At 42.9% G+C, this 72089-nt stretch overlaps 1 long non-coding RNA gene across 1 annotated transcript; it reads right to left on the bottom strand.

Moving 5' to 3' along the window:
* Positions 1 to 26356: 26356 nt before the first annotated feature.
* LOC132249620 (uncharacterized) lies at positions 26357 to 49319 on the bottom strand. Its single transcript, XR_009461130.1, has 3 exons — positions 49086 to 49319; positions 27383 to 28257; positions 26357 to 26926 (listed from the first exon to the last, which is right to left on the bottom strand). It is a non-coding gene; the product is annotated as an uncharacterized LOC132249620 (long non-coding RNA).
* Positions 49320 to 72089: the final 22770 nt, after the last annotated feature.

The raw sequence follows: 72089 nt of genomic DNA, 5'->3' as shown, positions 1-72089 counted from the left end.
GGCAGAGGCTTCTGGTTGGGGGCCGGGGTGAGATGGCGCTGGGGAGGGCCTGACCCAGCCAGCCTTTCTTCTGAATCCTGCTGGCTTTCCCCAGATCCTACTGTTCCTGGTTCCTGTCATCTTTGACAGACAGGCAGGAGTAGATAAATATTAATTTTCTAAATTTCTTAGGTGCCCTGCAGGCTGGATAGTATGGTCTGGTGGGCTAGATCCAGGCTGTGGACCATATTTTGCCTGCCCCTGCCCTAAACACACCAAGAAAGTTGTAATATACAGCCAAGCCCTCGAATACCACTGAACTTGCACTGAGGAGAACACCTGCAATTGTCACCTCACAAGTCTCAAAAGGGCTTTCACTCAACAATGACATTCCTCCAGACACAGATAGCACTTCTGAGAGAGCAACCCCTATATGATGTGAAGAACTGCTGCAGTACAAAAAGAAAATTCCCACAAATTGCACACCATTAGTTATGACATACCACTGTTCCCTGGAACCTATACAGAAAATCCTCAAACAACTGCAGCCTATACTAGAAGACCCAGTTCTAAAAGAGATCTTTCCAGAACCACCCATCCTCAACTTTAAACAGGCACCAAACCTCACTAACCTTATCACCAGAAGCAAACTTCCTATGGCCTAAAGCACACTGAATGGATCCAGACCATGCCAGGACAAGAAATGTAACACCTGCCAACACATCTCCATCACTCCCACAATAACTACACCCCACAACAAAACCATCACTGTTCCTGAATCTTACACCTGTACCTCCAGAAATGTAATATATCTCATCCAGTGCACCAAATGCCCTGATGGAAACTACATAGGAAAAGCCAAACAACAACTATGTACCAGAATGAATGCACATCGAAAATCTATGAAAGACAAAAATATCCAATTACCTATGGGTGCATGTTTCTCACAAGACAACCAAACTCTCTCTCCAATCTCTCAGTTCTAATCCTCAAAGGGAATTTACAAAATACCTTTTGTAGACAAGCCTACAAACTTCACTTCATCTACTGGATGAAAAAAAAATCACTTCATCTACTGGATACAAAAAATCATGGACTAAATAGACATTGTATTTATGGCATATTATAACCCAGCTGCCATCTGATAACCCCAGGTAACCTCTTTACATTTTACCAGCTACATTTTATCACCTGTCAACATTCCCCTCTTTTGTTCCCCCCCTCACTTGCTTGTCTCACACCCAGTTAACTCTCATCCCTGCTAATCTTCCTTGCCACATATTTGCATTTTCACCAACCTGCATTTTGCATTTTGGCTTAAGCTTCTATTCAACCCTAGAGAGAAGACAAACACCAACACTGTGCCTCCGTATGCCTGAAGAAGGGTGCCTGTGCCCTAAAACTTGCAAAGAACAATTTTTCCAACTATTCAGTTGGTCTAATAAAGACTATCACATTTACTTTGTCTGCCTATGTCATAAATCCAGATATTTAAAACGCATTTAAAAGAACTGAAATTGCTCTGTGAACAGTTATCAATTGTGAATGATCATTGACGATATGGTGTTTATTCAGATTGCATTTGGGTGTATCTAGTTATTTATTTATTGATCATGTGGAGTAATGATCTATTCTAAATTTGTATGGAGAAGCACAGACAGAGATCAGCCTGCTCAAAATTATTTTTTACCAGGGGTCAGCAACACTTTAGGAATGGCAGGTCAAAATTACCTGGCTTGGTCCAAGGCAGGCCAGACCTTCCAACCTGGCCACCGTTGCTGTGACCCCTTCTCACCACTGCATGGGGAAATCACCTCTCCACTCTGAAATGCCACCAAAGCCATGGTGTTGCAAGATCAGTAGAGTAGCTCCAGGGGCCAAGTCCAGCCCATTAACCACAGGTTACTAATCCCTGGTTTTTACAGGCTATTTAAAAACTCCTTATTGCCTGCCTTGTCTCTCTCTTGTGGCTTCCTCGTGGCCCATTTCCTGACTCAACCAGTTGTCTCAGGAAAAGGCAGTTTTATGGTGGATGTTTTTAGGGCTAAATGTAGGCCTGGAACAAAAGAGGTTCTATAAAATGTTAAACATCAGTAGAAAATCTAAATGTGCCACATATCCTGCAGGAGACCCTGGAGTGATACACTTCCTGTTGACTCTTGCAAATCCTCTGAAACTGAAATGGGAGGTTGGGCTAGATGACCTCCTGAGGTCTCTTTCAACCCTAATTTTCTACAATTCTATGAAAGGAACTAATCCAGACTCTGAGACAGAAACTACAGCCAAGCTAGAATGAATACTGAGTTTATTCTACAATCTCTGGTGTTGCCTGAATAAATTACTTTTCCTAAAATCTTCTTCATACACTACTAAAATATTTTACCAAGAAGAGTGGGGCCTGTGTTAAGGCAGTGGGTGGGAGAAAGGAATTGCAAGACCAGTGTGGGGGAGGGGGGGGGAAACAAAGAAGTAACTAATCTCCACATCTGTGCTGCTTTTGTGCTTAGCAAGAACCAGGCAAAGAATGCTGGTAAGCAAATAAAGGAGTTTAGAGGAGCCACCTGCCATTTCCAAATTCTTTTCTATCACCAGAATTACGGGATGGGGGAGATAACCTAGTGACAGAAGATGTAGAAAATGCTGAAGTATTCAATTCCTTTTACCTCAGTCTTCACAGGCAAGGTCAGCTTCCAGACTACTATACCTGGCATCACAGTTTGGGGAGGAGGGGAGCAACCAACAGTGGAGAAAGAATTGGTTAGGAACTATTTAGAAAAGCTGAACATGTACAAGTCCATGGGGCTAGACTTGATGCACTACAGGGTGCTGAGGGAGTTGGCCAATTTGATTGTGGAGACACTGGCCATTATCTTTGAAAAATCATGGGGACTGGGAGAGGTCCAATGACTGGAAAAGGGCAAATATAGTGCCCGTCTTTAAGAAAGGGAAGGAAGGGGATCTGGGGAACTACAGACTAATCAGCCTCACCTCAGTCCCTGGAGAAATCATAGAGCAGGTTCTCAAAGAATCAATTTCTAAGCACTTGGAGGAGAAGAAGGTGATTATGAACAGTTAACCTAGATTCACCAAAGGCAAGTCATGCCTGAGCAACTTGATTGCCTTCTATGATGAGATGACTGGCTCTGTGGATGTGGGGAAAGTAGTGTATGTGGCATACCTTAACTTTAGCAAGGCTTTTGATACAGTCTCCCACAGTGTTCTCACAAGCAAGCTAAGGAAGTATGGCCTAGATGAATGGACTATAAGGTAGATAGAAACCTGACTCAAAGGGTAGTAGCCAGTGGCTCAATGTTTAGTTGGCAGCCAGTATTCACCTGCTCCATGATTTTGCTCAATGTCTTCATCAATGATCTAGAAGATGGGATGGAGTGCACCCTCATCAAATTTGCTGATGACACCAAGCTGTGCTAGGATTTAGAGAGACCTAGACAAATTGGAGGATTGGATCAAAAGAAATCTCATGAGGTTCAATAAGGAGAAGTGCAAAGTTCTGCATTTAGGACAGAACAATCCCATGCACCACCAGTACAGGCTGAAAACTGACCGACTAAGCAGCAGCTCTGCAGAAAAGTGCCTGCAGTTTACAGTGAACAATAAGCTGAATATGAGCCAGCAGTGTGCCCTTGTAGCCAAGAAGACTAACAGAATACTTGACTGCATTTGTAGAAGCGTTGCCAGCAAATTGAGGGAAGTGATTACTCCCCTCTATTCAGCACTGGTGAGGCCACATCTGGAGTACTGTGTCCAGTTTTGGGCCCCCCACTACAGAAAAGATGTAGACAAATTGGAGAGAGTCCAGAGGAGTGCAACAAAAATGGTTCGGGGAGAGTGGGGCACATGACTTCTGAGAAGTAGCTGGGGGAACTGGGTTTATTTAGTCTGTAGAAGAAAAGAGTGAGGGGAGATTTAATATCAGACTTCAACTACCTGAAAGGTGATTCCAAAGAGGATGGATCTTGACTCTTCTCAGTGGTGGAAGAGAACAGAACAAGGAGCAATGGTCTCAAGTTTCAGCAAGGGAAGTTTAAGTTAGATGTCAGGAAAAACTCTCACTAGGAGGGTAGTAAAGCACTGGAACAGGCTGTCCAGAGAGGTTGTGGAATCTCCATCTTTGGAGGGGTTTAAGACCTGGATAGACAAATCCTTGGCCAGGATGATCTAGTTGGGGATGGTCCTACTTTGAGCATGGTGTTGAACTAGATGACCACCTGAGGTCCCTTCCAACCCTAATTTTCTATGATTCTATGATCAGACTCTCTGTCAGGGTCCCTGAAATAGGGGGTCACCAAACTATTGATCCTTTTCTAACTGACCCAGAAGGTTTCTGCTGTTCTTATCTCTGACCCTGTTTTACTCAGTTTCTCATGCAACTAAAGGAAGTCTGTGGAATTGTCAAGGGCAAAATCTCAGTGGACATCTTTGATGCCATTGTTAAGTATTCACTATTCTACCTAAACACCAAAATTTGCTCGTCTCACAATTTCATTATTTACATACAGTAAATTGCTGCTTTTTGACTGGTTAAGGCTGTAGTTACCATTAAGGAAGTTACCTTTACCAGTTCTTACTATGGAGAGGTATAAAATGTACCACCACAATTCCTTATAATTAGAACAGATAAGAACTCCAAAGGGTATGGCATCCCTTGAACAATATTATTTATTTTTAATGAAAACAATAATATTTGCTGCCTGTCCAACTACAAGAGACTGGATTGGTCACAGTACTAGCAACTAATCTGGACTAGGCACCTGAATTTGCTTTGGAAGAGGACATCATTTGGAAGAGAAATTTGTAGAAGAGTTTATATCTAGTTTTCTCATTAGTCAGATTCATTGTGACATTGTTCAGCATTACCAGCTGTATTTGGGTTTATCTGAATCCAACAGAAAATGCTTTATTGTCAACTACAAAATAAACAGCAACAACAAAAGCTCTTAAGAGTAGTTTTTTTAAATTAATACAAATTCTCAGACTATGTTCTGAAGGTATTCAGTTTGGTCAAGTTTTGTTTCCTAAATGCATCAATTGTCAAAAGGAGCCAGATTGAGAAGTTTGGAAAAAATCAAGGCCCTGAGCACTCATGAAACCCAATCAATACAACCAACTGTTGCCCAGACCTTCTTGAAATCAGGCCCGCAGTGTACATTCTTATAGCAAAGCATGCAGTTAGTGACAGAGGAGTAAGGCTTCAACTCAGTAGCATGATATCAACTGGCCTGTACTATCACAGGCCACCAACAGCAGCATTTTACTCAATATTCAGATACAACAATGTTATGAAGCTCTTTGAGTTTTTATGCACATCATTCAGTTCTCAGACTTTTATATTAATTTCCAAATGGCAGACAAATACATATGTTTTTTGTACTGACCAATGTCACAGATTCACTGCTTCGAGTCAAGTACCCTCCATTTCCTAGTTGGGAGTAGAGTGCTGAATACCCCAAGTGGTACCCAAGTCCATATGACTGGATCCAGAATTATAAGTCACCAAGCACTTTGCAAGGTCAGTTTTGTTGATGCATAGCATATGGATACTGTGTTTTGTGTTCCTCTCTCAGCCACAGAATTCTCCACATTCATCAATAATACAAATACTATGGATTGTCATTTTCTCCTCTTGCACTGAATGTTTAAGCAAGCAGTGGAGGATAAGGAGTTATAAAGAAGTATTTTATAAACATAAACATGAGAAAGATTTAAGAGAAACTGTATTTACTTAAAATGACTTTGAAACTCTGAATTTATAAATGCATGGGTGGTCCAGTCCAATTAACTTGTCTGAGAAAAGAGGTTAGTGTTCAAAGAAATACACAGAGAGCTTACATCTTTGGTTTCCCCATAATGTTTCATATGCACTGTATCAAGCCAACTGAGTTTTGATGAGACTAAGATGTTTACACTATCATAGCTGGTCTTATTTTACTATAATTCTTAATTATGTATAGCTATTTGTAGTCTTCTTAGTGTGCTTTATTATATTTACATTTCAGAGACTCTAACTGGATTCCAAATTGTATTTTTATTTTTTCAAACAGTAGAGGAGACTGCAGTGCATTTCCACATTCACCATCAGTCATTATAGATACTCTTGTATTTTTTTTAAAAAGCAGCTGCCATCACCCATAGAACATTTCACTGCAGAGACAACATGTAAGTGACAAAAAGCCTCCTTAGCTCTACTTATTATAGTTCTAAGAAGTCAGCAATTGTTATTATTAAATTGTGCTTGTAAATAAAACAGATCAAATTTGGCTAAAGCTTACATCACTGTGAATCCTCTCTCTCAGGCTCAGAACCTTGCCCAGTATTAATATAACTAAAAGGGATAGTATCCTGCATCTGACTGGAGGGCCTTGTGACAATGTAGTGGGGCTACCTGTGGCAGAGTAGCTCCTATATAAATACCACAATGTTGCAACCTCCAGAGTAAGCAGAGTATAAGGGGCCTCAGAACCCTAGCCCCCACTGCCTTGTGGGTATTCCTTGGTTGGAGTAAGGCTAAGGAACATCACTCTGACAAAAATATACCCCCACTGAGGCATTAGGCACAGCAACAGCTCTAATCTGTTGCTCTCTGGCAGAAGTTACTACCATTGAGACACAACTTCTGGACTCAGTCTGGCTTTGGACCTTGTCTCAATGGTCAAAAAGGGGGGTGGTAAGTCTAGGGCAGCCCCCACTCCTCCATACTCTTGCCTACGCATACATGTTGAAAGTCTTGGCATGATGGTTGCAGTACACCATAAGGGGCATAAGGAACCTAAGGCAGACAAGGTTCTTTGGGTAAATCTGATATCTTTTATTAGACCAACTCAAATGCCTGGAAGACTTCTTAGCAAGCTTTTGGGCACAAACTCAGTTCATCAAGCTGAGGAAGTGTCTGCAGATGGTCTGTGCTCTTCCTGGATGGAGTGGTAAAGCACCCAGAGGCCAATGCCTATGCAAGAAAGCCAGTCAGTTAAAATGTAAACTGAGGTGGTCAGTAGGTGAGAGGGAGGCTGGAGATGGGGGAAAAGGGAATGAGAATAGCTGGTACAATGTTGGGGGGCAGCTACCAAGGCATCAATGCAGCCCCATTCAGGGATGGCATGGTTGCCTCTCTTGAGGAAGGCCTTATAAAAGGTGGGCCAAAAAAGCCATGCCCCTACCCAATCTATCCTAGCTAATATGAAAAATAATGGATTATTACCAGGTCCTGTTCTCTTTTCAGAAATGAGTACACGGAGTAGAAAAACAAGAGGCAGTGCTTTGCTGGTGTATTGGTAGTTGACTACATAGGATACAATGGGCAAATGTGGTCTACTCCCAGAATCTTGCACTTCAGCAATAATAACTGGCATTTCATAGATATGTACATATAACTAGAAGTAATCTCACTGGACAAGGCTATAGGGCCGCTAACAAGGTGGCAGTGATGTTCAAGAGAACATGTGCACTGGCTTTTTTTTCCTCAGTATTTTGACAGAAAGTCCCAAGTGTTTCAAGGAATTTGGAGAGGCGATAAGAGTCCTTTTATATGGTTTTGCCCCCAAAATAACTTCTGCAAATAATTTCTAAATACTGCCATTATATGAAACAATCCTGGAAAAAAAAACAAAAACTGATGGACTGGCTTTATGAGGGAAATGTAAGACTTAAAACTGAGGACCATTAGGATATAGCATAATAGGCTGAAGCAGTGCAAGAGTCTCCAAGGCCATGTAGGAAGAGGGAATTCAAGTTTCCTGAACCTGGAAGAGGAGATTTCTCTATCCAATAGCAGGAGACTTAAAGAGAGAAAAAAGGGGGGGGGAAAGTATTTTACTATCATTTGATTTACCTGAACATAAAAGGATTATTGAGGCATATAAGAAGCTCTGCCCAAAGCAAATGTTGTTCCATCATGATACTTGCTGTACTTCATGTTTTGACTAAATTAATCCTGGCTACTAACCTGAAATTCTCTTCTCATTACTACAATTTGACTCATGCCAATGTCTACAAAAGATGTGCTGAGGTGTAAAATACAGTCAAAAACAAAACTCTAACAGGAAGTCTCCAAAATATTTACAAATACCTTACTGTTATTCTCTCAGGTCTACTTCTAATATATCTACTATGAATATAGCACATCATTCTCAGGTTAAATGAAGTTACATCATATATATGATTTGAAATATGATTTCTGAGGGGTTTTCATACAATGATACAATCAAGAAATACAGCATTTCTGTGCCATACATTTTGAATATTATCTGCCTTTCCACAGGAAACTGAGGCATGGAGGAGGCCAAGCATTTAAAGTGACTTGGAAAGCTAACTGCAGAGTCAGGAATACCATAACGTGTTTCATTTGTATTTATACAGTTGTCTTTGTATTTACTTTCAACAACAACAAAAAATTACTTTCAAGCAGCTCCAATGTAAAATAATACTTTAGCCTAGGAGTAGTCTTATTGGAACCCATGGGACTAGTGGGTGGAGGGGGTGGAATCAGGTCTACTATCAATAGATATGCAATTAATATTTTAATACAATAATATCAGTCTCTATTACCCTCCCAGTTCCCTCCAAGATGTAAGGTATCATTGACATTGGAATCAGCGTCAGAAAAGGGGCAGTGGTTCTCTCATGAAAATGCTTGTTTCTATTAAGTCGTTTCTTGCAAAGTCGTTTATTCATTCTTTTTATTGATATTAAAAGGAAGAAATGGAAGACCATTCCATCTATCCACACTGTCCCTGATTTAATAGAAGTAATTAAGCTTTACATACCTTCTGTTGTAGCTATACCAACAAGTTTATAGATGAAACTTAACTGAAAAAAAAATCTAAACTAAATAAAACCTTTCTGCTGGAATAGTTTATACCAGTCCCCCAAGTGAAATAAGGTAGAAGTTCTTTTCCTGGTCTATACCTGATCAGCTGCATTGGCAGTGAGTTCGCTGCCAGGATTGACATACTGCAAACTATTTGCACCCTCACTTGGCATGACCGTACCAGCAAAATTTCTAGTGTAGACCTGTTCAGACTATTACAAGCAGGAACCTAAAGGAAGAAGTACAAGGCCAATAACAGTAGCCTTCAGCTAAGCATTTGTGTTTATGGGTCTGGCTGTAGATAACCTATTTAAAGAGGGGTATTGAAAGCATCTGGTAATTAAGTATAAAATGAGATCATCAGATTTCAGGTATGTAGAAACCATGGCAAAAGAACCACAAGGCTTGTGCTTAAACAGTACTTCGCTTCACTGGGGGAAAAAGGGCTCTTATTTCACTGATAAAGTGAGGGCAGTTTGTCAGCTGGATATGTGTAAGTAAGCAAGCTCCATTCCCCTTTGTCTTTGACTTTTTCACAGGAAGAAGAGAAATATCATCTTTACAAGTAACAATTCTATTTGCCTTGTTATGGAAGGAGAGGAAGTTCTTGCCACACTAACTTGCAAAAAAAATTTAAAAAGGTGTGATCAGAAATCAACATTTTCAAGGGGCCTCCAGAGGAAGGCAGGGATCCGATTCTGTGTGGTGATCAGCACCTTTGGTTCTATGAAATTCAACACCAGTTTAGGGCTCCTGTAACACAGCAGGACCGAGTACCCAGACATCATAAAGCTCTCATGTCTGAGAAAGGAGTTCGACTCATTTGTTACATATCGCAGCTGGCATGTAAGGGTGCAGGCATGCAACTTGCATGTATTTACAGACCAGCCATGGCTCGAGACCATCTATATCTAGAAAAGTTTACACTTATGAGTGTAAAATTTGTTCCCCTCTTTTTTTTTTTTTTTAATTAGGGGATCATTGACTTCAAGGGTTTAACAGTCCCTGAAGCAATCCTTTTAATATTTAGAAGGAATTCATTTTGTTGCATAGAGGCTGTATGTATAACTGTGCCATCCTGTCATTCTTACCCTGTTCTTGCCATGACCTCTGTTTGTTTGTTGCATCAGTTTGTTGCATTTTCAACTGAAAGTTAACACATGAGTTGGCTCATACAAACCAAGATTTTCAAAAATGCTTAGTGATTTAGATGTCCAGAAGTCAAATGCTCCCAGAGTTCTCAACACATTTTCACAGTTGGTTGGCTTTATATCTCAGGATTGGCACACAAAAAGGCAGGCATCCACAACCAGCTTGGCTCTAGCACTTCATACAACGTTGTCTTGACTCCCTTCAGGCTTAGGAAGGCTTAGAAACCAAGTATCCCAGCTCTAGGGCAAGTACCTTGCTATTACACTTTTTGACAAAATGTTGGCTCCTGCTCCTCCTCCAATATAGGGTACTGAACTTTATATTAAATTGAATGCTGTTCTCAATTAAGATGTTTTGGTTAATGTTGGGATCTTCTCTCAAACTGATTTGCATCTCAGTGTGAAAGAAGCACTCCCCTTGAAACCCTGAGTCAGATGTCCAAGCTTTAAGGAAAAGCAGGACTTTGTATGGACCTCTGTGTTCAACATTTTGGCTACTTTCATGTAGCTCCTGGCTGAGCATCTCAATGATATGGATTACTCTTCAAAGGAATCTTGGTTTTCTGATTCCAATTCATTTTGCAAGAAGCGTGGACACCTAGCATTCTCAATTAGGACTGAACCCTTGGGGAAAGGTGTTTGAAATTTAGATGTTGTGACACCTAAGTTGAGGTACCTGGGAAATCAATTAGGGTTGTCTTTGTATTTCCTTCATATACCTATATCTCATGAAGGCTGTCAAACTTAATTACATCACTGCTGCTTTTACCAACTGATCTACCACTTCTACCCTAAGAGCCAAGGCCTAAGTCGAACTGGGTGAATAACAAATTACACTTGTCTCTAAATGTTACTAGAAATTCAACATTTCCTGAAATGTATTTAACAAATCATTTCTGTGAATAATTCTTTATCTGTATATTGTTCACCAGAATGTTTTGCGTTATATTTTACATCTAAAATGCAAGCTATTAATTAGACACATATTTAAGGTTACATGGCATGTTTAGGCTCCTCGATGGTTGAGTCCAGTGCGTGGGAAAAAGTTGCTTGTGTACTTGATCTAGTTTGCATGTTAAGTAGTATTTTCAATTTTAACTGCTACTCTTATCACTAAATTTACTCCAGGGAATTTTTGCAGTGAATATACACAAAAGGGATGTCGGATAATTTTGTAACAAAGTTTCTCCCTCCTCTCCCATAGCGTTCTGCCAGTTTTAATTATCTGTTACACAGAAGTAAAAAACAAGAGATTCTCCATAAAGGGCTGTTTAAATCAAGCTGTTATCCCACCCCCAGCACTTACATAGTGTAAATATGAAAGAATTCCATTTATGTCATCTAAACTACATGTATGTAACCAAGAAGCAAATCAGGTCTACTGCTCATTTAAACCATTTTATGATGCCATGATCAACTTTTTTTGTTTTGTTAGAAATACGTTACAAGTAACTTTAGCAAAAGATTCCCTCACAACTAGAACCCCATTTGAAACATTAAAAACCTATTCAAATGTTACAATGACTTTTAATAAAAAAAATGAAAAAGGTTAAAATGTTTGCAAAAGATCCAGATCATGACATAACTTTCCCATTGATACACACAGACATCTATAGTAGATACTAGTCCAAGAGGAATCTATATTTTTTCTAATCAGGCTCTCCATGGCAGACAGCAAACATTCCAAAAAAGAGCTTGGTGAGGGCCATAACTGAGAATTTTCAAGTAATATGAGAGCCTAAGCTGTTTGAGAGAAACATCATTGCTGTTAAAATTTGAGTTTTGCTTTTATTTTCTCAGCGTGTCATAATTGCATGCTGTGTCCTAACGTGAATCAGGCACATTCAAATTTCTGGCATGATCTGAAGTTCACCCAGAAGGTCTATTCTAAGCTCCCTGTGTAATGAAATAAGAGCTGTGCATATGTCAGCGTACTAAAGGTTCTGCATGCTGTGAAACCCAGTTAAGGAAGTTTCTCACAGGCTCTCCATGTTTTTATATGCAGAGTTCCAGAAACTCTGCAATGGTACAACAGTTTGATTAGAATCATAGCTTTGATTTCAGCTGACACAAATAACAGAGGCTTTAGTAGCACTTAACATTCTTTAAGCACATGGAGCCAATTACTGTTCATTTTAAATTATTTATATTATGCTAGTACTTGAGATCCCCTAAGTGGAGATCAGGAGATATACAAAAAGAGAGCACTTATTGGAATTTAAGATACAGTTAAACAGTGAAATAAAAGATACTTAAAACAATACTTTATGAATAGATTATAAATAATTGGGTAGAGGAAGTTATTTTATAGGTCGGTATGATTAGTCATTAGGATCATCTTCCACATGCCTGAACCAAAGGGGAAGCAAAGTCCATTAGAATTTCACTTTGACATTTCCAATTGATGAAAAGTCATTTATCAAGAAAAAAAATATTTTTTCCTGAAAGCAGTTTTCTCATCCAGCCCCTGTCCAATGATATCAGAGAGTGAGAGAAAGACATACAAAAAACTAGAACTCTTGGTTCCAAAATGATACCTTTTATTAGACCAACTGGAAAATGGCAAGAAAATTGTCCTTTTCTGCAAGCTTTTGGGATCAAAGTCCCTTCATCAGGCTCTGGGAAAAGTGTAGATGATACAAGATGATAAAAAGTCCCCATAGGTAGGAAATAAACTTCATTTTTCCATAGAAGGAGCTGAAGACGGAAGGCTGTCCCTCTGAGTCCAGGAGAGTGTGTGAGCAGTGTTGATCTCTGATGTGTTGATCAGGTAGAATTCCTTCCCTGGAGGTGTCAGATGGCAAGCAGGGAAGCAAAAAAACCCCTTCCTTGTTGTTCTGCAATGAAGTTTAAAAATCCAAAATAGATGGAATGAATTCTTGATTCAGAAAACTTTCAGTTTCAAATAATGAAAGTTCTCGTGAATTTTCTAACATGCTATATAGCTCAGGCATGCCAAAGATGCAGCCTGTGGGCTAAATACAGCCCATGGAGCTGCCTGTGGGTCTCAGAGCTGACCCCCCACACTGCCTGCAGTGTGTGCTGCATTGGCCCCACAAGCCACTTACGGTGCCCACACAGGGCCAGACCAGGATGCACACTGCTTGTGGTGCCTGCATTGAGCTTGTCTGTGGGTCTGATCCAGCCCTACACTGTTTATCTGGCTCTTGGGGCCTTGTGAGTTTGATACCCCTGCTATAGTTTGATACTTCAGTCATGCATACTTATCTTTTTTCTATTTACTACTTTTGCTCCAGCAGGATTTAGTGCTTGTGAAAAGCTCTGGAATAACAGCACTGGAAATCAGAAGTCCTTTATATACCCACTGGAATAGAAGAGATTGTGTAGAAAAATCCTCCTCATATTTATTTCCCTGTCTATTTATTGCAAACCAACTCTAGTGGAAGAGGTTACTATGATTCAGTGTTATTTATTCTTACTGAACCTGGCCTCAAAGATTCATAGATTGTAAGGTGGAAGGGACCTTGGAAGATCATTAAGTCCAGCTCCCTGCACCAAGCAGGAAAGATCACTGGGGTGAGGTGACCCCAGCAAGGTAACTGTCTAGTCTCCTCTTGAAGATTTCCAGGGGAGGTGATTGCTCCACCCCTAGAGGGAGCTTATTGCACAGTCTGGACACGCTGATTGTGAAGAAGTTTTTCCTAATGTTCAGCCTGAATCAGTCTTCCAGGAGTTTGTGGCCATTACTCCTAGTTTTCCCCTTGGATGCCCTGGTGAACAGTTGCTCACCAAGGCCTTGATGTACTCCCCTAGTGAAGTGGTACGCTGTTACCAGGTCCCCTCTCAGCCTTCTTTTCCTCAGGCTGTAGAGTCCCAGATCCCTCAGCCTTTCCTCGTATGGCTTGCTTTTTAAGACTCTGATCATATGGGTGGCTCTTCTTTGGACTCCCTCAAGCTTGTCCACATCCTTGTTAAAGTGTGGTGCCCCAGAACTGGACACAGTACTCCAGCTGTAGTCTCACTAGTGCTGAATAAAGCAGAAGAATCACCTCCTTGGTTTTGCTGGAGATGCACCAATTGATGCATGCCAGAGTAGTATTTGCCCTACTGGCTATAGCATCACACTGCCAGCTCATATTCATACTGTAGTCTATTATTACCCCCAGGTCCCTTTCATTCATGGGGCTCGTCAGTTGGGTGCCACCAAGCCTGTAGATGTATTGGGGGTTGTTCGTCCTGAGGTGGAGCACTTTACATTTCTCGATGTTGAACTTCATCAGATTCAGCAGATAAACATTCAAGGCTATCTACCAAGATGACAGTTTTAGAGCTGTAGTCATTTCTCCACCTCTGAATAGACAGAAACCAAGTAATTGTACCCAGGACAAACAACTAAAGATGTTAACATTTTGGGGTTCAAAGCATTGACTCTTGGAGAACTTTCTATTTTACCCCTGGATACATCCAAGTAGTAAAGAAATGTTTAATTTAAGAATTACTGAGAGAGAACCCAAGAGTCATAGCAATAGCCATATTAGTCTGAAATGAGGCAGAAGGCAGGGTAGAGAAACACCTTATAGACCAGGGGTGGGCAATTATTTTGGGCAGGGGGCTGCTTACTGAGTTTTGGCAAGTTGTCGAGGGCCACATGGGTAGCCCCACTGACAGATGCCCTGCCCCTTGGTCGCCATCTTGGGACAGGAAATCCCACCCCGTAGCCCCTGACTTTTGACACCAGAAGTCCCTCCCTTTGCCCCCTGAAATACTCCTTTCAGCAAGGGGTTTTGCCATCTCAGAACCAGAAAAATACCAAATTTTAATCTAAAAATTGAACATCTACAACATTCATTAATTTGATTTCAAAAAATATTTTTGTCCTGATTTACACGTTTGCGTCGTGTATATAGAGGTGATCACACAATAGCTTAAAAGAAAGCCTTACTCTTGTATATTGTGGGGTGGGGGGGGCATCTGGGTATGTGGGGAGTGGGGGTGGGTGAGTGAGTGCAGGGGTGGACAGTTTTGGGAGGTGAGATGAGGGAGTGTGTGCGGGGCTGGGTGTGTGAGGGGAACTGGGTGTTGGGGTCTGCATGTATGGCAGTTGGTGGGGTGGTTCGAGTATATGGTGGGGCGTGCATGTGGGACTTGCCCCATGAACACACACTCTCCTTTTCCCTCACTGTATACACAGTGCCTCCCTCACTGGGCACGCGCACACACACACACACACACACACACACACACACACACACACACACACAGAGTGCCTCCCTCGCTGCACACACACACAGTGCCTCCCTCCCTCACTGTGCACGCACACACACACGCTGCGCCTCCCTCACTGCGCGTGCGTGCACACACACACACTGCGCCTCCCTCACTGCGTGCACGAGCACGCACGCACACACTGCGCCTCCCTCACTGCACGCACGCATGCGCACACACACACACAAGCTGCGCCTCCCTCACTGTATGCACGAGCACGCACGCACACACACACACATGCTGCGCCTCCCTCACTGCATGCAGGAGCACGCACGCACGCACACACACACACACACACACGCTGCGCCTCCCTCACTGCACGCACGAGCACGCACGCACACACACACACACTGCGCCTCCCTCACTGCACGCACGTGTGCACACACACATGCTGCGCCTCCCTCACTGCATGCACGCGCGCACTCACACGCTGCGCCTCCCTCACTGCACGCACGCACACACACACACGCTGCGCCTCCCTCACTGCACGCACGCGCGCGCACACACACGCTGAGCCTCCCTCACTGCACGCACGCGCGCGCACACACACACACACACGCTGCGCCTCCCTCACTGCACGCACGAGCACGCACGCATGCACACACACACACACGCTGCGCCTCCCTCACTGCACGCACGCGTGCACACACACACACACGCTGCGCCTCCCTCACTGCACGCACACATGCACACACACACACGCTGCACCTCCCTCACTGCACATGCGCGCGCGCACACACACAGCGCCTCCCTCACTGCACACATGTGCACGCACACACACACACACACACACGCACGCACACACTGCGCCTCCCTCACTGCACGCGCACGCACGCGCGCGCACACACACTGCGCCTCCCTCACTGCACGCGCACGCACGCGCGCGCGCGCGCACACACACACACACACACACACACACACACACTGCGCCTCCCTCACTGCGCGCGCACACACACACACACACACACACACACACACACACACACACACTGCGCCTCCCTCACTGCGCGCGCGCACACACACACATGCTGTGCCTCCCTCACTGCGCACGCACACAAACACACTGCACCTCCCTCATTGGTCTCTCCATTTCTCTCCCCTCTTCCCTCATTGCACCCTCCTCCCCCCGGCTTCATGCTACCATGGTCCAATGATGGAGCCAGGGGCCACGTGGTGCTGCAACTGCCAACGGGTGTGCAGGGAAGCAGTGAAAGCGGCAGCAGGCAGAGGCTTCTGGTTGGGGCAGGAGGGGGCTAGGGGTAGTGCAGGGTGAGTCCAGCCTTGCTCCTGGGTCCTGCCAGCTTCCCCTGGGTCCTACTGCCCCTGGCTCCTGTCATCTTTGACAGGCAGCCAGGATCAGATAAATATTAATTTTCTAAATTTTTTAGAGGCCCTGCAGGCCGGATAGTATGGCCTGTCAGGCCTCATTCAGCCCATGTGCCACATTTTGCCTGCCCCTGTTATAGACTCACTAAATCAAAGATGCCTAAGCTCACTTCATGTTTTTTATTCTTCACAGTGTCTTAAGAAATGCTTATATCTTGAGGTCTGTTCCAATTAAAAAAATATTGGGTCTATCGTAAGGAGGAAAATGTATTCTTTCTGCTAGGAAGTATATTATTTCTGTTGTTACAAATCTGGCTGAATGGCAATTTCAAAAGGTGTGCATCTGTGCGTGCGTTTTCAGCCAAATGGCTGAACCCACAATCACAGTACAGAAAAAAAGAATGACAATTTCAATAACTCTGATGAACATTTCAACAGGCCTAGCTGTTGCTGTGCTCTCCTTGTGTGTAGCTAATGGACAGATCCTCTGCTAAAAGTAAACTGTTATAGCTTCACTGACCTTGACTGAAGACCTGCCTAGTAGAAGATCCTTTTGTTTATTCGTCTAAACTGGAAAAGGAAAGAAGGAAACCTTAGCACAGACATCATACAAGTGGCACCAGACAAGAAAAAAAACAACACTTTGGTAGTGATAATATTGTATAATAAAATAAATGTCATAAGTAACATGGCCCTAAAGCCTACAAAAAATTACAGAAGGCAATAAATGTGATGTCAAATTCATTAATTCCATTTCCAAATGTATTTAAAGAACTACTACAATCATCCCAAACATTGGCCAACATCTTATGATGTTTAAAGGAAAGCTTTAAAAGGAAAAAATAAAACTAGCTGAATGAAGCTGATTTGGTAGTCCTTGTCTAAAATCTTTAAAACCCAGGTTTAATATTACCATTTACCTAGAAGAAATTTCTGGATGGAAAGAACCAGTCAAAAAAATTGAAAAGAAACATTCGCCATTCAGATTTCAATATTTTCCTCAATATTATTTAGTTCTAATTCCCCAGTGAGGAAAGTTACAAGCTGTGCTCTAGGGCAAATAGTCAGGGGATCCCTCTCTCAAACATATTTGTGCTTTTTACATTAAAATGGTATTTGAGAGTCAGAAGAAACCTGCTAAATCTGTTCATCTGGATACAATTAAATGCTTTTTTTTGTTTGTTTAGTCTGGAGCAAGCAAAAATACACAGCTCCTAACAGTCTGTTTCTTTTCATTTCAGTTTTGTATGCATTTGGGACCTGTCAAGATCACCAAATGGGGCCAGCCCTATGCAGTACAAACTGAATGGATTATTTCACGTTAAACAGCACTGCATATTGTTACTTACTAATATATAGTGTGTTTAAATATCATGAGAGACAGATAGATCATTTTGACCTTACTTAAGTGAGCAATGCTAATTTCTCTACTTGAGTAGAACTGTTCATGGCTTAGCTTTGGTCCAGAGTAAACAGGATAGATTTAGTGGTGCTCTGTCAAGTAAGGCCTGATCCAAAGCCCATTTAATTGGATCATAGTCATCAAATAACCACCTGACTTTTCCTCACACAGAAGCTTTCTGCCCAATAGTTTCATAGATGATAATATTTAGCATGTTACCTCTTGGGGAAAAAAAATAGTTCACAACTATAAAACTTTACAACTCTGCATGAGGTAGTTAAACATTATCATAACCATTTTCAGAGATGAAATTAAAGTAGGGATTAAATGACAAGCACAGCCCACAGAGGAAGTTAGTGTCAAATCTAACCTAAAGAGTTGGAAAAGCACCTCATTCCAAGCCAAGCACTCAAACTAATGGACCAGACTTCTTCAATACTGTTAAATGTCCCTCATTTCTCACTGCCACCTCTGACTCTCCAAAACTAATGAAAAATATTACTAGTAAGAAAGGAGTGTAGAAGGGATATTAAGTTGATTTTACAGAACTCTTTCATGTATGCTTCCCAGCTTACTCCAGACAACTTGAGCTTTGTTGTCAGTTACCAAACAATATAAGAGTCTGCACAACTCTCCTCTCCTCCATGAGCAACACAAAAGGGATTTCATTCAGAGTTATCATTCATCAGTGGGGCATATGCCCATCTGGAAAGCTTGTACAGTTAGTCTGAGAAAAGGGCAGAGAAAAGAATTGAATTATACTAGGTGGATACATAGGTAAAATAGAAGAACATTGTTTCCAACAGGCACAGTGCAGAAGCTAAGCTCACCCCCAGAAATTTGTGCAGCCACTACTTAGTAGTAGATAACCCTCACTGACCTTTCCAGCATTTGAATGGTGATAGCTTTACTGACATGAACTGGTTACAGGACAATTTTTTCCAATGTGTGTTATGCAAAACAAACTCTCAGTGGACACAGTCTCCAAGTCTCTCATTAGATTACTGTGGCAGAAATGTTTACCAAAACCAGTTGCAAGAAAATATCACACTGTTTTTGTTCAAACTCTGGCACATCCCTCTCAATATTTCTGCACAAAATCTTATCTTGTTTTAAACTTAAGTCTATTGGTGGGGGGGGGGAGTAGGGAAAGCATTTAACTTTCAGAACTGCAGTACCATAGTAAAACTGGTGTCCCCATCCCAAACTCTTTCCAAGAAAGTCTTTCTACTACACATTGATATATATTCCAAATTGAAAATACTTCATTCTGAAATCCGGGGAAGGTTGCTAAATGACAACACTTGAAAGCAAAGAATGTAGTACTTAAAGATATATTTGAGTGGACAATGTAAGATTTATGACATTATTGTTTTTAGGTATAACAAAGTGTATATTTCATTACAACACAATACACTGATCTCTGACCCAAAACAAAACCCATTCTTTTTCTTGTTATCACAAAATATTATAGATACAAACAAAACAGAACATGCTCCTGAATAAGAAAAGTGATGCATTGATCTACCTCCAATGCTAGTCTAAATAGAACCATACCACACTCCTACCTTATTACTGCCATTTCAGTAGGCTAGAAGAGTTAGAAGTGAGTGCAGCAAACAGAAGTGTTTCGCAATATGCATTTCACAATATCATTTATATACTCACTCGTAAATCTTTTATACAGCAAACATTAACACTGATGACTTCAACAGTGTATAGATATACTGATAGAACCATAGAAACAATCAAAGAAGTAGAAATGTAAGTGAGTATTAATTATTGTTTGATACTGATAAAGGTCTCATCTTATAGGTTGCTAAACCTTCCAGAAATTGGCTTCCATGAAGATTGAGTATATTCAGCACCTCTGTTAGCATACTCAGCACCTTGCATACCATGCCTTATTGTTGTTGTCAGTACATAAAAGGTTCAGGGAAAAAATCCACTGAGACATGTTCAAAAGACAAGGGGGAAGACAAATATTCATAGTTTCATAGTTGTTAGAGTCGGAAGGGACCTCAATAGATCATTGAGTCCAACCCCCTGCCTTGGGCAGGAAAGAGCTCTGGGGTCATATGACCCCACCCAGTTGCTTTTCCGGTTTCCTCTTGAAGACCCCCAGGGTAGAGGACAGCACCACTGCCCTTGAAAGCCCATTCCAGATTCTGGCAACCCTTACCATAAAGAAGTTCTTCCTGATGTCCAACCTAAATCTGCTCTCTGTCAGTTTGTGGCCATTGTTCCTGGTTATTCCAAGGGTGCCCTGGTAAGCAGAGCATCTCCTATTTCTTGCTGCCCCCGATGGATTTGTAAACAGCCACAAATTCCCCTCTAAGCCTTTTCTTGTGGAGACTAAAGAGATCCAGGTCCCTCAGTCTCTCCTCATAGGGCCTTAACCATATGAGTGGCCCTCCTATGGACCCTCTCAAGGTTATCCTCATCCCTCTTGAAGTGCAGCACCAAGAACTGGATACAGTACTCCAACTGCGGTCTGACCAATGCTGCATAGAGGGGAAGTATCACCTCCCTGGACCTGCTCATCATGCACCTGTTAATGCATGATAGAGTGCAGTTAGACTTACTGATCAGTTTGTCACACTGACTCCAAGATGAAAATGAGCTGTCAACTATGACTCCAAGATCCCTTTCTACCGCTGTGCTCCTGAGGTCCTCCCCTAGCCTATAGGTGTGTTGGTGATTCCTTCTCTCTAGATGTAGCACTTCGCACTTGTCTTTGTTGAACTGCATCCTATTCTTTCCTGCCCACTTTTCCAACCTGTCCAGGTCCATCTGGATTTGATCCCTTCGCACTAGTGTGTTTACTGTACCCCATAATTTCGTGTCATCTGAGAATTTGGAAAGAGTGCTCTCCAAGCCCTCATTCAAGTTGCTGATGAAGACATTGAATAGCACAGGTCCAAGGACCGAGCCTTGGAGAATCCCACTGCCCACATCTTTCCAGATCAATACTGACCCGTCCACCACCACTCTCTGGGTGCAACCCTTAAGCAAATTTGCCACCCACCTGACCATGTAATCATCTGTCACAACCACTCGGTTTGTTTATGAGAATAGGATGAGATACCATATCAAAGGCCTTCTTACAATCCAAGTAGATGACATCTACCTCAACTCCTTCATCTAAGCATTTTGTGACCTGGTCATAAAAAGAAATAAGGTTAGTCAAGCAGGATCTACTTGCTGAAGGGCAACCAGCATGGCTTCGTAGCATTATTTTTCCTGCTGGGCTCCCACAAACGCGATCCTTGATAATTTTTGCAAAGGTTTTTCAAGGATAGAGGTGAGACTAACCAGCCTATAATTACCCGGATCCTCCTCCCTCCCTTTCTTGAAAATAAGGACCACTTTGGCCCTTTTCCAGTCCTCAGGGACCTGACCTGAGCACCAAGTGTTCTCAAACAGCCATGCCAGTGACTCTGCTATGACATTGGCCAATTCCTTCAGCACCCTTGGATGAAGATCATCCAGCCTGCTGACTTAAACACGTCCAGCCCCTTCAAGGGTCCCTTTAGTAGGTCAGTGCTAACTGCTGGTGGGCTGGTGTTCTTCAGCTGCAGTAAATCCATATAGCTCCACAAATTTATATCAACTGAGTACCTGTTCCAAAGAGGGTAATTTACCTGTAAACAACTAACAGTATTCAATCAACAATGCACATACATTGTTAGTAGCTGTTTATGTTCAAAAGTGCGCATGGCATTCCTGAATTGCCCTGGGACTGAATTGCATTGGGCTCATCCCAAACACTGGTAACAAAGTGCTTTAAGAAATGTCCACAGCTGACCTAGGCCAGAGAAAAGAGAAAAGAAAATTGTCTGTCATATGGGCTGTTTGTGCTATAGGAGCTCAAAGCATGGTGCTGGTATATACCAGCAGTGAAATGAAAGGTAGTAAGCAGTACCAAGTAGTATTTGCCTCCTAGATTATGTTGAAATAGTCATATGTAACAGCTATCAGAAAATAATTATGTTCCCAGTTGGTGCACACTGCAGTTTATCACTATGTCACACTGCAATATACAGCATGATCATAAATCTACTACCCAGAGCACACTGGTCAGACCTTCTCAGCTGTCTGCCCCTATGCAAGCACAACTGCTCACAATAATAAATGCAAATCCTTAACTCCCCCACTACACATTTCATCCAAGCATGTAGACCTCAAAGCACTTTACAAATGGTGGTCAGTATTATCTGTTTTACAGATGCAGCATTTGACACAGAGGTGAAGCGAGTTGCCTAAAGTTTTCAGGATTACTTTAGTGTAAGAGTAGCAGACAGATGAAACTACCCATTAAACCAAAATTACTGCCCAATCTGGTGGAAAGTTAGCCCTAAAAAAGGGATAAAACTTTACCAGTGAAAATCACCCTAGTTCAGACTTCCTTTGACTGCATTGCCCTGGGAGTAGCCCCCACCCCCTTTTTTTCCCCAGAGCAAACAGGCTATTGACTCTTCCTATTGCAAGATGAGGGTAGATAGAGAGCTAAACATCCCTTCATGTAATATTCCTATTACATGAGCTACTTTAGGAAAATTGCACATCTGTCCATTTCTGATCCTGGGGTATACATACATCTGTCCATATGTCAGATCTGCTGCATCCCAGTCCACTGCTTTGTCCTCCAACGGCCACACTACCTCCATCATGCAGAGGCTATGTATTAATAGCAATGATGTGCCCAGTCAGTACATGCTCCTGGGCTTATCACCTGTGTACTTCCTTTCTTGACAGAAATCTCTTATATGGTCAAGCAAGGAGAAGAGGACGATTCCTTGCTCCTGGCATTCTATGGTTTAGCACTCCCTTTCTCTGGTTTATAGCTCTCTACCTTTCCTCATCTCAACTAATATTGTGGATAGAGGTTTATGGTAGCCTTCGATGCAAACTGGACATTTCCTCATGGTCACATTTGGGTGCATGACAGAGTTTGTAATTTCAAACTAAGATAACCTTACACAAGGAGGTTCTCACCTGGAGTCCCCAACTGAGTTCAAGGGTCCCAACTGCCCTGGAGTTCTTGTGTTGTTAAACAGGAAGTTTGCCCGGGATTGATCCCAGCTAGGTGCGAGAGGAATCCTGGGGCAGTCCAAATATGGATTAGCGATTTAAGGGATGGGAAAGGCTTGAGCACCCCCACACCACATTGTTTTGAATTTATCTTGTTACTGGAGCAGAGGGGAAAGGAGACATTCAGTGCTAAGTTCTCATAGGCAGGCATTTTTCAGTGACATAAGCCCCTGATGCACGTGAGCTGTGTTCACGCCCTACACTGTTTTGCTTGCCCACCCTGTTTCAGATGGTCTACATTACCTTGCTCTGGCAAAGCTCTTTCTTTCTTCCTTCATTTCTGTATATTTTGCATTTCTTTAAGCCAGATGCAACTTGCCCTTCTCAATGTGTGGACTAACCATGCATCTGAGAAGATGATTGGTCCCTGAAGGTTTACTTACAGGGAGGGGAAAACAGTTCCATTACAGAAGGGGTGTTCAACTCTCAGTATAATTATGCAACAATGCCTTAGCAGATGCTCTCATCTTCATTTCTCTGCTGAACTAATTACACTTTTAGAACCCTGTAACTGCTGTTGTTCTCATGAAAACCATGGAATAAGCCAGATAATTGAAGCCATATAAGTGTCAAAAGTCCTGTGTCCTATTCACCTGCTCTTCCTGCCCTAGGAAGGATGTGGGTTGATCTTGAGAGGAAAGACATCAGATCAGTTTTGTTTCTTTCTTCTTCCAAAATCAGCTGCTAAGTGAAATAACAAAGTGTGCACAGGAATACTAACAGAGCTTTGTTTTTCCTCCATGTTAAAAGCCAGCAGCTGCTTAGTGTTTCATAGAGCAAGATAAGCAATGTGACATTTGTGGCCATTCACATGCATTGATTTGTTTTAGTTTATTGTGTTCTCAACTGAATTTCTTAGTGCTTCAGGACTGGAAAAAAGCCCAAGGAATATCAGAATGATGAAATTGCTAGGAAGAAAAAGAAAATCAAGTAAACAAAGCATGAGTTAATAGTTCTTCTATAGACTGGCTTTGCTGACAAGAGAATTAGAGCAAGATAATCTTGGCAAGCTTTATGTTGTGTTAGCTGCGCAAACTTTTTTCTTTCCTCATATACAGTCTCTTAATAGTTTGGGTGGGATCTTCTTTCTACATTTCATGGAGAGATTGATTCATCTCTTCATTAGCAGATTTTTTTTTTTTTTAAAGTACAGAGCATTTTTTTAAAGAACTCATTGACATGTTCATGATGATTTTATTTAAGTTTATTTAGAGGCCAAACTCAGCTTTTTTCCTGATGATCTATTTTTGTCAGGTTCTCGTGATTATTTGTTTTATCAGAGCAAATCTCCTTTCTCCTTCAGTTCTTTTCTTTTTTTTATTTGGAAGAATTTTTTTTTTTTTCCTAGTGACCTTGATTTGCTGCTAATGTCACATGTTCCATCTTGGGTCCCTATTTTAGTCTCTCATTTTTTTTCCTGACCCATGTACTCAAATGAGCATCCTTCATAAAGTCCGTCTGGACTCATATGTAACCTCTCTCCCCCACTAAGCACAAAGGCAGAGCAAACTGCTTTGGGCCCTCCATCAATGCTGCTTCCTGGACCAGCTAGCCAGCACCTTGATAATGTGCCAAAAGGTACCCACAGTAATCCATTTTTGCTCAAAAGAGCAAGGCTGCATTGCTCTGAATGTATTTAAGCCAATGCTGCTTACACTGAGTGCTCAACTAAAATGTTAGCAACTATAGGGTTGAATACATTTGCATCTACCCTAGATATGCATCAAGAAATTAATCCAACAAGTTGCTCAACTGTTAAGTCTTGATCCAACAAGTGAAAAGGCAAGTGGTTTTGCAGGATTAGAGCAAAGGGGTTTCGCCTTTTCCAGGCTCAAGCTCCATTTTTCCATGTGTCCTCAAATGTGCAGAAGCAACATTTTTGATAATTAGGTAACATGTTTTCCCCACAAGCCTGAGTCACTATAATCAGATTGGGTTGAATTAAAAAAAATGCTGGTATTTTTACAAATGAGAGCAGGTTCAAGTGCATCTGATTTGTGATCACCAGTGATATCCATTAGAGTGTTTCCGAAGTATGAAAGCATCACAAATGCATGGTGTATATGACTACTGGGCTGAAAGGCAGCCACATTGCCCCTAGTGAGTTTTCTTTGGAGCAAATGCTGTTTAGAAACAGACTGATGCAGTTTTTAGTTATGTGTATTCTCAGTTAGGAAGTAGATTTAAAAATCCTAACCTACCAGAAGTGCTCATACTGCTTCTCTTGTAGCATCAAGCCCAGGAAAAGCATTGGTTTGGCTGTTTTCTTTAGTTATACTTGTAAATCCCAGTTTACAATTGCAATCGCACACATCAGAATGTGCATTGAGAGGATTACTGGTAGTCAGTAACACAGCTTTTGGCCTCATGCCTTCTACCACCATCTGAGGCCTGTCAGAATAAGCCAGAAATGTATGGCATGTCATGTCTTATTATACCAAGAATTAATCTGGTAAAATGGAAAGAGCATGATGCGAGCTGTTATTTACTAGAACACCGAAGGAATGCAGAAGGGGGAAGTCCCTTTCACCTTGAGCCAATCTAAATGTAATTTTGCTTGAAGGGAGCAATACCTCTGGCATACTTTTACCATACAGACAAGTTATGGATACTGATTTATATTTAGGAACTAGAAGCCCTCCAGTTAGACCCCCAGACACTCAACACTGTCAATAATCATAAGCAGTTCATGCTCCAGAGTTTACTATGTTATTAGAATAAGACACAACAACATTTTAACAAAGAAGAAAGGTTGAGGTAAATCACATTAATACACATGCAACAAAAAACTCAAGCAAGTACAGAGTTTTACTCCTTTAATTGTTTTTTTGTTATAATTCTGAATTATGTGACATTCCGGTTGTCAGGGGACAGGACTTATTATGTACCATTCTTTTTAGCATAAATGTTACCCACAATTCATTTTCCCACTCCAAGAGTCATCTGTACCAATATATTTCATAGGGCTTTGTTACACGGTAATTTTACACAGCTCCTGGAGCTCTTATCCCCTAGACTGTCGACACATTAACACAGGAAACTTGTTTTAAGCACCCTTTAGGTGACTTAAAGTTATCCATGATCTGTGATATCTAGCTTGTGATACATTAATATGTGGCCACTCTAGGCTACATGCAAGTGTGATATACCCCCCACCCACCCTTCCTGTCCCCCACTGGGACAGATGGGCCCTACTTCCCCCCTACCTGGATCCAGCCACTGCTCCCTCCCTGGCTCCAGTCCACCAGTCCAGACTGACCCACTGTCCCCCTCCCTCACCGGCCTGGATTGGCCTGTTAACCTCCTGCCTTGCTCCTCCCTCCCCCCCCCCCCCAAATCAGGGCCACCATCTCCTGCTCCCTCCACCACCTCAGATCTCTGCTTACCCACATTATAGCTCCTGGCTTGCATGTGGTTGCTGGTGCCAGCCTGGGGAAGCAGGCAGAGAAGGGGAACCTGCCTGCCCAGCTGCTACTACCACTGCTGCCCAGACAGGTAAGTTGAGGGATGGGAGAGGAGGGAAAGAGGGATTCTTACCTTTCAATCCTCAAGCCCCCTGCTTGCCTAAGCATGCGACTGAAGCTTAAAGTATAATGCATAACAAAGCCCATAGATATAAATTTTATGCCCAAATATTCCTTCAAGAGACTTCTCTACATACACCAAAGACAGCTTTTATTTATTTTTATAAGCAAAACAGAATTCCCTTGTATCAGAGTCAGTTTCATTTGGCACTTACTTGGCAACTATGAATTGAATGTTGTCCTCTTGTCTTGTCTCATTGTCTTCTATCACCTTCTTGGGTTTGTTCACCATTTGTGCATTTTCATGCCTTTGAGTTGCGAGCTCTTTGGAACAGGGATTTGTATGCAGATTAAGGTGATAAGGTCATAAAGTCATAATCTCCATCAGGTGTTTTAGGCACTATTACAATAGAAATAAATAATACAAATAAATGGGTGGTATGCTGTTGTTGACCAAACTTTACCAGCTTAAATCTACATTAGCAACTCTGATGGCCAAAACATGCATTAACATGTTGTTCAACACCCAGAACTAGGTAGCCAAGACCACATGAGCAGAATAATTCCTAAGGGACAGCCCAGCAGAAAGCACACTATGGGTGTGTGCCCGTCTGGCTTTGAATGCCCACTCACGTGCTGCCTTAGTCCGCGCAGTAAAGGGTGTGCATTTGATAGCTTCATGGAACCCCTGAGGTAGGTATCGGTTGCCTCAGGGACCACCCGCAAACTCGTCTGCCATGATTTTGAATGTTACACCAGTGGAAGGGGTAGCCTCTGGAGACTCCTCAGGAGTGATCACTTTCTAGTTGGATGTTTATGGGGCTCCACCTCCCCTACACCTCAACCTTACACCAACCTCCGATGGGACGCCAGGTCTTAAGGTGGCAGTTCCTCCAGCGTGGCTGTTCCCAAGTTTTGTCACCTCTTCAAGGCCGTATGCTTTGTCCCCTCACTTCCCGTGAGTGGGATGGCAAATTAGCTTAGCCCCTGTGTCTAGAGTCCCCTGCTGCTGACAAGGTCTGCTCCTGAGGCCTGTTCAGGTGCCCTCACGCCAACAAAAAGGAAAAGAAAAAAGGAATAAAAACCCTGCAAATCCAGGGTCCTATGGGCCGGTCCCCTCAGCTCTCCTACCTGTACCCGGCAAGATTCTCCCAGACTTCGTTCCCTCGACATCTCCCTTCCTTTTTCATTCCCCAGCCCATCTCCACAGCCCAATACCTGGGAGCGACCAGGCAGGTGAGCCTCTGTATCCCCAGGGTTGGTCACAGCCTCTCTCCCCAGGTCTCCGTCTTTGTCTCTCTGCTGACCGGTGCCTCCAACACTGCGCTCCCTTGGCGGTGTTCAGAGCTCGTCACCCCGAGCACTCCCCGCTGTCCAGGGTTTGACTTTGTTTCCACTGACACTGGGAGCTCCCGGACTCTGCTGCCACTCCCTGCCCAGGTTGCCTTTGATCATGCCAGCACACCCCGCTACCAGTGTGAGGAGCCTCTGCCACCTCTCTCGCTCCCCGTACCTCTTCGCCGGTGCCTGCCTTTATTCCCGCTGGCTGGTGATTCGTTATGACATCACCCACCGGCTTTAATTGAATAAAGGTGCAGCTTGTGAACCGCGTGGACTCTCTCCTCTGGCATTGTCTTCCCTGCAGGTAAGTAACCATTTTTATTTATTTTTTTGTATCCATCCTTGCCGTGTCCCACAGGCACATTTCCCAGGTCACTTTTTTTGTTGTCCCTGGGACAGGGTGAAAAGAAGAAAGAAAAAAAAAAAATCAACACAGATACATGTGTAGGATGTCTCTAGGATGCTTAGGAAAAGTCTATTATTCTCAGAGTAGGTTCTGAGAAGCAGCTCTTTCAGCTGGATTTGTGAAAGCAAATTTTATTTACTGCTTTTGCCACCTTTAGTCACTGTGGACTTCACCAAATACACTGATCTTACACAGATTAATTTCTTTCCAGAGAAAGGATCCACTTCCTCTCGGGGTCCTAACCACTCCAAAGTCAGAACCTGGAGTGAATTAGTCTCTCTCTTTTGAAAAATATTTTTTCAAGGAAGATGACTTTATTACCAAACTACACTGCACTCTTCAGCATCTTAATAGAATACAGCTATTATAATTTTTCAGGCACTTTGAAAATGGCTTGTTACAATGCAGCTTCTGACATTGAATTATGTCTACTAGGGAGCTTACGTTTTATGGCTACAAGTAAAAAATAAAAACCAGGCAAACTCCAAAGGTTTTATGACTTTAAAACAATAACTTTGAGGGGTGTAGGTTGTAGCCGTGTTGGTCTAAGGACTAGGCAGACATGTTTTTTTGGGTGAATCTGATATCTTTTATTAGACCAACTAAATAGTTGGAGAACAATTTTTAAGCAAGTTTTCGGGTTCAAAAACCATTCGTCAGGCTAAGGAAGTTCCAGCAGTTGGTGTGTGCTCTTCCTGGAGGGAATGAAAAGTAAAAAAAGCCAGAGGCTGTGCTGGTATGCATACAAGACAGGCAGTCAGTTTCAAGCACTCCTCCACATTAGTAGTGAAAAAATGGAATATTGGAAACAATCAGGTGATTAATGTTTTAGCTGCTAATAAAAGTTTTGGGGTATTATTTAAAATTAGAACCTTTAGTAGGAAGTCACATGATCAGAATTACACCAGAGGCATAACAAAGGAGACTTGTGCCCTGGTCAAAATATGCCAGAGAGCAAGGAGTAAGTAAGGAACAATGTTCAGTATTCCCTGGCCCAAGAACTCTAGCCCTATCATCGTTTGCCTGTTACAGCAGCTGCTACAATAGTGGAGTGACCCACAACCTCCTACAGCTGTGGCAAAGACTCTGGGAGGGAGGCATTCCAGAGCACCCTCTAAACCAGCATCTGGGGTGGATTCAATGGTAGCATAGCACTAGTCCGAATATCACATCTACCAGTGATATTTGGCATGACAGAACAGAAGCCGAAATAGACTTTGAACCTTTGGGGACTAAAAACTGTATAAGACAGCAGACCAATATGTTATCAAATTTAATTTGAAAAAAAAATATGAAAATGAACAGACTAATGGATTAATATACTGTCTGGACCATCATGGCTACAACAACACTTCAACTGTTTTTATAGCTTTCCATCTGACAGGTTTGGCTATAGGAAACCTTTTTGTGGCATTTTTTTTTTCCTGTCCTGCTGCTATATGTGCCAGGGTATAGGGGTTATTTTTCCCCACCTTCCTCAGACACATTGGGGATTGGTTGCAGCCAAGGCTGGAAATTTTTACCGAGGTGTTTTAAAGTTTTTTGCTGGGGCTTAAACCAAGAGGCTCCTGTCTAGAGGGCCTTGCACTTCTGCATTTGGGACCAGGAAGGAATTTTCCTCCATAGTCAGACTGGTGTAGACTATGGGGGTTTTTACCTTCCTCTGTAGCTGGGGGAAGGTTGGGGGCAGAGGGAAAGCAGTTTAACAGTCCTCACAGCATTGGGACAGTGACTGTTGTTGTCGTCTTGCTTTGCCGGTGGCAGCTTAGGGTATTGTGTCTTGTGGATATGTCAAGGTTGACTGTAGCTTTGTTAATAAAGTTAAAACAGTTGATTTGTATAGGATGATTTGAATAGGGATGATCCTGCCTTCAGGCAGGGGGTTGGACTCACTGACCTCCGGCGGTCTCTTCTAGCCCTACTTCTCTATGATTCTGTAAGGTGATAGGGGATTGGTCAATGGTTGAGGCTATTGTGTTTAAGCATGAGCTTTCTTAATTTAATCTTTTGAATGTTTATAGTACTTTCTTATTTTCTTTGCAAAAGTCTGGGATAAATTCTAGATTCTGCTTCAGATAGAACAGAATGCTTTTTTAATGTTCCCAGGCGCTGTTATATGATGTCTTAACAGAAGTGATTGGATTCTACTCAGGTTCTCACAGTGCAGGCTACACTGTACAAGACAAAGTAAAAAATGTACCACAGTTATATTACCACTTAAATGCTTTGTATTCATTTGTTAAACCAATTCTATTAGATGATGCTATGAAATATTCTTAATGAGACTTCAAATCAGCTGACCACATGGATTATACAGGAATCTTTTGTAGTTTATGGGTATATATATATAAAAAAATTCTGCTGCAGATAGGATTTATACCAGCATGGGTGCATCTACACATCACTGTATGGCAATATTGCTATGGAACTGTATAGGTGTTTACTACGCCATGCATGCGGTGCAGTTAGATTTCACTGCTATATCATGGTAGTGGTGCTCTATACCGAAGGAGCACATTACTGTAGTGAAGTAAATCCTTGGATGATGGTGTCACTGTGGACATAGTCTTTCTAGACTTTAAGAAGGCCTTTGACACTGTCTCTCACCCCATCCTCATCAATAAATTAAAATGACTGCGGCATTGATGCCTGCACAGTTGTATGGGTAAAAAATTGGCTGAAGGGGCGCACCCAGAGAGTAGTGGTGGATGGGTTGTACTTAACCTGACGAGATGTGAGCAGTGGGGTACCCCAGGGCTCAGTCCTCAGGCCCGCACTGTTTAACATCTTCACCAGCGACTTGGACGAGGGGGTGGAAAGCACACTGTCCAAGTTTGCTGATGACACTAAGATGTGGGGCGAGGTGGACACACTTGAAGGGAGAGAGAAGCTGCAAATAGATTTAGACAGACTACAAAAGTAGGCAGACGAGAACAGGATGGGGTTCAACATAGACAAATGCAGGGTGCTGCACCTTGGGAGAAGGAATCCACAGCATACATACAGGCCGGGGAGTTCCCTTCTCGAAAGCACAGAGGCGCAACAGGATCTCGGTGTCATTATTGACTCCAAGATGAACATGAGCCACCAATGCCAGACTGCAGCGAGCAAGGCCAGCCATACCTTATCATGCATCCAAAAGGTGCATCTCAAGCCAGTCCAGAGAGGTGATCCTCCCCCTCTATGCGACTTTGGTCAGGCCGCAGTTGGAGTACTGCGTCCAGTACTGGGCACCGCACTTCAAAAGGGATGTGGCCAGCCTGGAGAGGGTTCAGAGGAGGGACACCCACTTGGTGAGAGGGCAGCAGGACAGGCCCTATGAGGAGAGACTGAAGGACCTGAACCTGTTCAGCCTCAGCAAGAGGAGGCTGAGGGGGGACCTGGTGGCTGCCTACAAACTCATCAGGGGGGATCAACAGCAAATAGACAGAGATCTTTTCTCCCCAGCACCACCTGGGGTGATGAGGAATAATGGTAATAAGCTGATGGAGAATAGGTTTAGGTTAGAGATCAGAAGGCAATATTTTACAGTTAGGGTGGCCAAAATCTGGAACCAACTTCCCAGGGAGGTGGTCCTCACCCCTACCTTGGGCAAATTCAAGAGGAAGTTGGACGATCACCTGTCTGGGGTCTTGTGAACCCAGCATTCATTCCTCCCTGTGGCCGGGGGTCAGGCTAGATGATCTGTTCAGGTCCCTCCTGACCCTAGCTACTATGAAACTATGAAGTAGCTGGTGATCGCGTGTAGACCTGCATGATAACTACATTGCTGTAGGGTGATATGTAGATGCATCCTGTAAAACTGATGTCTTGCATCAGGCTTCATATCTTGTCCACTTACAATCTATTTCGTTTTCTACCATAGGATTTTTCTTGAGCCAGTTTTTAGTGTCAAAATAATTCTAAATCTTTATAAACTTGTGCCAGGTGGATTTTCCCAACACTCCCTCAGTTTAAAGAGAGGGAAAATGATGAGCTGTTATTTTAAAAATCTGCCTACTCCCACTTCAGTAATGCAGTTTTAGTGCCAAAGAAGAGAGATTCCAAAATTAGGTGCCTAAAAAAGGCACAATTAAATAAATATATTTATAAGAAACACAGACACTTGTTTCTTTACTACAGCCAGATACTAATACCCAGTTTGATCACATTTTGACCCACAACTGATGACAGTTTAATATAAAAATCTCTCCCCCTGCCATCCTTTCCTGCTTGTTTCTATTCCCATTCATGTTTTGCTATTGAGCAAGCAAAAAAACTATGCAGAAAAATCTACCCTGCCAATATTTCATCTCAGCTGACTATTTGTCCTTACCACTGCTTTTAACTTCTGCTGATGATGATTGTAGTATTCTGTGGTTGCATCTACATGTGCTCTCTAATGTGCAGTAGCCTATTTTACTGTGCATTAAAGTGTCATGTAAAAAATGTTCAATTACACTAACGCAGAGTAAAATAGGCTACTGCGTATTAAGCATCACTTTAAAAACATGCACTTTTGTTAGTGCACATTAGGGTAGCCTAATGTGCATTTATTTAGTAGCTCACACTGGAGGGTGCCTGTACCTGAGCATGGAGGCTGCTCTGACGTGCTGGAATTCCAGCAGGTCACACTAGACTCGATTAAATTGAGTCTGCTGGAGTGTGGCAATTGCCACACTCCAGCCACCTCCTGCATTTCGTTTATCAGTGTCCCTGTGCTTAAAAATGATGGTGGGAGCACTTGAACTAAAGATAATTGAACGAGCTTTAATGCAAGCACCCCACTGCCATTTTCAGGCGCAGGGACATTGATGAGACACGGTAGCGCTTTAATTAGAGCGGCTCTCAGAGTGGCCTCCCTTCCCCCTCCCCCCCCTCCACCCCAAGCACATGCAAAAGTGCCTGGAGGTACTAAATTTAATGCACATTAGGAAAAGCACATTAATGCACATGTAGATACATCCTGTTACATCCAACTGAAGTACTACAATAAGTCCAGCTCATAAATTAAGACATGAGAGACAGAAACCTGGAGCCTGACCCCAGATACTTTCCATGTATAAAACTTTTCCCAATGAGAAGTTCACATATGGAGGGTAAGTGGAATTGATCTGCTAATGATTAATTAAAATCAATACCAGAGTATTCAGGATTTAAACCTAAAAAAAAGAACCAAGCCAAGAAAGTCAGCATTCAAGCATTTTTATTCCATTCTCCAAACACAGTCAGCCACTTCCAGAATGAGTTCTAAATCCTAGACATTACAGTATACATAAGCATACCATCGTGACGTCACCTATTGGAAAGCTATCTATCCTAACACTGGGCACCTCCCATGAGGACAGCATTCTCAACCACTGAAGTCAATGATTAATTGTAGGCTTTCATCACATCTTAGAGAACAGATCTTGATGAAATGTTCATCAATAGGAGTCAATTGAGAATGTAGTATATTTCTCATACATCCTTCACAGATTGCTAAACTGCAGTTTCTTTTAGAAGCTGCTAACATGCATCATATTGTCACATGATGCTCTGCCCTGCAAAGACAGAGACAGCTGCAATTTGTGAATGATACAAAATGTGTGCTGCAAATGGTTACATATTAAAGTATATTAACCTCAGCACATATGCATGTGTACATCAGAGAGAGTGAGGTTCTTTAGGGCAAAGGCACTAATTTTTCATTTCAAGTTCAAAAAGAAAGCCATGAAGTTGCTAACTTCTGAGTCTGTTTTGAAAAACATCAGTAGTAACAACAAGAAATAAGGTCAAATCTACTGTGCTTATTTTCAAGGATCAAAAAAAGAAAGAAAAAGATTGCTGCTAATGCATTTTACGGCTGCTGAAAGCTCCAGACTAAATTGCTTGGCAAGAAATAAGGCCATCAGTGCACTCAAAGAAATAGGCTCTACAATTATCACTAATTACCCACCCCTTAACAGTTGGGAGCCAGTTGGAGAGGGTTTAGCATGAATGTAAATGTGGAGGAGGGACATACTGGAATGAGATTGTGTGGCATATTTGTTTTGTTTTGACTTCTTTCCAGACATATTTCAGTTTACATAAATATATGAAGGTCGGATCAGACAGGATTTGTAGCACAATAGTATTAGGAATGCTTTTGCAAAAACTTTGATATGGTTTAAATTAGGTTCCAAGAAGGGGGAGGGTGAAAACAGAGCTCTCTAACGTTTAAGTCTGTCCTACCAGAACTACTACAAATTTAATACATTTACAGATTATAATGACCCTGAAAACTCAAAGTCCCTTCTTTTCTCCTCTGCATTATGATTAGAAAGTGACCTACATTTATTTAAACAAAACACGATGGAAAACTCTTTGTGCAAAGAAAGATGCTTGCCAAATGACAGAGTTAAACAGTGCATGTGATACCACATTATAAGTGACCTTTCACTGACCTCAGGTTTTGGATTTAGAGGGTTAAAGTTGTCTTTTGGCATTTGTGCATGTCCCCCCCCATCCTCCTCCCCAAAGTGTTTATAGAAACGAAAGAGGACCCCACCCTTTGAACTAGGCAAGCTGTTTCCTGCAGAACCAAGTTTGAGTCTCTCTCAGTTAATGCCTTTCGAAAAGCAGTCGGTCAGTTCATTTCAAGGAGAATGTTTGCTACTTTTTCAAGTTTCTAATCTTCCAAGTGGGCAAAAGCTTTTTGAGGTTACAGCCATTTGAAGATGGAGGGGAGATTAAGATACAGAAAAATATTTTAATCAGAATTTAGGTAGTTCCATGGTAAAAGATTCCTGTGAGAAGGAAAATATCCAGGGCCACATTATGACCTTTTTATGTAAAACTGGAGTAAATGTGCTGAAAGCAATGGAATTACCTAGAAGTCAGAACAGAAAAGATATTTTTCCCAGCTCTACACCAGCAGGATAAAGTGGATTCTCATACAAATGCTATTACCCAAGAAATACCTTCTTTGATTTTTTAATTAATTTGATTAGGGTATGTTCATAAAAATCAAATGAAATGTAAGAACCCATTGCTGAGTGGAGCAGGAAAGGGCTTCATAGAGAGATTTTATTGTTTACATTCAATGAAAGGAAAAGTCTGATTTCAAGTAGTCAGATTTAATCTTGGTGCAGATTAAAATGGTGCTATTGTGTTCTGCTGGGGCTGTTTGGAAAGGTGAACCAAGGCTTTTGCAGAGTTGTAGCATTTCAGTACAGACATGGGAGCTACATGCGAGCAACCCAGACAGCAGTGCCAAATTGTCTGCACAAGGGGCTCTTCAGTGCCTACAATATAAACACTGCCTTTCAGGATTCGAGTTTCACAATGATCGTTACCTGCTTTTACAAACTGCCTGTGCTCATGCAGATCAGTTTTGTCTAGCCACTTCCTGGCATTTCCCCCCTTGCTTGGATGTTTTGCAAAGGTCTGCTGTGCAGCACTGCGAGGTTATTTCTTTCGAGGATGGACAACTGAACTACTATTTGCACAGTAGTTTGTTCACATCTTTTTTGCAATTACATAATTGAAGTGACTTTTAGCATCAATAGTCCTAAAAAAAAAAAAACAACAAAAAAAACCAAGAGAGAATGGTTGATCATTTCCAGGGCTGGATCATAAACATACGTTGGACTGTTGCAGTAGATTTAATCCCAGTAAAATGAATTAAAATTCAATTTACAATATACCACAAATGTGCACAGTTATTATTTTCCACTTGCAGTTCATACACACTATGAAATTTGTTTGGGGGAGCATATTGCTTACTAGCATAAAACTCTATAATAAGATATGTTGTGGATATAACCTGGATATACTAGTGCAGAATTGCAGTCTAGCTTTTAAGGTCAGGTTCAGGAGCTAGGAATTTCCAAGTTCTAATGCTACTTCTTGCATTTTAGGTAAATTATTTAACACACCTTTGCCTCAGGTTCCCTCTTTGTGAAAATGGGGTTAATGTGTTTTGTACTTTCTTTTTTGTAGGGGCATTGTGGAGAATACCCCCAGTAACAAAACTAGGAGATGTATACATTAAACAAAACACTTCTTCCGTCACAGTTCAAAGCAGGATGTTGGGCTGTTTGTTAATGTTCCCTACTCTGCCACAGAACTTCCTTTGTGATATTAGACAAGTCATGTAGGTCCAGGTTTCACTAAGAATTAGCTGCCAAAATATCTAAATCATTTTAGGCCTTAGTCTCTCTGTGCTTCAGTTTCCAATCTGTAAAAGGCAAGCTTTGTACCATATCTCACAGGGGCGTTAAGAGGATAAATACTTTAAAAACTGGTACGCAAGATACTGGAAACCGTAAGTATGACCAATTTAAGATTGCATTAAGCAGTATATGGGTGGATATTATATATAGGGATTCACCCTATTTGTGATTGCACATTTTTTGCAGAAACTGCAAAAAAAAAAAAAAAAAAAAAAAATGGTTTCTACAAACCCTGTGAAAATGGTGATCCCCATGATTTTGGCATGGAATCACAGGGGGGGGGGGGGGGGGGGGATAAAAACCTGGTTTCCTGGTTCCAGGGCTGCTGCAGCCCAGCCTCCCAGTCCATCAGGGGCTTGGGCTGAGAAAAGCTGCTAGCATGAAAAAGAGCAAATATGGCTGCCACCCCCCCCTTCGCTGCCGTTTGGCTGAGAGGGCTGCCCACCATGTGGCCCCACCCCTCTCCACTAATCAGCAGCAAGAGACTGGGCCTCACAATGGGCAGTCCTCTCGGCCAATCAGCAACAAGAGGCAGGGCTGCCAGGGCCTCTCAGCCAATCAGAGGCAGGGGTGCCATGAAAAGACAGTGAAAATGGTGATGTGTGCCACAAACAGCCAGTGATTTTTCTTTCGCCTCAGCACAATTTAGGTAGCTGCCTAACGAGAGACATTGTTCTTGGGAATGATGATAAGAGGAGACTGACCGAGCCTTGTTTAAGTGTTATCAACCAATAACACCAGGGACCAACACCTTTTCTATACCCCCTCACAGCAAATAAGAAGAGGGCAAAAACTGATATGTACTCCCTCTCTCTTAAAGCCTTTAAAATGGAAGCTAAAAATCACAGTAATTTAGCTTTATTTGCTGCAAAATAAATGCGAATACATGGACAGTTACCACATATCTGCTACTCTGTGGTCAGTCCCTCTATGAATTACCATGGATGCATTCACTGGCAAGATCTTTGTTTCACTATAACAGCCTTTAAAAGAAGTAAAAAGGAAAGAGCATAATCTGTTTGTCTCCAATTTCATTCAACGTGAAATATGGTTATGTAGTCAAGAAAGCAGCTGGCATGTCAAAACCTTGGAGCATCATGATAACAAATGCTCAGTGCAAGTACACAGAAGGTGGATGTATTTGGGAAGTGTACTAATGTAAAGTAATATTAGTTTATTCTGTGAATTATGTACAAGCCTCACATTAAGATCACAAATCAAAAGAAGGGTCTCTAATCTAAGGCACGTGGTCCAAATGATGGCTAATCGAGCTATTGGTACTTTTGTCATTTCTACCATATTAGCTTAATCATAACCTTAGCAGGACAAAGTGCATGTCAGTTTTTCAGCACAGCTCGTTACTTCGCACTGGATTCTGCCACTTCGCATCCTTTCGTAAGAGGGCACATCAATTCAGAATGCACCATTACAACAGAAGCACCAATGAGTATGCAGGCCTAACTGCATCAAACAGATACAGGGCCAAGAAAAGTTCTCCAGGGTACTTGCCAGTAACTGAAAACTACAACAGCAACAAAACAGAATATGGGAGAAAAGAGCTAAACATCTGCTGAACTGGTTCATCAAGTAGTAGAGGTTTATAGTGCACTTAGGAGTTTCTTATCTTCAGGCCAGTCTAAAGAAAAGTTCCCCACAAGCAATTATTTTTTAAAACTGTCCATACACTTTGGTTCTCTTTTCACATGAATTGCTATACTTCAAACGATCAGCTTAGAATGAACTGATATTAAAAAGAAAAACAAGCTGGAATTGATTTTTAAAAGTCTCTGATCACCCTTCCTACAAATGAAGAGTCATATATGTGAGCAGTTTCCACCTCTGGGATTCCCAATTTCTCTACTTTTGCTTAGATTGAAAGTTCTTTAGGAATGGTACTTCATCTGCTTTTTGTTTTGTTTTTTTTAAATGGTTCCAAGTCACTAACACTTAAGTAAAAGGAATACTTTGGCATTTTCTTCAGTCATTTACCTGAAACAATTTTAAAATGTGCTTTAAATTCATAAGTAAAAGTCTGACCTCCTCCCTAGGACTGACCATCATCTCCACTTTCATAGAGGATGCAATTCAGCAAAACAAACAAACAGATGCTCAATATTAAGCACATGCTGAAGGAGTTGGTGCTTGCCACTGTTGGAGGCTGAACAGTGTTGCTGATGGATGTTAAGAATGAATCAGACCTATATTTTTTTGCCAAACAAGGTCTGATATAGATAGCCCTGTGGCTTTTAGTTCAGCTACAAATGTGTAGCTTTATTTTGGAGAGAACAGTGCAGATATTTGCAACTACTGGCCTCATTTCTCCCTTTCCATTGAGAGATTACACCCACTCTAGGCTCACGCTCCAGCTGGAAACCCCCACAGATGTTTGTGCAGTAAATCCCTCTGTTCTAGGAGTAGAATGACTGTGGCTACACTAAGAAATATAAATAAAAATAACCTAGAAATGAAAGCACTACAGAAGCATGGAAATGGTCCTTTAGAGAGATGCAAATGCTTTTGTGATGATGGAACGGATTCTGTAGCCAACGTATCTAAATTCAGTTGTGTTTGCTGAAGCTCAAAACAACAAACAGCTTTTCAGCTGGAAAGGTTTTTGAGTTGAAGAGAAAAATAGAAGTGTGAGAGAAAACCCAGGGTGCTCTCAGAGATGTACTATAGGTTTGTGGAAGTTTAGTGGTCCCCCCAACTCCACCAAATCAGTATGCCCAAGTTATTAATTTGCCCCCAAAAATCAAAATTTACCGCTTCAGTCAAGCAAACAGAAAAAAACAAAAGGTTTTGTTACATGGAAAGAAAAAGCAATCAAATGCTTTGACAACAGAACATGGTAAAACCAAACTGACAAAATCTTTACCCTACTTTTGGATTACCACCTGGGCCTTAAGACATTTCTATAAAAATCCCATGGGGCTAACTAAGGGGGTATGAAATGGGCCCTATTCGATTTGGATTTGGCCCAAATCAGGGACAGTGATTCGATTAGTTGGTTTGGATCACTGACCCCGATTCAATTCGGCCGAATCTGAATCTGAAGATTTGATGCAGATTTGGAGAATCAGCGATTCAGCCATAGACACAACTTCAAATGTTTTTTCTACATACCTCAAGGTACCAGCATGGCTCATGAATGCTGTGGTGCATGGAGCATCCCACAGGAGTGCGGGGGGGCCCCTCTATGTGCTCAGTGGCAAACCCAGAATTGGACTGGAAGTACTTCTGGTTCACTTCTGGGTCCACCAGGGAGCACGCTGGGGGTCCCCCTGCACCCCTGAGGCTCAGTGACTGGCCACGTGGGGATCCTGGGTGCCTCCTCAGACCCAGGAGGCACCAGCTGCTGAACCAGGAGGGCACATGGGGACCTCCCCTGTGTGTTCGCTGGCAGACCCAGAAGTGGACTGGAAGTGCTTCTGGTCTACTTCCAGGTCTGCTACCAAGCACACTGGGGGGCCCCCCGCACTTCTGTGGGACACTCTACACGCCCCAGCATTGCAGCACTCACAAGCCATGCCTGGTACCTAGCGGTACGTAGAAAAAACATTTAAAGCTGTGTCTATGTCCAAATCGCCAAATCTTTCCAAATCAATTTGAGAGATTAAAGGGTCCTCGGATTCAATTCGGATTCAGAGATTTGGCCACCGAATCAGGCCAAACCTCCACCAAATCGAATCAGGGACCGAAGCTTCGCACAGTCCTAGGGCTAACATCCCCTCAGTCACAGCTACCTCCCTCCACCAGGTATCTCTAGTCCACCTTGCAGGGAGCCTTCTCCTAAGTGTTACTTCCTCAAGAGCATTGCACACAGCCTCTCCTTCCCCCCAAACCTACCTTCATGGGAACCAGAGTGCCTCTGCCTGGGGCTACATGACACAAAGTTCAAGACGTAAGAACAAAGACATTCAGGGGGCTGAACAAGCTCCCAATGCAGAACTCAGGGCTCCTGTTCACTAACTGCCTCAGAAACACAAAGAATGTCTAACAATAGGAACTGAAGCTTAGAAGGTTTTGCCATCACATATGTTACCTGAAATAATAGCAATTCAGAATTTAAAATTCCCATATGTACCTCCTTACCCACAGTTCTGAGTTGGATCTAAAAGTGGAGGGGACCCTATTTCCTTAATCTGGCTTTTCAAAGGTGGCACAAGACAGCGGAAATCCCAACAGACTGAATGAAGTTGCAACTTTTTGCTTATTTTGGGTTGAAGCCTTATGAAGTTACCTCAAGATTTTCACCATCAGAACTGAATCTTAGTTCCAAAACTATTCTGAATGCAGGCTTTGAAAACAAAGATACATTGAATTGTATCAAAACCCAACTCCACTCTTGGACAATAATTAAGTGTGAACTAAAAACATGGATTCGTCTCACAAACTTCTTGTATGCTTTGAAATAAACTCTGATACAACGTGAAATTAGAAATGTGGACTTGGAACATTAACCTGCCTAATGTAATTTCAAACATCCCATAAATAAGCATGGCATGTTGTATAAGAGACAACCTCTGCATTCAAAGAAACAAAGTTGTACATCATGAAATTCAACACCAACAAATTCTGAAGTTCAATACTGAAATTTTAAGACAGTATTAGACAACATTATCTACACCGCCTCCATGCTGCATCTGGCCGTGCTGCTATGAAAGATGCCCCATTCATTTTTGCCCACTCACTACATGCCAAATCACAGAGATGAGGCAGTGCAGCTGGTTTACAGTATCCCTAAACACATGCCAAGAACCACACCCAAGATGGAGCTCCTGAGAACAGTACCGGGGAACATGCTCAGGGCTGCTCCAAGTTGTCTGCATCAAGACTCACTTGTGGGACTAGGTATACACTGACTAGGAACGAGGGGGCAGGACCTGCTTCTCAGCAGCCTTCTTCTTGTGATGCAGATGCAGCATAGGGAATGCCCAGGATCCCTTGTACTCAGTGGCTCAATTTATTGTCCAATCAGTAAAAACAGTCAATATATTTCTCTACAATGTAGTAACCATTTATAATTAAAAGACACTGGAGATCTTCTGGGAGAAGGTGCTATTTGTATGCAAAATTTCTTATTATAAATCTCAGGTTGATCAACTGACAACTTTGTAACTTCATCTAATGGTGATGGGACTTTTAAAAGACTGCTGCAACAAAGCTGGACATAAAATGCTCGAACTGCTAGATGGCACTTTAATAAAGAAGCATCCCAGTCAAGCCATTCAAAAGAAGCCTGAGTGCATTTATTATGTGCATTTTTTCAACCATTTCTCACAGGTCTGTACAATGTAAAAAGCTCCTAACTTTAGGCTTCTGCTCCTGATCTCTCTGATAAATGATGAACAAGGCATAAATGTTGTTACACATTATACAAACAGCTAGGAAAGGGAAATGCCTGCTCTTCTATATAGAAATGAGAGAGAAGAGTATTATTACTTTTACTTTATAAATAGAGGACTGAGGAATTAGGTTCCTGATTGAAACTCTATAAAGCCAGTACAAGCTCTAAGAGCGACCTCAGCTGACTTTGGATCAAGCACTAGGGGCATGTCTGTGCAGCGCAATACAGATAGTATTACACATAAAACAGTACAAGTGATCAGAAACCAGTCTAAATCTGTAACAGAACAGAAGTTTAGTGCACATAGACCAGTTAAAAAATGGCAGAACCTGCTCTAAGATAGACCTGGATGGATGTAGTATGGTTTAATCAGTTTAGGTTAGACTAGTCTATTGAACTTCTGTTACAGATCCCCTCCCAACTCAAGTTAGGTTGCATTCCCCCAGCATCCCAGGTGCTTTTACAGTTCTTCTGCTAATCCCCCCTCACAGGGCGGATGGGCTAGCCTTGCCTTGGCCTGCACTCATCTACTTCAGCCAAGTCTTGGGCCTGCCCCACCCCTGAGGCTATCACATGAGAGGGCAGCAGGCAGAAATCAGCCTGGCACCACATAGGGGGGCATATGACAGGGTATTTCCCCCTTCTCCACTGCCTGGCCCACCTGGCCAGCACAATTTCTCTCCCCAGCTCTTCCCCCCTGCCAGCTGTCAGTGGTGGGGGAGGGGAGGGGGAAGAAAGCAGAGGCCCCTGACACGAGGACCTGGCCCCCAGGCCCAGTCAGAACAGCTGGGGAGGACTGTGCAGGCAAGGGCTCCATTCATTCCCATGCCCCCACCTGACAGCTGCAGGTAGGAGCTACAGCTCAGACCATGTGGCTGTCTGCTGCACTGGGAACTTGGGGTGGAAGGTGGGGTCCACTTTCCCTTCTCCACCCCTATTTCCCAGCTCGGTGGACAGCCATGCAACTCTGGCCCTGGCCCCCCAGACCTGAGCCAGCATAGATTTGGGGGGCGGGGGCCACGGCCACAAAGCAGGGGAATCTGTTTCTCCCCTCTCCGCCTCCCACCCACTGCTGACAGCTGAAAGCCCGGGGGGGGGGGGGGGGGGGGCCAGGATGGGGACGCATTGGCTAATCAGGACTGGCTGGCTGGGCTTGCTATTTTCTGGCAGCCTCCAGCCTGCTGGCCTTAGCCAGTGCAGGCCGCCACCATGCCCCAAGCACTCCGGAGGGTAAATGTGCATTCTTTTCACTCCTAAACTAATTTTGGGCTCTTAGAAAAGCCACAGAAGTTAGCATGAATCCACCTCGGACTTTCTGAACATCTGTATATGGCCTAAGAAAGCAGTATGGCCACATTAGTTCAGTATTCCTTCTAGTCAAGCCATTCCTTCTAGGCTGATCTGCAGTGGTTCTTTGTAGGGGTGATGGAGCATTTTGTTAAGACAGCTCTATTTGCTTTCCGTACCTGAGCTAGAGCTTAGGTATCTCTGGCCAGCACTGTTGTGCCTGGTAAACATACTTTAAGTCAGGGGTCAGTAACTTACGGCCTGTGGGCCACATCTGACCTGCAGAGTCAAGGGGCTTTAGCTGTGTTCTGGAGGTAAGGATTTGGTGGCATGGAACTCTGCCTACACTGCAGCCAGGGAATGGAAAGAAACAACAGCAGGGAAAAGCAGTGGCTGCAGCCACAGCCAGGTCAGAACGTTAATCTACTTGGGACCCGAGAAGGCTTGCTCTGGCCTGTGGCTCCAAACATTGCTGACTACAGCTTTATTTTGGCAGCTTAGAGAATTGAATCTAGATTTCCCTACTTTCAATCCAGAACCTTAAACATAAGACCATTGTTCCCTCTTTGTATGTAAATAGCCTGCATATGAAACAGCACAATGTTTTCACCTGACAAGCTGTCCCTCCTCCCCACCTGCCCCAGGAGTCCAAAATTCATTGCATCTAAACAAAAGTCAGGACTAAGTCTTGTTTTATACTATACATACATACATACATACACACACACACACACACACAATACTGTCAAGTTTCATGTTGAGACTTGTATGCAAAACTCTCTTCTTTTCATGGTCTACACTCTCCCATGATCAGAAAAACAAACAGATTATGATCTTTCAGGCATGATCCACAGAAAGTCATTGGATTTAACAGCTTCTCCTCTGATCATTTCTTATCATGCCTTGCAAGAACATATATTGCAGTATACCTTGAACAGCGTTGTATATACCATTTAGTTTTACTATTTCACATGTCAGAACCTTGATCTGGGGAAGCTGTGCATGTCTGTAGTAGAAAGATTTCTTGCTTATTTTCTACATCTTTTCCTGCACTCCAAGAATTTATCTACTTTAAAGAAGTTGATCCTGACTCTTATACCCTGTAGTAGCTCAATTAAACAAATAAGCCAGTTAATCTAACATTAAAAGTACTACCTAGATGTTTATTCAGAATGAAAAAAAAATTAGCTTCTACTTTCAGACATTTGAGACCAAATCCTAATCTGTTTGTATGCTCTGTGAAGCACCATTAGTTCTGATGGGCTCTACACTCTATATGACAGGGCTTGTGCACATAAGAGACAGGGGCTAGGTTAGGCAATATAACCTGAAAATAAGCTGTATGCATAATCAAACGGAACACAAACACTTTCCACTAAAATCCACCCAAAACCCCGATTCAAAATTGAGGATATTACAGTAAAAACTCTGTTATCCGGCATCCCCAAGGAATGGGGGATGCTGGTTAATCAAATATGCACTATCAGTGTGTTGGGGAACAGGGAGGGGGGCCCCACGCAGGCTGCTTTGCCCTGAGCCACGGACCAAAGAAGTGGCAAAGAAAAACTTGGTTTGTGGCGGCGAAATGGGAAGTCCCCCGGAAGCGGTACTTCCGGTTTTGCTTTTGCCCTCAGATGCCGGTTAGTAGAGTTTTCTGGATAATAAAGTGCCAATTAACACAGCTTTTGCTGTAATGTCTTTTAAGACTCAGCATGGAGACTTGCAACCAATTCCAGACCTACTATTTCAGGTAATAGAAATGATGAGATTTTGTCAAAAATTGAGGTATCATCATAAGAGGAAATGGAACAAACTGATAAACTGAAGAAAAAGGCATCATGATTACTAGCAAGTACTAATCCAGGAGCTATCAAGATGTTACAGAACTGCTAAAAGAAATATACAATACCCAATTAAATTGTATACATTAAAAAAAATGCTAAGGTCAGAAGGAAGCAATAAACAACCCTGGAAAGTCAGTCCTTCCTTCTCTCACCACTGCTATACTATTAACATTAATTTCAGTAAATGATTTCTGCATACAGTTCATAACATTTGGCTGAGCTATATTCAGTATGGTGTCTGGAGACTGAAAGTAAATCTTAGGATATATAAAGGAAAGGGACAGACAGAGACTCTCAAAATATTATAATGCTATTGTAGAAATCAGCAGTATTCTGGGAAGTTTTGCATAAAGATGTACTATTCACAATAGTAGAAGATAAAATAAGCCATATGGAAATATGGAGCCATTTAGTTTGATAATTTTAAAGAACAAGGCATCAAAATTAGCAAGCATTAATCCCAACATTACCAGTAGCTGAAGGAGTGAAAAGACTGAGCTGCTAAAAAAACATGCAATTTCTTGTAAAGGCCAAAAACAAAATAAGCCATATACTTTCAATAGAAAGGAAATTAAATTTACACAGCAAGATACATTGGAATCTGTATACAATGTATCTCCTGGCCACAAGATACATTGGAAGCTAGGAGCTTAGCAGGATCAAAAAGCATGAGAGACTTTTCTAAATAATGTGAATGCCCAGGATTGCATTGTGTACCATAAAAAATGCTAAATAAGTTAGATATAAACTCTCATGCTTCAGGGCATATGGGAGCAAATGGATTGGCAAGGAACAACTTCTGTGGGTGGATTATTCTATATCCATCTTCTTTTGAATTACCTGGTTTTGCCCACTGTCAGAAACAGGATAAGGGACTAGTTTGATTTTCATTGTTCTGATCTTATGTGGCAATTCCTAGGTGTATTAGCAAGAAATAAAAACAAACAAACAAACAAACAAACAAAAAACTTAGAACCAATTCAAACCTGACAATATAAGCAATTGGTCTTTACAAACTAGTGCATTTAACCAGATTTGTAAATGTTACCCCATGATCTTGAAGCAAAGGGACACACACACATTGTAGCTAAGTAGAGACAGTCAAAAAGCCCAAGGCTGAATTGATTCAGGCTTTGCAGGTTAGTCTAAGCTGCAAAGTTTGAACCAATAAGCAAATGAATAGACATTCAGTTTTGATTCAGGAAATGCAGCCACATGCCTACGGTGGCTCAAACCAGAAGCAAGGGGGCACTAGATCACAGCTCTCTGGCACATAGCCAGCATGGGCTGTATGTTCACTTCCTCTTCCTATTGCCCCTGAGGTCTCTGGGATTTGCAGTCCACAATCACAGTGACAGGACTCTACAGGGTTGCTTATCACTTCCTCTTCCTGCTTCCAGGCCCCTCTGGGATTCGTAGTCCACAGTCACTAACCTAGGTAGGGCAGCTCCGTACTTGGGGGAAAGGAAGTTTAACCCCCCCTCCCTGGCCCCAGACCCTAGCAGGAGTTTGCCAGGAGGGCAGTGAGCCAGCCCTCACTGCTCCATCTAGGGAGCAGAGGCAGGGCTAGCCCTGCTCTCTGGAGCAGACAACACAGCCCAGGGCTGCAGAATGCTGGGGGACTCTGATTTAACTTGAACCAGGAAGGAGTCTGGGACAGAAATTTCATAAGCCAGTTTGACCTAAGTCAGTTAAGTCTGTACTACATTCAACCAGGTTTATCTTAACCTAGTTTCAGCCATTTTGAAACTGGTGTATGTGCACTGAACCTCTATTCTGTTACAGGTTTAAACCAGTTTATGATCACGTAAACTGGTTTGTGTGCAACTTCTGTGCCTAGTCTGTAACATAGGCCCTGAAGCCAGGTGCCTGAAGTTCATACAAGTATGTATTCAAGTACTTTCCTAAATCAAGGTAGTTTCTGAAAGTGGAGCTGTTATTTTCTATTTCCTGGAGCAGTAGCAAGAGTAGTAAGTTACCCACTTGTTCAATGAAAATAGCATTTTGCATGGATTTAAGTATTCTTCTGCAGTCTTTGCAACCTAATGTTTAACATTTCAACCTAAACATTCTTGCCAGAGAAAGTGAAACTAATTAGAAACCCAAGTCAAATGAAGCAATTCTAGAGTAGTTCTGTAGCTGAGTCAAATGAAAGAAAGCAAATGTGAAGAACATTTTTTTTTCAAATTGAAGAAAAAAAAAATACATGAAGCATTCTGTGTTTAAAGTTTTGTCCTCTGTGGAACCTCAGCAGACATTTAAAAAATATATTTACTTTTTAACATGGCACAGATGTTAAGGAGAATTGACAGCAATAATTACACTAGGGGATGAGCTTATGTAGGTGTGATTAATAAGGACCATGTTCTCACTTTTTATTCAGGCATAACTTCCATTGGAGTCATAAGTGTAATTTAGGGTGGACCTGTTTTCACCATTCTCTTGGTTTGAAGTTGGCTGCAGGAGAATAGGAATCAGAAGCCTCTGGGATTACTGGCATGCTTACAGTTAAGCACATTATTAAGTGCTTTGGATCAAGGCCAGACTGCTTTGCCCTTTGCAGGTCCAGCTGTCCCTGATGAGAATTTAATCTGGATCACCATTATCCAATAGGAATTTCATATAATGTCAAGACATGATGGATTAAAGTACCTAGGCATCTGGATTAAAAAAAAAAACATGGCAATTATTCACCATAAATTAACAGGATCCATTCTTACAACTATCATTATGATTTCAAATCAGGACAGATGTTCCAGGCATTTTTATATTAAGACAATTCAAGGTGAAACTCCTTTGTATATCATACTTACAGCACTCACCGTCATTAAACTGGCAAGTAGTACACAGCACCATTTTCCCTCAGAAGCTGTTCACCCAAGAGATTCTATGACCATCATAAATACTCTCAAAACAGTTCTCTCTTAGTTTCTTCTGTTTACACAAGCTTAGTATTTTAGCATTAAGACCTGCTTTCATTTAAATCGATGGGGATTTAGCCATCCACTTGAAGTAACCCCTAGTGTCACATTATATTTTATGATGATGGATCTCTGCTATTTCTGTTAATTCAGCAGCCATGTGCCTGATAATGACAGTAATTAAGCACCTAAGTGATCCCATAGGTTTAAATGGAACTATACAGATGATTAAAATTAAGTACATATGAAGCACCATATCTGCAGCATCAGGATCCATTTGTCTTAGCCTATCGAATATAGCTAGCAAGCACTGAAACCATCCCCACAGTAAATACGTTTATATACTTTAAATATAAATATAAATTCATAAGCTTTAAATCTATACTCACTATAGATATACACAACTTGTATATAGCTGATCCAATACCAAAATCCTAGGAACATGATGTTGCAAATAGAAAAATCACTTAAGTCCATTTGCTTGTATTTCTACAAATTGCAGTATACCTAGGTTTTTATTTTAGTGTTTACATCAGAAAATAAGGTAGTATTGTTTATGTTGAATGTAATAATGAATACATGTGCAACAACTTGGGTCATATACCAAATATAGGAAACATGTGAGTTAATATGGTGACTCACACAATGAGTAATGTAGTCTAGAGGGTATATTCTCTCTTGATGAATGACTGTAACTCTTAAAATGCTAATAATCCCCTCAATCCCAGAGGGCTTTGTCTACCTGAGAGCATCTGCAGCTTTCTGAGGCCACAGATGCTAGTTTTGCATGAGAAAATAGACAACTCACTCCATCTTGACTCTGCACAAACTCTAGTTAAAAGGCAAGCAGTTCTGGAGCTCAGAAGAGAAGCTCCCCACCAGTGATAAACCACAAGTCTACTTTCTTAAAACACATCAGGTTACTAGAACAGCCAGAAAGTTGAGGTAACCTCCTTGCACATGTTAGACACAGACCATCCATCAACCTAGCTTGAAGTTGGCTGATCTGAGAAATCTGTCTTAATACCCAGGACTCCCTACCCAGTGCCACCTTCTCAGGTAATGTTCCTTTCTCTCTATTACTGGTTACCTTGGATGATTTTGAATAACAAAATATAGTAGATTAACCTTGAGGTTACACAAACCTCTTAAAAGTCTCCCAGAGCTCCCTCTGAGTGCTCTCAGCTAGGAAAACCTGATCATATAGGAACAAATAAAAAATGCAAAACTACCACTTACCCCTGATCTTCAAGGCTGGGCAGGTAATAGAGAAAACAACTATGAAACTTTGCCTGTAACAATCAAGGGAGTGTCTCCCCGTTTGACCAGATAGCTTCTTCAGCTTTGGGAGAAGAGCAGAAGCCAATATGCAACCTCACCTGCCCAAATCAGCTATCTAACAGGCAGGGATCTAGTAACCCCTTGCCTGCTGGAGAATCTTTTTCTGGCTCTGAGCCCCATCCAAATTTATCTCTGTAGGGTTAGGAGCTAAATAAATATTAATTAACAAACCCTTGTAAAGAAAAATATATTCATGCTAATATTGTCTGTTCTATCATTTCATGTCTTAAATGTACTGAAGAAATATTCTTTCAATCTTATTTAAATAGCATGGATCTTATAGGTAGAGGAATCATTCTTTTTTTATGGAGCTGCCTATGAGGTGGTCAGGAGGCTCTCTAGTTCGGTGAGCTTGTTCTGTTATAGGCAGGCAGCTGGCAAGTAAAGTTCTCATCAACCACAGGGCTTGAGAGAGAAGTCTACTTTCCCGCATGGTAAAAAAAATAAATAAATAAAAAAACCCACCATTTCTCAAGAGCACGGTGTTTTTTGCATTGTGGCTATTGCCAATTGCTGGTGGGCAGGGGGTAGGTTTGTATTTTTTACAGGAATTTAATATTATCCAAAGGAATTTCTTCTGAAGGGTGGGACTTCCCTTCTATAACACTAGCCTGAAGGTCAGAATATTACAGCTGTAGGGCTGCTTGGATTGCCTCACATAGTCCAATCTAAATTGAAATATTCCAACCTATATTAAAAAAGGCTAGAAACTTATTTTGCCAAAGTTGAAATTAATTTAACACTTAAAGGGTCCCCAAAACCAGGAAACCTGTGACTTCAGCCTTTGTGCATCTCTTGGCTTAACACTGTGGGCAAAGTCAACATAAATGGTCTCCAGAAATTTCTGCTTTACACACACACAATGCCAATTATTTTGTCAAATAAAAACAACTCTGATGAGTAACTAGTGATGAGACCCTTTCCCTTCTCCCCTCCCGGCCTACCCGCCCTTTATTTCCTCCCCCAAAGTTTAGAGCCTTTTCAGGGGCCTCTAGAGTCAGAACATTGGTTGTGCAACAGCAATAGACCTGCAGGTATAAATAATGTGCGCTGAAGAGCAAGTTTTATTTTGGGGGTTGGGGTGGAGGATTCAGGTGATTTGGGGAGATTTTTTATTTTTTCCCAAGGAGTTAAAAGAACTCGTAGAGCATTTGGCAGAATGTTGATGACAAACCCACACTCTTCTGTAATTGGGCCTCATTAATAAATTCCTCCGTGTTCCAAAAGGCAGGAGAGGTAAAACAAGAGCCACAGGGATCAGAGCAACAGGAATCTGTAAAGATTCCAGGCCATGGAGTTAATTCCACTTAATCAGCTCAGAGAAGCTTTGTATTAAAAGAAAACAACTCTGCTTCACAGAATACCCCTGCCAACAGGGAACAGGACTCTCAACATGTATAGGCAGATCGTTACCCAACTTTATCTTAATTTCTACTGCTGTTTTGAGTAGGAAAAATGACCCTTCCCCTTCATGAGATCCTAAATACCCAAATCCTTGACCTCTGCACAGAACTCCTAGTAGTATCCACAGGAGTTGTGGACATGGAAGAAGAGAAGTGAGTGTCCCTTGGGGATGGTAGACATTTCCTTTTCTTTTGGTACAGTAGGAATCAAATGGAAGCAAATGAAGGGATTCAAAGGCAGGGAAATGGTCAGAGGAAAACATCAAGCCTGTTATGAATGTTAAAACAGGATTACTTCCATTGGATTAAGCAGAAAAGGAAGTTGAAATTATATAGTACCCATCTACTAGTTATTACAGCAGTCTATAGTGGCTGTGTGTTTGTGTTTCCCATTACCCAGTTGTCTCTGGCCTACAGAGCATAAAGAACTGTTAAACAAAGCACTCAAGTGGAGAGGCCTATATTTGAATGGCCAAAACAGGGGTCTCCTTCAGGATCTGCCCTGTGTGTGTTTCATCCAGTGTGTGTGTTTGTAGTGGACACTTTAAGACAGTATATAAGAAAAAAGCCCTTACTTAAAGCATAATTCAGCAGTAAATTCAAAATTCAGCAGTAAGTTTAAAATAAATAAGGAAAATGTATCTACAGCTGGGCACTGTTTTTTAAATCCCTCCACTTAAGTTTTCACCAGAATAAAAGACTCTTTAAATACAAAATCCTGGTGCCATAGCAAGTACCAAGGAGCAGAGCTACATATAACAAATGAAAAGTAGATGACCACAAGTGAAAGAACAATGATCAAATTCCATCATCTTTCTCTCTCTAGTTTTCATCTCATCCTCTTACAGATACTTGGAAATCCTCCAGCCTTAGCATCTATTTATTTTATTTTATTTTTATAAGTGACCCTTGCATGTAATAGAAGAATAAACATTTCAGCTTTTGCAGCCTTGTATCTTTTCATGGGAGCTTATCTGTGTCCAGCAAGTTTACAAAACCTAGTGGCATCATCTCATTTGTTAATGTGATGACTCTTGGTCTATCTGACTCCTGTTCTGCCAAACTCATATTTCAGGGCACAGCTTATTGTTTTTGATAGTTCCCAAGAGGTATTTCAAAATAAAAGCTTTAGAGTCAAACAAGATTGTTGTGGTGGCACAGAGCAAATCATAAACACTATTAGATCAGTAATGGGAGCTGTAACACTTATATGAGTCAGGTCCACATTCTCTCATCTTATCTTTGCACCAAGAAGAGGGGAAGAGGATGCCTCCCTTATGGAGTTTGAGACTCTTCCCCACGTGTATGCTAGGATCTGCACATTCTGGCCCCTCTCCCTGGACCCCACATAAGCCAAGATCTGGGGTGAGGGGAGACTGAAGATAATGCAATTTTTGATCTCTGAAAATCAGAAAATGAAGTATTAAGGTAACTTATATGAATGGCCCAATGACATAGCTTGGAAGCACTGAAAACAGATGAGGTAGGGGTCTCAAGTCAGGTAGGAGATGTGTAGGAGCCAGGGTTATGGGTTATTTTGCAACCTAGCTTACATAACCAAGAAAATGAATGACACTCCAATAAGCTTCTGGCTGTGATACGTATAGACCTCAGCAGCAGATGTCAGGCAGTGAGGAGCACCTTTTACGAGGCTTATGGCTTCTTAAATACTAGTGGCTTATCAAGGGAGCCATGTGTTGCAAGGAATAATGGTGATACACTAATCTTTTCTCATGTATTTAAGTCACTGTAACCAGTATTGAATAAGACGGTCTGTGATTTCTCTCCCAGCCCTATCAGCAATTTTACCCTCCAACTATCTCAAAGCTTGACTATTATCAACATTTCCCTGTGGAAGAGCAGGAGAGGATATCTCATATCATCAGCTGGTTACAGCTGCATCTCTAGAGCAAACATTGATAGCAATGGCCCCAGAGGCTGGATAAGAGGCACAGAGTCAGTCTTCAGGTTGGGCTCAGATCAAGGTTGCCACATAGTGTTGGTCTGCGGGTGTAATCCAGCACACCACATACGGGATTCAGCCACATGGTAACCCTATATGCCAACTCTACAACCCACTGGCATGATCTAGCATGCAGGACCATGCCATCTGTCCCACAGGGCTCCACCTAGATCCAGAAATTTGGCAGCCTGGGAGTGGCAATTAATGCTACCACTGCTCCGCCACAACCAAATCTTTGGAGCTGTGGAAAGATCCATGGGCCATATGACATGGCCTTGTGGGCCAGATGTAGCCCACGGGCCATGGGTTGAGCACCACTGGCCTAAGAGAGCACTCTTCTTTGGCAGTCCCTCTCAGTTAAGATTGATTGTCTTCAGAATATGGCTGATGAGGCTGTTCCAGGATCAACAGACTCTGTTGCAACTTGAGCACGTTTCCATGCAGGGTGGTTGGCTCCAGGTTCTTAATTCAGTTCACGACACACTGGTTCTGCTACTCCCACTTTTCCATCTCCTGTTGTTATTACAAGTACTGAGCTCCTTGCAGCAGACTCTTCCTCCCTTTGGGGCAATCCTAGGTGACAGCCTCCCACGAGTTGATGTCGATGTTGGATTTTTTTCAAGTTGGCCTTAAGAATGTCCTTGAAGTGCTTTTTTTGCCCTCCTCTTGAGCATACACCTTGACTAAGCTGGGAGAATAAAACTTACTTTGGGAGTCTGGAGTCCCAGCCCAGTAAGGTTGATGTCAGAACACTGAAGCGATGACAGTGAGGTGCAAAGAGTGCCAGGCAGAGATACCCAAACTAACTTCACACGTGCTAGCTCTGGAGCTAAATGCAGCAGAGTTGCAGTAACATGGTATGGTGCTCAGGCTGGCAAGCCCTGTTTTTTATTTTGCATTAAAAAGAAGTTAGGAAATTCACTGACTAAAATTTTCATTAATGCAGAACAAAGGTTTCCCAATGGTATCTAGTGTTCTTCCTGAGTGCTGAGGTGAGCAAAACTCATACCTCTGAAATACAAGACATATAGAGCTAAGATCATCAGCAGCCCCTCAATATAAGGACAACACTCTTTCAGTAAATAAGGAAATCATCAGTGAGACCATAGATGACTGAGGAGGCCCTATTTAAAATATGAACATCTAAGTGCAGATGTGGCAAATAGTTCCAAAAGGAAGGGGAAGAGCCTGGTGATATTGGGTCACAGCTCTTTCCCTTTGTCTCTCTCATCTATCCCCCTCCACAGTGAGATGAGGTTGCTTGAAATGATCACTGCCTTGTCATATATCATGGTGTTGTTGAGGATGATTCTGTGCTTGAGTCACCCAGATATTGATGTTAATATTGCATTTCTTCAGATTGGCCTTCAAGGTGTCCTTGAATCTCTTCTTTTGCCTAGCTCTGGAGTGATGATAAAATTAGTGAGTTGGGAGTATAGGACCTGTTTTGGGAGCTGGTTGTCAAGCATCCTTATGACATGCTCTGTCAAACAAAGCTGGTGCTATATAAATATTGTGTTCATGCTGGTGGTGTTTGCTTGAGCCAGAACGGCGGTCTTTTTTCTTCTGTCCTTCCAACTGATACAGAAAAATTTCTGAAGACATTGCTGATGGTAATTTTCCAAAACTTGCAGGTGTTTTTGATGTCATCAAAGTTTAACACTCATACAACAGGATAGGGATGACAAAAGCCTGGTAGGTAGAAGTGTGGTTTGGGTTCTGATGTCATGAGCATCGAACATGCAATTTTGAAGACATTCAAAGGCAGCACTGGCAGATTTTATCTGGTGTTGAATATCATCATCTAAGTTTACTTCTTCATAGAATTGTAGAATCATAGAAAATCAGGGTTGGAAGGGACCTCAAGAGGTCATCTAGTCCAACCCCCTGCCCAAAGCAGGACCATCCCCAACTAGATCACTCCAGCCAGGGCTTTGTCAAGCCAGGCCTTAAAAATCTCAAAGGAGTTTACACCACCTCTCTAGGTAACCTGTTCCAGTGCTTCACCACCCTCCACCCTACTAGTGAGAACATTTTTCCTAAAATCCAACCTAAACCTCCCTTGTTGCAACTTGAGAACATTGTTCCTTGTTTTCTCATCTGTCACCACTGAAAACAATCCAGCTCCATCGTCTTTAGAACCACTTTTCAGGTAGTTAAAGGGCTGCTATCAAATCCCCTGTTTTCTCTTCTGCAGACTAAATAAGCCCAGTTCACTCAACCTCTCCTCAGAAATCATGTGCTGCAGCCCCTGAACCATTTTTGTTACACTCTGCTGGACTTTCTCCAACTTGCCTACATCCTTTCTATTGGGGGGGGGTGTGCAATAGTGGACACAGTACTCAAGAAGTGGCCTCACCAGTGAAGAATAGAGCAGAATAATTACTTCCATCAATCTTCTGGCAATGCTCCTACTAATGCAGCCCAGTATGCTGTTAGCCTTCTTGGCAACAAGGGCACACTGCTGACTCATATCCATCTTATTGTCTATTGTAACCCCCAGGTCCTGTTCTGCACAGCTGCTGCTTAACCAGTCAGTCTCCAGGCTGTAGCGGTACATGGTGGATATCTACTACTCCCCACAACTAGGTGTCATCCGTGAACTTGCTGAGGGTGCAATCCATCCCATCTTCAAGACTGTTAACAAAACCAGCCCCAGAACCAACTCCTGGGGCACTCCACTTGGTACCGACTGTCAGCTAGACATTGAGCCCGCTTATTACTACCCAGTGAGCCCAACAATCCAGCCAGCTTTCTATCCACATTACAGTCCATTCATCCAATCCATACTTCCTCAGCTTGTTTGCAAAAATGCTGTAGGAGATGGTATCAAAAACCTTGCTAAGCCTTCCCTTTTTGGGAAAGGTGGCTATGCAGGTGGGGGATGTGCTCAACATGCTTGAAGGATTGTCTTCTCTGTGTAGTGTATGCAGGAGTAGCTGGTTGGTTCAGAATTGGTTGGTAAAGTATCTTGGTTTTTGTGAAGTGAGATAGTGAGTCAAAGCATTTCATATGCTTCACAAAAGCCATCAAATCTAAGATATACACCAGGGTAAACTTTACTCTGTTCTCTCTGAGCAATCCCTCAATTTGCCCCTAATAGGCATACTTGCACTCTGCTTTTGTGAATATTGTGGAGCACCTGGGAAATAAGGCACATGACTCCTGCAAGGTAGAGCTAACACCTTTTTTTTTACTGAGGCAAAATGTGTTTAGGTGAGTTGCACTAAGCAGGTATGTGGCAGGGCACTGTTGGTGCCTACCACTTTAAGGGCTCAGCCAAGCAGCCAGCAGGTGCTTGATTTTGTGGCCATTTTAGGTCTCTGGCTGCCTATATAAACAGAGCGGTTTACTGCTGGTAGGCTAGGCAGTAACATTATCTGGCTGCAAGGCTGCATGTAAGATCTTGGAGGTAAGGGCAGGAGCTTAAGGGGGTGGTTTGGAGGCTCCTGGTCCTGGGCATGACCTAAAGCTGCACCCTGTCAGGAATGGGTGACCTGGTGGGGCTCCCAGTGGTGTGGGAGCCTCCAGGAAATGCCAGGCCAGTTACAACCCTGGTGAAATGTGGGTTGGGGTGCCTTAATAACCCCAGCTCCCACAATCAGGTGGGTTACCCCCTTGTAGGGTCCAGAGGGTGGACCCAAGTTAGAGAGGGGGCTAGAAGCTCAGAGGCCTGACTTAGAGTACCTTTGACTGGTCAATGCTAGGGCCAGGACCAGAATGGTCAAAAGGGCCAGGACCCACCACGAGGGAAGCTCAGAGCTGAGGGTCTGGGGTTTCTGACTGGCCTTGAAGGCAAGGCCAGGGCCTGTGTGGCCAAAGGTCCTGGGGGGACCATGTCCAAGAGGGGAAATGGTTCAGGGAGCTAGGCAACCCAGAATGAGGGTGGGGTAGGCCACCTCAGTGGAGGGAACGTGTAGGGGTCTGGACTGGAGGATTCTAGGGCCCAGTATGGGGCCAGTGATGTGAAGAACAGTGGATGCCATCTGCAAGGCTTGGGCTGCAGTGTAGGGGAGGAACAGAACCGCAGATGGCGCCCCCTGGCATCAGGGCAAGAAATGGGCAGCCTCCTGCCTAATTAACAACTTTATTAGATATCATCAAGGCATGGCAGATGAGAAGGTGGGCAGTTGGCCCAGAAACAAGTGGGCGGGCTGGTGGTAGAGTGGTCCTGAGGAGGCCCCCCTGTTACAAGGTGATATGTGCCCCTGCCCTTCACTTAAACATGTAGTGTCCTCCATAAAAACAACTTCCTGTCTGCTAAAGTTTACATTCCCTTCACATACATGCATGGGATTCCATTTAATGCTTTGCTTTCATTTATCCTTTGTTAAACCAGAGACATGTCTCATCTCCTACTTCATTGTTAACAATGTCCATGGCTAGAAGGCATGTGCATACCATTATAAGACAAAGCCTTCTGAACCCTTTGCTGAAATGAAGCATATTGGAACACTCTTTGTTCACTTTCACTTCTCGCCTTGGATCACATCTGCAGGGGTAGGGAAAGGGACTTAGGCCCCACCTCCAGTGGGCAAGGTCCCCTAGCTCACCTCATATCACAGTCATAGTTCTGTCAAACTCTTCCAGTAAATCTACCACTATTCAGTTCAGCTCCCCTACCACATTCAGTGCAGCTGGAGGGCTTGCAGATATTTCTCAGTAGGTATTGCTAGTTCTAGGAAAAAGAGTTAAAGTTGCTTTGGCATGTATATTTACTCTATTTCCTGGTTTTCACAGTTCTGAGAGTTGCCAAATTCAATGTCCTGGGAAGACAAAGGACACTAATTCTGCTAGGTAACCTTACCTGGGTTAAAAAAATCTTAATCCCCAAATTTGATCAATTAATTGACTAAATTGTTCTGTCACTACCTGTCTTCTTCTCAGACTCTCCCAGGCTCCAATGGTTTGGCACTTAGAGCAAACACTTGCACCTACATCTGTATATTTGGGGGTGGGGACATATGTACATTGAACCCTAAAGCAGTACTTCCTAGCTTTCATCCTTTGTTACAGACTCCTGAATCCTTGTGAAAGAAAGAAGAGGGAAGGTAGTTCTAAAGTGTTTTTGGAGGTTACACGTGATGGGAACAAAGAAGGGAAGGGAAAGGTATCAGGGCAGTGTCTGTATACCCAGAACCCATTCATGACAGTGAACTGTCCCAAGACAGCTATTGGACTCTATGTCCAAATAAGATAAGTTCCTATGAAAAGGGGCTTTGACCTCTGGAAATACCAGGGCTTCACAAAACCAGAGCCCACTGCTAGTTTAGCCAAATGGGCCAAGGAAGGGATTGCAGAGAGGGCTGGGTGACATAGCAGATGTGTTTTCCATGAATTCCGAAGGGCTTTATGTGGTACTGAGTCCATCTGAGAGAGAGTGTCTTCTCAAATGTTTTCTGGGACTGAGAAGCACCACACTGCCTCCCTTGGGGGCTAGGACATAAAATACAATTTAGTCCATTTAAAAAAAAGGAAGAAACCAGTTATTTCTTGCATTTTAAATGAACAGATTAACATTAACACTGAGCTGCCTTTTCCTTCAACTGAAGATGCAACCTGTAAAAAAAAAAAAAAAAAAAATAGAACCATATTTTAACAAAATAATATCACACCTTCCCTCTCCCATGCTACCTACCCTTAGCTGGCCAAAAGGAAAAACAGTGATGCCATTGAGCAGTCCCATGGATGATGTTAGATGCCTGAATTTTCTGGCCTCTCCAATGAATGAATTATTTATAGTGAAAACAAGAGCTAAGAAACTTGCAGAATGAAGGGAGTCACCAGCTGCACAGTTCCCTTGACTGCACAGTGTTGGCATCACAAATTTTCTTCAGAAAACATCAGAAGGGGCTGCTGGAGCAGAAATAGGCTGCTGTGCCCTGGAAAAGAGTTCAACGGAATTAAAGTCCTCATAAAGCAAAAAAAAGAAAGCATTCAGTCATTCATAACTGGCAATGCATCCCACCTCTGCAACGTCATTGGAGGCATCACAAATCCGAGGGGTACGATTTTGCTGCTTTGACAAGCTGCCAGTATTAAGTGGGTAGCTTGGAGTCTGTCCTGGCACTCCTTTATCTCAGCATCATCAACAGCAACACATCTGGGAACCAGAGAAATCAGCAAATCCGGTCCATCCAATTCATCTGGCTTTGACCTGTACTGGCTGAATTAGCAGAAGAAGGCAATGTGCCTCCTCCCCAGTCTTATGATGACCTTAGAGCAGGAGTTGGCAATCTATGGCCAGTGAATTGGATCTGACTTGCCAAGAAATTTAATCTGGCGTGCTAAACCAGGACATTGTTGGTAATTTGGCAGTGAGGAGACTGGCAGCAATTCAGAAGTAGGAAGACACAGTAGCAGTGGAGGTGGCTGGGTCATAAGCAGTGGCCTGCTTTCCGAGCCAGCTCTATTAATTTGGTCTGCCACTCCTAAAAGGTTGCTGACCTTTGCTCTAGAGCACTGTGCATTCTTATGGGGAGGTAAATTCACTTTCAATTCTCTCTTTTATACAAGGAAAGTGAGGGTGGCTTATATTTGTGATTCTTTTCTTAGCAGACAAACAAGTGCACATTAGACACAACTGAATTATGTCTCAATCCCATGCTCATACTTTTCCTCTCACTGTTATAGAACCACTAGGAAGTTCAGAGCTTGGAACAGATGATACCATATAGAGCAGTGGTTCTCAAACTTTTTTTTCGCGAACCACTTGAAAATTGCTGAGGGACTCAGCAGATGACTTTATAAACTATTTTTTGTTCTACAAATCAAAGCACATGACTCGTATTTTAATACCAGTAGTCTTAGCTTACAAGTACAGATGTTCTTGATTGTTCCACAACCTTTCTGCGGACCACCCAAACGGAGCTCACAGACCAGTGGTGGTCGGCAGACCACAGCTTGAGAACCTCTGATACAGAGAGACCATATGGTCTCCAAATTCAAGACTGCATTGTCTATAATTCATCTGAGGAGAAGGGACAAAAAAGGGTCCTTTGAAACACAGAACTCTTCCAAGCAGTTTTGGGATCCTGTAAAAAGGACAGCAACACACCTAACACATCTGGCTCTTGACCTGAAACTCATAGTTTGGGGGAATTTCTCAATCTCTTTAAAAAAATCACAGCTGTCAGTGTCCCCAGAACATAAGGGAAAGTGAGCAGAACAGAGAAGGAAGAGAAACAGGGGTCTTGTCCAGGAAGTTGGCAAGGTCATTTTCTGCGCTGAATCTCTTCTTGTCTGGATTTATTTGAAAGAGGTTATATCTTTCCCAATTGTTAACAACATCTACTGTCTTTTGTTTGTAAATATTAAAGCAGGAGTAGATGGGGTCAGCAGACAGGAAAGTCTCAGACCTTTTACTTTCCCATGGTGAGCAGGTATGCACTACACCCTCCTAGTGATTAACTCTTGTGAAGGAGGATTATAGTTTGTGCCAACATGCTTGAAATAATTCTCTCCATGAAACTAGGAGTTCTCCCATGAAATTAATCTGGCCTGTAAACAAGTCCAAAATCAAAAATATGCATGCCAGCGATGGGATCATCCTAGCTAGGGGTGAAAAAGACCACAGCTCACTGAATCTCCCTGCTAAGGTAGAATATAGTCAGCAGGAGGTGCTTATTTCTCTGTTGCACTTCTTGATCTCTCTGCAGGACACATGCCAGAGACTTTATCATTAGTCCAGAAGAGGATCTGCACAAGAAAGATTCCAGGGAACAATATTCTTTTTTCTTGCCTCCTTTATTATTTCCTCCTATTAAACAAGCCATTGACTTTAATTGTGCTTGCCTCAGGCAAAGAAGCCTGGCAGATTTGAAGACCATTATTTTTATTAGTTAGGTGAGATTACTTGCCAAACATATTTTCCCAAGTTCTCTAAATGGCCTACTCATCAGGAACTAACAAAGGCCCCATTCACACCAGGGCAACCTAACTGGTTTTAAACATGGTGCAAAATTGATTTAAGCAGGGCTTTTAAATTCTTTCTTTGTCTACTGACAGTTTCCAGAGTCATCCACTTCCCTGTTCTTAGCAAAAGAGGAAGCATAGGCTAGTTCAAATAAGGTCTTTAGGTTCCTAAAGCAAGACTTTGGTAGAGTTGAGGTGTCAAAGTCCCCAACCCCTGTCTAATCTCCTCCAAATCTCCCTATTTGACATTAAGTTCTTTACCTAAAATGTTGCGTCTGGGCCTGTTTAGAAATGATCCACTTTGAGTAGCCCCCTCTAACCTATAAAAAACCAGCCAAGAACAGCCACACTTTAAATAATTCTGTAGTGACAAGAGCACTCACCAAGGAAAATGGAAGATTCAGGTTTCATTCCCTATTCAACCTTAGAGACTTCCAAATCTACATTTCATATCTCCCAGGAGAGGACTCCAACCAACAGTCCATAGACTATGCTATATACCAGATGGGGAACCCCTCAACAGGAGGGCAGAGTAGCTCCTTCCTACCTTGGGTGGCAGAAGATGTGGAGTTGAAGCCCTTCCAGGTAATTGGAGAGTTGAGCCTGGGTCTCCCATTTCTTGGGCAAATGCTCTAACTCAGGAATGCTCAACCTCCAGCCAATGGGTTAAATGTGGCCTGCAAAGCCATGGCATCTGCCCCATGGGGCTCCCCACAGGTCAGAAAATTTGGTATGGGGGGAGAAATGGCCATTAATACTGCCACTCTCTCCCACTGCAAAATTCTCAAGTCCCACACAGCTGGATTAGGGCTGGCCCATGACCCCTTCTACCAAGTTGATGGATCGGGGCCAGGCCATGCTCCCCTTCCCCCTGCATGGCTGGATTGGGGATGGGCTGTCCCTTGCCCCAGTCTGTGTGGCTGCACCTGTTTAGGCAATGGATCAGGGCCACTGGCCAGATCCAGCCCATAGGCAGACTGGGCACTGCCCATCTGGCCCGCTAGGGAAAAAGGTTGAGCACCACTGCTCTAACTCCTACACTGGCATATAAGTAGGTACAAGCACATTCATAACTTCCACCACTCTCATTTTAACAGAAAACAGAAGTGAGACCTGTTCAGTTATTTCCAAGTATGTTTGTCCTCAGGAGCAGATTCCAGATTTTGGATCCCAAGTAGATAGAGGTACCTCCTTACAGCCCTGAGACAGGCAGGTAAGTTCTAGACAGGGGAGAGATTTAAGACGCACCCCTTTCCTCAGAGTTTCTGCAGTCATGTGGGTGGTGCTAGGAGATCCTTACCTCCTAGCCCAAGTCCCATGGTTATGGGACCCAGGCTGGGAGATGCTTATCTCCTAGCGCTAGCTCTACAGTTGTGCTTGGAGCCAGTGTTTGGAGATCCTTATCTCCCAACCCAAGTCCCGTGGCCACTGGACCCAGGCTGAGAGATCCTTATCTCCCAGTGCCAGTTCCTCAGTTGCCTGCAGCTCTTTCCAAGTCCTCTGCCTCAGATCGGGGAGCTGAGGCCAGGAGCTCCCTGCTGCTGGGGAAAGGGGATACTGTTCCTGCCTGGGCTCCGGTGGCAGAGCTTGTCCAGGCAGCAAGGCAGCCCTCCAGGGGGACAGCAGTATCCCAGCCCTTGCCAGGAGACAGCTGTCTTCTGGCTCCATGCTCCCTGACAGTCCCTGGGTTAGCACCCAGGGGGGGCTTAGAGCTCCCCCTGGTCACTGCAGGGGGTCGGTGCAGGGCTAGCAAGGGCAGAAGCAGATTACTGCCATGAGCAGCATATCTGCTCCTGAGACCCTGCCTGTGTAGACACCTGCCTAGGTTAGTTTACTCTAAAGTAATTTACTCTAGAGTAAACTGATCCCACATTATTTGCCTGTGTAGATGCACCCACTTATGCCAGGACTATTCTCTGGCTGCAAAAATGCTCCAGGGAGGTGTTTGCAGGTAGAGTACAGGTGATGTGGCTTGTTAGCCTGTGGCAGAGCCAAATTATCTCTCTCTTTAATCCCTGTACCAGCCTCAGCAATGTAGCAAGGAGGAGTTGGGGCCAGAGAGCACAATTCTGCACTTGTAACTGCTGCAGACATTTAACTTGTGCAAGTAAGTAAAAAAAAAAAAAAATATGTGTGTATATATATGAAATCAGAATAGCAAAACTTTGCTCCTGCTTTGGTGCAAGGTACTGGAGAATTAGGCCCTTAGACTTGTACTACTGTAGAGCAGGAGGGAAGAATACAGTGCAGAGGGTCCAAATTTGCACTAGCTTAGAAGACCTGGTTAAAAATTGTCACTGAAATGTTTTTGTACATATTAAGCAGTAGCTTTCAAAGGGCTTATTAAAATGTCCTGCAAAAAAACAATTGGAGCTCTTGCTCAGCTCTGCCCTGGAGGTAGCCCAGTGAAGTCAATATGGAGATACATGTTGCTGCCTGGTCCTGTTTCAAGTTCCTCCTCACAACAAAGCCTGTGCCTTAGAAGCCACAATGTAGCCTTTTATCTGCATCTAATGCAAGGGGCTACCAGACATGGAGCTGCTAATGGAAAGGTCATGAAATTCCATAGCTGTTTGGAAAGGGAATCCCAGCAAAAAAAGCCTACAACATGGGTGTGGAGGAATATCCCACACTCCATCAATGTCTTGACACAAAGCAAGCAGGGTGTATAGTACTTGGATGGAGAGAGAGAGTAGGCTTTTTTTGGCATTGGTCACAATAAATTTGCTTGTCCAAGGAAAGTTTGTGGGGGAGGCCGGGGGGTAGGAGATGATGGGCATGTTAAAGGAAAATGCATTTTTACATAATAAGACATTGTAGAATATGTGAAAATGAGTGCCAGGACTGTGGAAAGATTTCCCCAGCAAGGGGATGCAAAATATTGGCTTGTCATGATATGTCATGTTCAGTAAACACCCATTACAGACATTGAACCAGGCCTTATGTCAAAGCTAACTAAAACATCCAGGTGCTCCAAACTATCTTTCAATTGTGAATGAACTTGGCTTTGTTTGCACCAATTTTGCTGCTGTTATTTATGAGCTCAGTCTCCTTTTGGCATATGTAGCTACAACTGTAAATGCAAATAGTCCTGTTTCTGGGTAACGTGTCCAGTGAAAAAATGTCCAATGTCAGGTAGGTTAGATCTATATATTGATTTTATGTAAGAATTATTTGCAACGTGTAATAGTGCCTGTGATACATTGGAATAAACTCTCAATAAAAGTTCTGATATTTGCACTGAGATATTTCTATGCAGTGTTTGAAAACCAAAAGCTGTATGAGATCTGGAAAGTGAAGCTTACTAGAGACAAAAATGAAACTTACATGAGGCAGAACTTGTTAAAAACAGCTTTTCGAAGTCTATGACAAGCTGTGAGGTGAGCATGCTGGGAAAAATACTAAATTTACAATCAGATGAGAAAACAGCCAGGAAGTTGTTTTAATAAAGAGGACTGAATTTCTACTTTTCTGAGGACAAGTTATCATAGCAGATTTTTCAGGCGTTTCTAAACTGAAGCATGCTGTGCTTGAGGTTATTGTGCATTGCTTTTTTCCTTAATCTTATGTTTTATATTGGAAACTGTTTACATAACCTTTTGCCTGTGTTTAAAGTTCACTGCCAGCAAATACATACCCTCTTCATTAGAGTTTATGGGACTGCTAAGCTACAAGGTACAAGCTAAGGTATCAAGCTACAAGAGTGATTATATTCGTAGGTGTGCTAAGTCTGATGCTTCCTAAAGCCTGACCTGAGCAATGATGCAATAGAAAGTGCCATGCCTTCTCATGAAAGCAACCAGACTCCTGAATGCTCATGAAGCATGATGGACCAGTTTGCGAATGTAGTGTTAGGGCGATACAGACCATTTCTAGCCACAGGGGGCATTGTGACTCAGAAACATAGCTCTGACTCACAGTTTGTCCCCTGCTTTCTTCTTGCCATAGAAGGGTTATGATTTGATGTGGGCCTGTTCCAGCAGCCAATTGCTATGCTGGTCAATAAGAAAGGCAGGCAATTAATGCTTCCCTTATCTCCCCTGCCCCACACTAACTACCTGCTCCAGAAAGGGTAAAGTGAACATTTAGGACTGGCAGATGTTTCAGGGCTTGGTCTGTGCTCCTCGTAGCTCACACAGGCATGCATTTCACGGTACACCCTGAGGACAATACAAAGTCACAAATATTACTTTGGCTCAGCTGTATGAGAGCCAAGTTAAAATGCTTTGATCTCTAAAGCATTCATCTGACTTGGGTTCTTCCTGGATCCAAAGAGCAACAGGAGAAACAAAACAAATAGCAAAATATCTGGGGAAAACAGGCCTGAAGTTCAACTTAATGTTATGGATGAGTTCACATGTAGTTTATGTGGGGAATTTTTTTTTCTGTTTTTCTCTAGTAGAAATAAATGCCTTAGAGCAACTCCTTAAGAGACATGGTCCAGGTAGTGCAAAAATGGTTTAACACTTTAGATGATGTGTTGCTGTGGGGGGCAAAATGCCCCCCCAATGTAAGTTATTGCTGCTTGGTAGCTTTTCATATGTCTGCCTACACGCTGTGCTGCAGCCTAGAACACACTAGTATCATAGTTCCTTTCAGACATGATTCTGGCACATTTTCTACACTGGGCCCCTGGCACACATTCATTTAAAGGCCTAATGGGATTTGATTCCTGATTCCAATAATTTACCTCCTGCCATGCCACAAATGCATGGGAAGAAGTGTGATTTTGGGATTGGGGATCAACCACCAATTGTGTCCTTTCTACTTGCCAAGTTGAAAGCCATTTGCCCTCAGGTCCAGGACTGAGGCCAGCAATCAACTGAGTGTCAGCCCTGGATTGCACCAGGGCTGATTCAAGACTCTAGTGCAGTCCCTCACCACAGCCAACAATCAGCTGATTGTCAGCCCAGCCCTGACCTGCTAGATATTCAATTTAAGGCACCATACAAACTAGCTATAAAAATGTCCTACATTATATGTTCTAAAATATATGTAGGCTGTTTTTACGGCTAGTTTTCCATTCTATAATGCCTAAATTGGGTGTCTGTGTAGCACTCTTGCCATTTATGCCACAATTAACATGTTGGTTGCAGTATAAATGTAAAGTGAAGTGGGGGAGGGCTATGATTTGTAAAAGGGGAAGTTTGTCTCAGTTCTCTGCTGAACCTATGCTGGTGGAATTTCCCTCTGCCCTTATGTGGCCCTGTATGATAGAGTGGGAACTAGAACTGGCCTCTGTATGTTATTACCAAATATCCATGTGCCATGAGACTTGGCAATTGGGTATGTTTGGAAAATGAAAAAAAAGCAAAATGATAAAATAACATTCTCTTAGGCCTGTTTTTTTCTGTCCCTGCAGATCAGTTAATTTGCTTTGAAGTTTAACAGTGAGTATTTCAGATCAATGAGTCAGAAGTGATCATATAGACCATGAGTGATCTTTTGCACTCTTAATCCTGCTGAATAAGAGAGAGAGAAAGCACTGTTATAGTTGCTGGGCAATTGAATTAGACTGCAGCTCAATTCTGGTGAGACTGAACTCTATCTACAGAAAAGACAGGTCAGGTAAGGGAAGGAAGGGCAACAATAAAGCTGTGCTGGTAAGATCAGCCCTTGCTAAGCATTTAAATGGCAAAGTTTGGCATCCTGCCTTGACCACTGGGTTGAATAATTTTTAAATCCATCCTTGCTCTCAGTAATTTTATCCTTTGCCTCCCAGTTGGCATGTATAAAGACATGCAGTTCTCCTCTCCTGAAAGATTTACTACCAGCCTAATAAGCACTCAAGTCTCTTTTCTGTTTAAACAGCAGCACAGAGTTTTGTATGAAATAAATTTCCTTTTTGCTACCGGTTTCATTATCTTTACAGAGGTGCCATTTCTGCCATGCTTACATCAAGTACCACTTTATCACAAGCAATTCTTTTGAAAGCAGAGTAAGATGCTAATCAGAGGGCATATCTACATGTGCAATAGACATGTAGCAATAAACTCCAGTGCTTATTGTGCCAGAGATTATTGCTTCCGGACGTGCCATTTACACATGTGCTCAGGACTGCTGCATGTTGAGCTGGGTTGGGGACCTGGGGGGATCAGCCTGCCAGCCTGGGGCTGCTCAGACCCAACTCAGTGTGCTGTGAAGGGGCTGGCTGGGGCACAAGGTGGTACAGTGTGGGGCTAGCCAGCAGGCAGTACCCTCGTGCCTCAGCCAGCTGTGTCAGCATCTACACACACAGTGGTACAGAGTTTCCTGAGACCTAATAGGGCCACACATGTAGGTATGAGATGTTTACTGTGGAGCTAATTAGTCTACTCTTCAGTAAATGTCTTATGTAATGCCTCCTTGGATGCATCTCAAGCAGGTCCAAGGAGGTGATCCTCCCCCTCTCTGCGACACTGGCCAGGCTGCAGTTGGAGTACTGCATCCAGTTCTGGGTGCTGCACTTCAGGGGGGATGTGGACAACATTGACAGGGTCCAGAGGAGGGCCACCTGCATGAGCAGGGGGCAGCAGGGCAGGCCCTACGAGGAGAGGCTAAGGGACCTGAACCTGTTCAGCCTCCACAAGAGAAGGCTGAGGGGGGATCTAGTGGCCGTTTACAAACTAGTCAGAGGGGACCAGCAGGCATTGGGGGAGTCCCTGTTCCCCTGAACACTACCAGGAGTGACAAGAAATAATGGCCACAAGCTGGCAGAGGGTAGATTCAGACTAGATATCAGGAGGTGCTACTTCACAGTCAGGGTGGCTAGGATCTGGAACCAACTTCCAAGCGAAGTGGTGCTGGTTCCTACCCTGGGGGTCTTTAAGAGGAGGCTAGATGAACTCCTTGCTGGGGTTGTTTGAGCCCACTACTCTTTCCTGCCCTGGCAGGGGGTCGAACTAGATGATCTGCTCAGGTCCCTTCTGATCCTACAAATTATGAAACTGTGAAACATGTAGATGTGCCCAGAGAGAGTAATTGTAGAAAAATCAGGTCTTTACATTGTATATTCCTTATGTCTAACACCTTGCTTTCCCCATCATGCTCCTAGTGCAATTTACATAATCATTTTAAGACAACCAGCTTGGCTTAGCAGAGAGCTCTTCAGAAAGCTTAAACACAAAAAAGAAGCTTACAGGAAATGGAAGCTTGGACAGATGAGTAGGGAATAGGTTAAGAACATTGCTTGGGCATGCTGGGATGGCCAATGTGTAATTGGAGTGGCAGCTAGCAAGGGACATGAAGGGAAACAAGAAAGGTTCTACAAGTATGTTAGCAACAAGAGGAAGGTCAGAAGAAGTGTGGGTCCCTTACTGACTGGGAGAGGCAACCTAGTGACAAATGATGAGGAAAAAGCTGATGTGATTGCAGAGCTGCTGGCCATTATCTTTGAAAACTTGTGGTAATTGTGGGAGATCCCAGACAATTGGGAAAGGGCAAATATAGTGCCTATCTTTAAGGGAAGAAGAAGGATCCACAGACCAGTCAGTCTCACCTCAGTCCCTGGAATAATCATGGAGCAGGTCCTCAAAGAATCCATTTATAAGCACTTGGAGAAGAAGAGAGTGATGATCAGGAACAGTCAGCATGGGTTCACCAAGGGCTGACCAAACTGATTGCTTTCTATGATGAGATAACTGGTTCTGGGATGAAGGCAATGGAGGGAAAGCAGTGGACATAATATACCTTGACTTTAGCAAGGCATTTGATACCATCTCCCACATAATTCTTGCAAGCAAGCTGAGAAGTATGGGTTGGATGAATAGACTGTAAGGTGGACAGAAAGCTGGCTAGATTGTTGGGCTCAACAGGTAGGAATCAATGGCTCAATATCTAGTTGGCAGCTGGTATCAAGTGAGTCTGTCCTGGGGCTGGTCTTGTTCAATATCTTCATTAACAATCTGGAAGATGGGATGGAGTGCACCCTCAGAAAGCTCATAGATGACACCAAGATAAGGAATGTAGTAGATATGCTGGAGGGTAGGATGAGGATTCAGAGTGACCTAGACAAATTGGAGGATAGGGCCAAAAGAAATCTCATGAGGTTCATTAAGGACAAGCACGAAGTCCTGTACTAGAATGGAAGAATCCCATGCACTGCTACAGCCTGGAGACTGACTGGCTAAGCAGGAGATGTGCAGAACAGGACCTGGGGGTTACAGTGGACAATAAGATGGATATGAGTGAACAGTGTGCCCTTGTTGCCAAGAAGGCTGACAGCATACTGGGCTGCATTAGTAGGAACGTTGCCAGAAGATCAATGAAAGTAATTATTCTGCCCTATTCTTCACTGGTGAGACCATATCTAGAGTACTGTGTCCGGTTTTGCACCCCCACTCCAGTATAGAAAGGATGTGGGCAAGTTGGAGAAAGTCCAGCAGAGTGCAACAAAAATGGTTCAGGGGCTGGAGCACATGATTTCTGAGGAGAGGCTGAGTGAACTGGGCTTATTTAGTCTGCAGAAGAGAAAACTGAGGGGGGATTTAATAGCAGCCTTTAACTACCTGCAGGGTGGTTCCAAAGAGGATGGAACTGGACTGTTCTCAGTAGTAACAGATGACAGAACAAGGAGCAATGGTCTCACTTTGCAGCAAGGGAGGTTTAGGTTGGATATTAGGAAAAACTTTCTTACTAGAAAGGTGGTGAAGCATTGGAACAGGTTACCTAGAGAGGTGAAGGAATCTCCATCCTTGGAGGTTTTTACAGCCCTGGTTGACAAAGCCCTGGCTGGAATTATCTAGTTGGGGATGGTCCTGCTTTGAGCAGGAGGTTGGACTAGATGACCTCCTGAGGTCCCTTCCAACCCTGATTTTCTATGATTCTAAGTAATGTATATTTTTAGTGAGAAGAGACAATGTGCAGCTCTACTGCTGCTACGCTACCAACATTATTTCTATCAGTAATCATCTCTTATTGAATAGATTATTGTTGTATAGGTTCCTCCTCCTTCCCAGACATGGAGTAATCACTCAAAAAAACAATAGAACAGCAGATCCTACTCTCTCCTACTCTAACCTTTCCAACCATCAATCTACTTGTATTTCTGACTGTGAGTAAGAAGCAGTGATAGGCACATAAGAATGAACTTAAATTTATTGTTATCAATTACTTGTTAACAAGTAGGTAAAATCCAAGAGTAACAGTCTACATAGAACTAGGAAGAAGGAGCATTTTTCAGCTGTGAATATGTGGAGGAGGCAGCTGGAAGTCTGTCTGTCTATCAGCATGTTTTGAATGCTGGATGCCATTGCAGCCTCTCTATAACTAGGGGTGCTGACATACATGCAGGTCCCTGATTTAACTCATGGCCCTTTGCATAAAGCGCCCTGAGTTAGAGCGACCTCCCACCACCCCCCACACAACAGAAGTTCACTTGTTGTGTTGGGGGAAGGAGTGAGCCTTCCTGCCTGTCCTGTAAACAGGGCTGGGCTGATGCAGCCCCCTGCACTCCTTCCCAGCTGCAGGTTGGGGCTTGCCCAGCCTGAACTGAAGGAACTGAGGGGGGCGGGGGAGGCGGGTGCAAGACAGAGGGGCTCCAATCCACCTGCTCCCCCCTCCAGCTCAGCCCAGGCACAGCCACAGCTTCCTCCCCCTCCTTTCTCCCCTCTCCCTTCCTGCATACAGCACCAGGGTGGGGTGGGGCAGGGCTGGTCTGCATCAGCCCAACCCCAATCACACTGACAACTGACCCTAGGAAACAGAAGTTCCCTAAGGTGCTCAACTTTGGAGCCCTTCATTTGATCCCTCATTAAATGACGGTTAATTTGTTGCACAATCAGCCACTTTTAAAGCACGCTGCAGCCATGTACTTGTTAGGGTACAGCCGTACAGCACTGTCAGGGGGCCAATTACATAATAAATGTCACTTCTGTCAGTGTCCTAATTTGCTTGATAAAGACTTCATTTAGTTTTATAAACATGGAGCTTCTCTGTTGTTAGGTGTATAGTAGATGAAACATGATTGCAGAAGTTATATCAACAGCAAGACAGAGAAAGTGATAAAGAGGAAAACAAAAGCTCACCTAGAAACAGGTATCTGGAAGGGGCTCAGAATAATAGCTCAGATGAAGAGAAATGCTGGATATGCAGACAAACAACTTTGCAAAAGCATGGAAATAATGGAAGCCAGATCAAGTCCGTAAACAGAGCTGACTGTGAAGGAAAGAGACAAGAAAATAAAAGCTGTTTTATTATTTCTTGGCTAAAGAAAGAGTGAAGGGTGAAGTGAGACATCAGTGCCAGGACTAATGCTCAAAACATTGAACTGATAAAAGTGTTTGAAGAGTTCTGTGCCCTCAGGCAGAGTGATAATGCTGGGAGGCACTGTAACTAAGGAACAGAAAAGCTGGGGGCAGTGACATGTCCACATCACTCTTGAGATCCTAAAGACTTCTCAGTTAGAAACAGAATCATTTGTTGGGTATACAATTCTAGGTTATGCCGAGATTGTTGATAAAAAAAGATCCCTTCTTGAAAAATACCTCCAAACAATAAGGGCAACTGAACAGTTTAGAAAAGGATCAAAACAATGACAGTCACCAGTGCAGAACAAGTACACAGGCTCAAACTAAAGGAACTCATGAAAGACAACAAGGACAGACCAATCAAGAATGCCAACATCATGGTTTGGTGTATTTGCAGTAGAACCCTACACAAACAGCAGAAAAAACATGTTGCACCTTTAGATAACAAAAATCAACAACTTTATTATCCCAATGTCCCAGCTTTGTCAAGAAAAGAAAGGGGTGTAAATGCAGTCACTAAAAACACTGAGATGTCTGATGAAGAAGAGGATATCTAGTGTTGGAATTTCAAGCAGAGACTTTCAATGCATACACAATACAGAAGTAGACTGTCGGGTATTTGAATGCCATGTTTGCAACTATTGATCTCAAATAAAGTATCAATTTCATAGATTCATAGATGCTAGGGTCGGAAGGGACCTCAATAGATCATCGAGTCCGACCCCCTGCATAGGCAGGAAAGAGTGCTGGTTCTAGATGACCCCACCTAGATACTCATCTAACCTCCTCTTGAAGACCCCCAGGGTAGGGGAGAGCACCACCTCCCTTGGGAGCCCGTTCCAGGCCTTGGTCACTCGAACTGTGAAGAAGTTCTTCCTAACGTCCAATCTAAATCTGCTCTCTGCTAGCTTGTGGCCATTGTTTCTTGTAACCCCTGGGGGCGCCTTGATGAATAAATACTCAACTATTCCCTTCTGTGCCCCCGTGATAAACTTATAGGCAGCCACAAGGTCGCCTCTCAACCTTCTCTTGCAGAGGCTGAAAAGGTCCAGTTTCTCTAGTCTCTCCTCATAGGGCTTGGTCTGTAGGCCCTTAACCATACGAGTGGCCCTTCTCTGGATGCTCTCCAGGTTATCCACATCCTTCTTGAAGTGTGGTGCCCAGAATTGCACGCAGTACTCCAACTGCGGTCTGACCAGCGCCCGATAGAGGGGAAGTATCACCTCCTTGGACCTATTTGTCATGCATCTGCTGATGCACGATAAAGTGCCATTGGCTTTTCTGATGGTTTTGTCACGCTGCTGACTCATGTTCATCTTGGAGTCCACTAGGACTCCAAGTTCCCTTTCCACTTCCGTGCCACCCAGCAGGTCATTCCCTAGGCTGTAGGTGTGCT

The sequence above is a fragment of the Alligator mississippiensis genome, chromosome 3, assembly GCF_030867095.1.
Source record: "Alligator mississippiensis isolate rAllMis1 chromosome 3, rAllMis1, whole genome shotgun sequence".
NCBI lineage: Eukaryota > Metazoa > Chordata > Crocodylia > Alligatoridae > Alligator > Alligator mississippiensis.
Note: the sequence above shows the minus strand (reverse complement) of the source record. Positions and strands in the feature narration are given on the sequence as shown.